This window comes from Rhinatrema bivittatum, chromosome 10 (assembly GCF_901001135.1).
Source record: "Rhinatrema bivittatum chromosome 10, aRhiBiv1.1, whole genome shotgun sequence".
NCBI classification, from domain to species: domain Eukaryota; kingdom Metazoa; phylum Chordata; class Amphibia; order Gymnophiona; family Rhinatrematidae; genus Rhinatrema; species Rhinatrema bivittatum.
The window spans coordinates 45,188,128-45,260,216 of NC_042624.1; positions in this window are offsets into that span (position 1 = coordinate 45,188,128).

Genomic DNA, 72,089 nt, shown 5'->3' on the forward strand with positions numbered 1-72,089 from the left:
TCAGAAGTATTCCAAATGAATTTGGGGTAGGAGGGATTGATATCTTTTTATCAATTGATAACTTATTGATAAATATATATCAATCAATATTAAGTATTGATAAGTATCAATTGATAAATATCAATTGCTATTTATCAATGATAAATATTGATATTTATCAATTGATATGTATAAATAAATATTAAGTAATGATACATATATTTGGAAGGTATCAATTGATACTTTCAATTGATAATTGTTATCAATCAATATTATGTATTGCTAAGTATCATTTAATGAATATCATTTGCCATATATCAATTGACAAATATCAATTGATATCTATCAATAAATATATATGGATGAATTTTCACATCTTTGCATATGTGAAATTAGCATAAAGGCATTTAAGTAGTCTCTACACCTTTAAGCAGCCTCTACTCGTAACATGCTGTTCTATAAACTACAAATATCCGCACATTTATTTGCTTTCACATGCACATATATGCGTGTAAAAAGGGAGATGGTCTAGAGTGTTCTGGGGTGGGGCCAATATTTATGCATGTAAGTTGCTAAGACACTTCAGCCACTGGGGAAATTTTAAAAAGGATTTTTTTGCATAAAGTTGAATATATCGTAGCAATTCTCAAAAGCATACATGAACAAAAAAGCACATATGTGCATACCTATGATGCATCCACGTGCAATCCGTATTTTATAAAATATTGCCTGGGTTAGAGAGAGTGTGAAAGACTATTACTATTATTATGAAGGGTGTGTTGGGTCAGTTCGCGCACCATTGTGAATTCACCCTATAATGCATTAGGACCCCTTGATGAATTAAGCAACAGGGTAACCGTGAGACATATAAAACCGATAAGAGTTTTTCTTTAGCTCTATTTGTGCTCACAGTCAGCATCCAGTCACTCTTCAATCAATTTAAAGGGTTCATATTAAAAGTGTTTTTCATATGCATCTCTTGATGAGTTTTTGTGCAGACTTCAGTTGGTGCTCGATGAGTCTTTGTAAAAGATGGTGTTTAATGAATCCAAGATCATGCAAGCTCTTAAAAAGCAGTGAAGCACAGTACTGGATCAAAGCATTGAGAACAGTTATTTTCAATGTACATTTCTAAAGAAACCAGTAGGTGGCAGCGAATGAGTAGTGGTGAGTAATAATCCAAACTTCTGCACATAAATAGTGAGAAGTAATTTTCATGACTAATTCCAGCAGGTATACACTATTTCCATTTTAAGGACCTGTGTCATCTGGCAGATACCAGAAAGCCTCTGACTGCATGAGCATTTTCAGGTGGCTCAGTATCAGGTCATATAAGGGTGATGCCTCCCCATTTCTTAAGTTGTCTTCTTCAGTCTTCTCATTGGATGAACACTGCTATTTTATGCTGTGATGCAGGAGTGATAGGGCATAGGTTGCTGACTACGAAATGGGAAAATTACTTAGCATGTCACATTACTAAAAACTCAAACTGTGTTTTCAGATTGTACATTTTACCCATAATTGCGTTTTTATAGATGGTATAATGAATTGAAGTGGGATATGGAATTTAATTCATTACAGTTGTCAAGTACTAAGTGGTGCTGGACTTGATGTGTTTCTGCGTCTCCTGCAAGTTCACCTAGAGGTGTTTACACTTCATTTTGTGAACTACCCAGGTGGTAAAAACAAATCAAAGAAAAGGTTACAGAGTAGGAGAGTGGACCTTCCTCTTCTACAGATAGATAAAAGAAAAATGATATAGAAAGGGAATAAAGTGCAGCAGGTTTTATACATATTGAGGGGATTTGATGACAGCACCTTTTACAGTTTTGAAGTGTCAGATGAACCTCAGGAGGTATATTAGAGTTTGTATAATGTGAACATTAAAAGGCAAATTTTGTACAGCCCGCATAAGTTTCAAGGAAATTACTACATTACACCAATTTTCAAAGGGAATCTATGCATATAGTTTTCCTTTGAAAATTATCTCATCAAAACTGCTCGCATACAATTACACCTACTAATTTGTGCACAGATTTTTGTCTAGGAAAATTTACATGGATACTTTTGAAAATGCAAAAGTATATGTGTAAGTGCAAACCCTTCCCCAGTCTGGTCCCGGAAACGACTCTGCTCACTGCAGGTAAACTTACACACATACAGAGTACACACATGTAAGTTTACCCACATACCGAGTGGACAGTTTTTGAACAGACTCTTTGTACGGGTAAAGTACTGTTTTACCTGCAGAAATGACTTTGAAAATTACTCTCCCGAAGAACAATATGCTTACTGTTGACCAGATTTCTTTTAACCTAACTTCCAAAGGAAAAGAAGGCTAGGGAGATCATTATGTCTCTATGTGCCCGTGTGTGTACTCCAATAATTTTATTGTTTAGTGTCCTATCCATGTCAGAGAAGGGACACGCAGACTCTAATAGGGGTATTTATTTTGTGTTGTGTTCGTGCCTCTTCTTGCCCCTCGCTCCACCCTCTTTACCTTGGAAGCGACAGTTGCAGCCGCGGCTTCTCTCTGCCCCTTGGCTTGATGCTACGGATCCGCCATGTTCCTGATGACGTAAGGGCGCGCGTGCGCTCCAAACTTGTACCAGCAAGGGCGAGAACATCGGGGGCACCCCCCCCGTAGTGACGTCATCCATTTGCACTTTAAAAAGTCTTTGTTTGCTAACCTCTAACAAGTTAGCAAGGAGCTCCAACTGGACTTGCTTCGGCAGTCCACGATACTTGCAACAACGATCCGAGTCAGCCCAGGGAATCTATCCCTACTGCTCGGCCTTTTCAAACTTACCAGGAGTACCCGCTCCACGGGGGCTCCGCTCTCTATTCTTGATTTCAGATTGCCGGAATACTCAGAAGACTCCTATTGCCTGGAAGCGATCGCCGATGTGAACACAGTGAGTTCTATTGTACATAGGAATCGGTACTCTCTCCACGAGGGCCTACATTCCTATAGCTCTGAAGACTCCCTTCCATCCAAGACGTTATCGCAGGTACGGAGATCGAGAGTTAGATTGGCAAGATTGCAGATAAGAACTGGTACTCGCTCCACGAGGGCCCATGTTCCTAGAATCCTTTACAGACTCTCTTCTACGCTAGAAGCCATTTCATATACAGCTATTGTGAGTTCTTATTACAGACTGTGTAGAGGAACCAGTGCTCATCTACGGCTCCTGTTTCTGAATATCCTGAAGACTCTTTGTGGCATAAAGACCATTGCAGACATCTACTATTGTGAGTGTACCATCTTGTATCCAGTATACCCTGTCTACTCACTCCTTCTAGTCTCTCTCTACAGCTCAGCGACCCAGAGATTACATTTCAGTATCAGAAGGACTTCGGCCCTACCGAACACCTTGACTCTCTACTGCCACCTCTGGTGGTCCAGCGTAATTTATTTATTTATTTATTTATTTATTTATTTATTTATTTAACATTTTTATATACCGGAGTTCATGTAGCAAAATTACATATCACTTCGGTTTACATTATAACAGTAATAAGCATGTAAGAATGCAAATACATTAAACAAGGGAATTAACATGGATCAATGGAACAAGGGATGGGAATAGCTGAAAGAATAGAATAAATGATTTTTATATGGAGTCAAGGCTAATCCTGGCTCAGGATTAGCCTTGACTCCATATAATACAGAACTATAATATAATCTATAAACTATAATATAATATAATATATATCCATATAATACAGAACGTAATACAGAACTATTTGTGTTTACTTCATATTCTAGCCTAGCCGGTGGTTCCTCTCAGGATCTCCTCCTGGGGGCGCTGTCATTTGCCATCGACCCCAGGGATTCACCATTTCCTCCTAGTGGTCATTTCCTTACACTACTATCACTCGGTGGGAGCCAACCACTACAGACCACTAACACCGCTCACGGAAGTATTATATAGACAACTACCTTCTCTTTCTTTGGACTTGCCAGCAGCCTATATATAACAGATTGCTACTCCGTAGCGGAGGCATGATTGATTGCTATCTCAGTAGCAAAGTACAAAATCCTATTGTTAGCTCCTCTCCTCAGAAGACTATCATAGAACAGATTGCCAACTCCTCTTCCCTGGGGATTTGGTCCATAACAGCTTGCTACCTTCCTTTCTTACAGGAACATCTAACAGTAGTTCGCTACAGATTACTAACTCTGCCCTCCTGGCGGGGTCAGCACTACAGATAGCTAACTCCTCCCTTCTGGAGGAGCAGATCATGACAGATTGCTACTCCTCCTCCTTTCAAGAGAAAAGCAGAACAGTTGCTAACTCCGTCCTCCTGGCGGGGTGACAGCAGATTGCTGACTCCTCCCCCCTGGAGGAGGAGAGCACTAACAGATTGCTACTCCTTCCCTCTGGAGGAGGAGAGTGCTAACATTTTGATCCATGCATTTGAGTGAACTGCAGATGCATACAAACGCATGCTCTGGAAAGTAGGGTCCTTTCGTTTTAGGTGAAACTTCTGGTTTGCTACTATTCATATTATCCAGTTCCTCACTTTACCCATCATGCATGTATAGAGTTCAATATATTAATGTTTTGTTGGTCATAGTACTTCACCCTGAACTCCCCCCAGTTTGCACAGATCTTCCACCCAACAATAGCAGACAACAGACGAGTCTAATATCAGTTGCACTAGTAGATAATTAGCGCATGTAAAATTACACAAATAAGTTGCCAACTGTATTCACATTATTCTCTTATAAAATAGCAACTTACACGTGTACCTCTTGGCACACCCTGGAACACTCCTAGACTACCTCTTTATTGTGCAGGTAAATGTGTGCATGAAACTGAAAATATGTGTGTACTTTATAGTTATGAAATAGGGTGTACATGAGTACAAGATACTTATGCATGTAAAATTAGCATATATGTGCATAACTCTTTGAAAATTAACTCATATCCTTTTTTGAAAAACAGAAATTAGAAATAGGCATAAATAGCTTTTCCCAGTTTGTAAAATAGTTTTATCTCTCATGTGTCAGTGGTAGAGCTCAATATATTCCAGCATATTGCTTATTAATCATTGTACCACTCAGCTCTCTACAATTATGGGCTTTTAAATATATTCAGCTTACAGCACTATGTTCTTAAATTAATCCATTTCACCTATAGTTTATGGAACATTTGGGTTACAAATCCAATTTTCTGAATCTGAGCCTTAAAAAGTGACTTACAACATCCACCAGGTTTCAGATGGACCAGAGCAGCAAATATTTTTAAAAGTGTTTTTTTTTTTTTGCTAGTTCTAAGAATTGTGGCTTTATTTCTTTCAAATGTGCAATCATTTGCTCTGTAAACAGGTAATGAGATTTTCAAATGTTTTTCATATTCAGCATTTTTGAGCATGTGTTCAGATGTGCCAATGATTTTTTTATTTCAATCCTAATGCAACTGGAAGCTTGTGTATAATAGGTATAGTGCAAAGGGATCAATTTGCACAAACTCTTTCTGGTCTCTGGCTTTTATTTGAAATTGTTTTATTCTGAAAATGAAAAAAAAAAAGAAAGCAAGTTCATTTTTCTTTCCTTTTGTTTACAAAATGTGTCTGCAGTCCTACCCTCCCCTGCTGAAAAAATTCAGAGCTCATGCTGCCAAAATTACAAGTTGGTCCCCCAGGCCTTTCCCTTTCCCACCACCCAGACCTCTCACAAACAAAATGAAATAAAAAAAAAAATGCACAGCCCTACTGAGGAAATCAGTTGAAAACACCTGAATAGCAATTGTTGTGAGAACAGATATTTGACAAAAATAAGATATTCATCATAGCCTGAAATGAGATATCTAGCACAGGTAGGAAGACAAGATCCTATAAACTTTCCATTAAGCTCTTAACTCTAGTAATAGACATTCCCACAAACACAGCCATAGGACTATGGAACTCCAGAGAAGCAGAGGATCACAATGCACTTAAGTACTAACATACTGATCGGCAATACTAGCAAGCCTGACTAACTTGCATTAAATACTCACAGCACTAAATAATACTATATGCAATCATATATATAGTGCATACATACATGACGACCATCTCTTGTACTACATGTACAACAATTCTATCTACAATTCTACACTTAGATCTTCCAGGCTATATAATTCATAAATCAAAACAATTTATACAGGAAACTGATCAGACACTTGAACTATAACAAGAATAAAGCTTTTATTAACATAATAAAATGAAAATTCAAACATCAATTGCTATCTGACAGGCTGAAAGGATGGTGATGACTATGTATGTGGCCTCTTCCTACCTTCCTATATCATGCTTGATATACCTGAGTTCATAAACTGAAGACGAGGAGGCTGATATTCAAAAAAAGCAGAAAACAAACATTTAGGGACCTAAGGGGGTCATTTTCCAAGCGGATCGCAAGCGAAAAGTCCCTTATTGTGTGCGATACCAAGATGGGGGCGGAGTCGGGGTGGCGTCAGTCCCGGAAAAGGAGGAGTCGGGGCAGTACCGGGGCTGACACCGCGAAGACTGCACAACAACGAAAGGTAAGCACCAACAACGAAAGGTAAGCACCTTTATCGCTGTCAGTTTCGTGCCGAAACGGGGGGACCACCCCCCCGTTTTGCCCCCTTGCCCCCCGTTACCGCGGGATTCACTATGCCTTGCGGCATTAGTAAATCCAGCCCTAAGTTAGGTCTCTAACATGGTCATTCATTAAATCACGTTAAGGTCGTATCGAGGGCATTAGGGCCCTAACTCTCACAATAACACCATAATGCATGTGTTATTTCTTGCATTGTGAGATGCGTAGGCAAATTTTTAAATATTAGTCAAAAGGGAGGAGTTTGGGCAGAGTTAATGAAAATGAATGGTGTTTAACATTGCGTGCAGTAGTGTAATGCATGTTTTAACACTGGAAATAACTACACCTTTTTTCCTGATGTTATACTGTGCAATATGCCTGAACTGGGATTTGTGCTAAATATTGCAAATCCTGTTTTGGAAAGGAAGGGGTTAGGGGAGGAGTGGAGTGGAGAGAGAGAGAGCCTCTGGAGTGGTAACCATATTAGTCATCTATTTATACCAATGTAGACGGGTCAACTAGTAACTCGAGGTGAGGTTTTGGTGGTGTGCTACATTTTGGGGGACAGTTTTACATGCACAGCAAGGTATGAACAGCACAGGACACATCAGTGAAGATTTGACGTGATTTGGAATGAGGAAAGGTTCACAAAGATGAGATCTGTACAATGTACTCTCACCCTAGCTTGATAGCAGCTAGGTAGAGAATGCATCAGCTAGGTCGAGAGTATATTCTACAAATCTCATCTTTGATTACCTTTCATCACTTCAAATCAATCTCCATTGATGTGTGCTGTTGTTCGTATATCTCACTGTGCACGAAAAACTGGCCCCCAAACCCTAGACCACCACCAAAACCTCACCTTGAGTTACTAGTTGACCCTCCTACAGTGGTATAAATAGTTGACTAATATGAGAGCCTTATAGTCAGTCAGTCTCTCTCTCTCTCTCTCTCTCTCTCTCTCTCTCTCTCTCTCTCACACATATATATTTAGGGACTTGACTCAACTAAATATTCAGATTGGGGTGTATACCATCCAGTTCAGTAAATCACCTGGACCAGATGGTATACACCCTAGAGTTCTGAAGGAACTAAAAAATGAAATTTCAGACCTATTAGTAAAAATTTGTAACCTACCATTAAAATCATCCATGGTACCTGAAGACTGGAGGATAGCAAATGTAACCCCAATATTTAAAAAGGGCTCCAGGGGTGATCCAGGAAACTGATCAGTTAGCCTGACTTCAGTGCCAGGAAAAATAGTGGAAAGTGTTCTAAACATCAAAATCACAGAACATATAGAAAGACATGGTTTAATGGAATAAAGTCAGCATGGCTTTACCCAAGGCAAGTCTTGCCTCACAAATCTGCTTCACTTTTTTGAAGGAGTTAATAAACATGTGGATAAAGGTGAACCTATAGATGTAATGTACTTGGATTTTCAGAAGGCATTTGACAAAGTTCCTCATGAGAGGCTTCTAGGAAAAGTAAAAAGTCATGGGATAGGTGGCGATGTCCTTTCGTGGATTGCAAACTGGCTAAAAGACAGGAAACAGAGAATAGGATTAAATGGACAATTTTCTCAGTGGAAGGGAATGGGCAGTGGAGTGCCTCTGGGATCTGTATTGGGACCCTTACTTTTCAATATATTTATAAATGATCTGGAAAGAAATACGATGAGTGAGATAATCAAATTTGCAGATGATATAAAATTGTTCAGAGTAGTTAAATCACAAGCAGATTGTGATAAATTGCAGGAAGACCTTGTGAGACTGGAAAATTGGGCATCCAAATGGCAGATGAAATTTAATGTGGATATGGATGTGGATAAGTGTAAGGTGATGCATATAGGGAAAAATAACCCATGCTACAGTTACACAATATTAGGTTCCATATTAGGTGCTACAACCCAAGAAAGAGATCTAGCGTCGTAGTGGATAACACATTGAAATCGTCGGTTCAGTGTGCTGCGGCAGTCAAAAAAGCAAACAGAATGTTGGGAATTATTAGAAAGGGAATGGTGAATAAAACGGAAAATGTCATAATGCCTCTGTATTGCTCCATGGTGAGACCACACCTTGAATACTGTGTACAATTCTGGTCGCCGCATCTCAAAAAAGATATAATTGCGATGGAGAAGGTACAGAGAAGGGCTACCACAATGATAAGGGGAATGGAACAGCTCCCCTATGAGGAAAGACTAAAGAGGTTAGGACTTTTCAGCTTGGAGAAGAAACGGCTGAGGGGGGATATTATAGAGGTGTTTAAAATCATGACCCCTAACTAATCAAGCTTGATATTTCACTTGGTTGCAGCTCCATCACTGCTCTCTACATTAATGGTGGGGGTGGAAGAGAAATAGAACCAAAGAGCTAAGAGAAACAGATAAGTATGAGAAAAAAATGTGAAGCTTGCTGGGCAGACTGGATGGGCCGTTTGGTCTTCTTCTGCCGTCATTTCTATGTTTCTATGTTTCTATGAGAGGTCTAGAATGGGTAGATGTGAATTGGTTATTTACTCTTTCGGATAATAGAAAGACTAGGGGCACTCCATGAAGTTAGCATGTGGCACATTTAAAACTAATCAGAGAAAGTTCTTTTTTACTCAATGCACAATTAAACTCTGGAATTTGTTGCCAGAGGATGTGGTTAGTGCAGTTAGTATAGCTGTGTTTAAAAAAGGATTGGTAGGTTCTTGGAGGAGAAGTCCATTACCTGCTATTAAGTTGACTTAGAAAATAGCCACTGCTATTACTAGCAACGGTAACATGGAATAGACTTAGTTTTTGGGTACTTGCCATGTTCTTATGGCCTGGATTGGCCACTGTTGGAAACAGGATGCTGGGCTTCATGGACCCTTGGTCTGACCCAGTATGGCATGTTCTTTGGTCTGACATAGTTTGGCAATTCTTACATTTTTAAGATCTTAGTTTATATGAGCAGAGGTTCAGCTTTCCTCTAACTGTTCCTGTTTACAGTTACTAGAATCATTAAATTTATTTCAGTTTATTATTTCTTTTGTAGGTCACAGTTATTTGTTACATTTATTTTAAACAAAAAAAGGGCATCAGTATTAATGGCGTGAATCCCCTGTGGCTGTACGAGAGGAGCAAAGCAGCACCAAATGTGGCATAAATAGCTCAAGGGAACAAAGTATCAAAAGAGGCAGAAAACCCTCCAAGGCAGTAATAGAGAGTAGGGATGTGAATCATTTTTTGACGATTTAAAACAATCGTCAGATATATTTTAAATCGTCAAAAATCTTTAAGAGTCGAGATACAATAGAAATTCCCCCGATTTATCGTGAAAAATCGTAAATCGGGGGAGGGGGGAGGGCGGGGAAAACCGGCACACCAAAAAAAACCCTAAACACACCCCGACCCTATAAAACAAATCTCTTACCTTCCCCCACCCTCCCGAACCCCCTCAAAACTTTTTACGAGTACCTGGTGGTCCAGTGGGGGCGAGGGGACCGATCTCGGTCCATCGGCACCATTTTGGATGCCACTCAAAAATGGCACCGATGGCCCGATAAAAAAACCCCCACCCGACCCTTTAAAAACGACCCCTTTGCTTCCCCCACCCTCCCGATCCCCCCAAAACATACCTGGTGGTCTAGTGGTGGTCCCGGGAGCGATCTCCCGTTCTCAGGCCATCGGCTGCCACTCATAAAGATGGCGCCGATGGCCCTTTGCCCTTACCATATGACAGGGTATCCGTGCCATTGGCCGGCCCCTGTCACATGGTAGGAGCACTGGCTGGCTGCCGCCTTCGTAAAGATGGCCGCCGCCATATTAAAAGATGGACGCTGCCGTCGTAAAGATGGCGCCAGCCATCCAGTGCTCCTACCATGTGACAGGAGCCGGCCAATGGCACGGGTACCCTGTCATATATGGTAAGGGCAAAGGGCCATCGGCGCCATCTATATGAGTGGCAGCCGATGGCCTGAGAATGGGAGATCGTTCCCGGGACCACCACTAGACCACCAGGTATGTTTTGGGGGGCTCGGGAGGGTGGGGGGAAGCTAAGGGGTCATTTTTAAAGGGTCGGGTGGGGTTTTTTTTATCGGGCCATCGGCGCCATTTTTGAGTGGCAGCCAAAATAGCGCCGATGGCCCGAGAGCGGGAGATTGGTCCCTGCACCCCCACTGGACCACCAGGTAATCGTAAAAAGTTTTGGAGGGGTTCGGGAGGGTGGGGGAAAGCAAGGGGTTAATTTTAAAGGGTCGGGCCTCACTACAAAAAAAATAACGATGTGAATCGGAACCAATTCCGATTCACATCACCCACATCACCCACGATCAGATTTTTTCCCCCCTCTAGCCGAACCCGATCGTTAAGATGATCGGGCACACGATTCACATCTCTAATAGAGAGTGAAAGCAACTAGAAAAGTGGCACAAAGCATCGTGAGAGGTACAAAACAGCCATCCAGAATGACAAGAACACTCCAAGGCTTCAAATGAAGGACAAAGAGCACCAACCAAATTGGTAGAAAGCCCTAGGCAGTGAGAAGCCAGAGGAAATTCCTGGAGACTTGATGTTATTTTTATATGGCATCATTAGGTTGAAAAGATGGCTGCAGGCTTGCAGTTGGTCTTACTGAAGGCTAAGATGCTACTAACTGTTATGATATTGAGGTGTTTGGTGGATTCTCAGGGGCAACAGTGATGGTATCTCCAACGGGGAGGCTCAGATGCACAAACACGGAGAATATATCTTTTATTATACAGCTAGTGTGGTCCACCAGAGGTGGCAGTAGAGAGTAGATTAGATAGCAACAGTCTGTGATCCTTGGCATAGGAGACCCATCCCACAATGGTGGTGTAAGGCCCTGATGCAGATGTCCAGTAAGGCGCTGTAGGAGAGACAGACTGGCAGATGTTATAACACACTCCCTGGTAGCTGTGCAGATAGAGTTCCTAATGAGTAGTAGAGAGAGGATAGGTATTAACAGTCTGTAATCCTCGGCAGAGGAGACCCGTTCCACAATGGTGGTGTAGGGCCCAATGCAGATGAGCAGTGAGGAGCTGTAGATGGGACAGACTGGGAGAAGTTGTACTCACTCTCTGTAACTGATAGGTAGTGTTCCAGCAGGTTGAAGAATTGGTAGCAGGCACCAGGATAGACACACAGGCCCTCGAGAAACGAGTACCTGTATTTAGGATAGGCACCTGGAAATAAGCAAAGGGCCCCCGAGGAGCGGGTACCCAAGTTAGTAGAACCCCGGAGGGTGAAGGTGGCTTCCAGCAGTGTAGAAGCGGCAGAACAGCTTCAGACCAGAACAAATCCAATCTGTTGCTAACTCAATGAGAGTCAGCAAATCGGCAACCTTTTGAATACGGAAGCAGTGATGTCACTCGAGGGGGATGCCCCTGAGGTTTACGCCAACACTGCTACAAGACGTAAGGCATATACGTGCATGCCCTAGGAGGCCTCAGGTCAACATGGCGGGACGCCGCGCCAGAGCCGCTCCAGGGAAGCTGGAGGGTGCGGCAAGGAGATGCTATGGATGCCATTCTCCCGAGGCTGGTGGAGAAGGCTGAAATAGAGGTGAGGCATGTTGGGCAAAGCCGTCTGAGACCGAAGGACGCAACACTGACTAGATGTACCAAATTCAGTTTAGCCCCTAGCTGTTTAATATCCTGTGATTCTGGAAATTCAGGATGCTTCTTCCTAATCAGTTATTGTAAATACTATCTCTATTATCTCAGAAGCAGTAATTATGGATGAACATGGTCCTGATTCTGGCTGTTGCACTTCTGCAGCCTTTGCCTTTTGCTGTGGTATCATCCATCAATTCTAAGAACCATAAAGAAATGGAGTTTGAAGAAAATATGCAAGACGGAATGATGGCTGGCTTGATGTGGTAAGGGCAGCAGTGATGCTGGCGATTATTACACACAAAAGTAGGAACAGAGCAACATGGCAAGAAGAGTAGTCATAACTCCTCCTCTCAAGTTGTATCTTTAGGGTTGAGGTGGGAGAACGAAGAATAGCATCAAAAAGCAAAGTCACAAGGAGGGGCAAAGTGGTACCTGGAGTGGCATGAAGGGCCTGAGGAGCAGTGCAAGAAGCATGCAAAGCAATGGATGGCCAGGGCAAAACCAAAGGTCAGCATGTATCATTCAAAAAAGGGATTTGGAAAGCACCAATAAGCCATTCAGAGTGGGGGATGCCTGTCTTAGAAGAAATGTGATTCATCCTACCAGTAGCATATGCTTCTGTCAAACCATAAAGATTGATCCATGTGTTATGTGCACACACCCAGACATATTAAATCAGTCATGGTTCCATCTGTTACTTGTATAACTGTGGTGATTATAGACCTAATACATGCCAACCAACCTCAAGATATAGTGCAGGGAATTGAAAACAGAATAGTCATCAAAACACCCTAGATGTACAGTGTGGGGAATCGCAAACAGTACAAAGGCATCAAACCCCACAAGACATACAATGCAGGGAATTGCAAACAGCACAAAAGTGGCTAAAGCCCCAAGGTGAGGAGTATATTCCATCACAAAGAGCACAAATGTGACTAAACCCGCAGGTCTTGGAGTGTAGTCCATTACAAACTGCACAAAGATGTCTAAACTCCCAAGAATTGGAGTGTGGTAAATGACAAACAGCACAAAGGATTAGATGGGTCTTGATGGCAAGATGCAATAACCAGAAAAAGATGGGGTGGGAGGAAAAACTTGTATTTTTTCTTTTTTGAAATTGATTTTCTGGGGTCAAAACACCCAAGCATAACAAGCAAAGAAGCAGAGTGGGAGACCTAGGCTGAGATCCAAACAGCAAATAACACAGAAGCACCAAAACTCCCATGGTAGAACATAAGAATAGCAACTAGTCAGCGTAGCAGTAAGACCCTGTTATGGATCTTGCTAGGGAGTTAGCAATCTGTTATAACTCTCCTCCAGGAGAGGGTGGAGTTAGCAATCTGTTATGGATCTGTTATGGATCTTGCTGCTGGATACTCTCATTGAAGGAGGAGTTAGCAATCTGTTACAGAATTTGCCAAGGAGTAGCAATCTGCTAGCGCTTACCCCGCCAGGAGGGCGAAGTGAGCGATCAGGTATCGATCAGCTCCTCCCAAGGGAGGAGATAGCAATCTGATAAGCTTGGCTCCTGTAGGAGGAGGAGTTTAGCAATCTGTTAGTGCTCTGCTTCCCCAGAGGGAAGGAGTAGCAACTGTTATGCTTTGTTCCTGTAGAAATATGAGCCAGCAACCTGTATGATCCCCATGGGGAGATAGCTATCTGATATGAATCAGTTTCCGCAGAAAAAAGGAGTAATGGTCTGATGTGGGTTGGTTCCCACAGATGATACCGCTCTATTAGTGTAAGGAGTAACACTTAGTAGAATTAGTGAATCCTTGGGCCGATGGCAGATGACAGCGCCCTCAAGTGGAGATCCTGAGAGGGACCACTGGCTAGGCTGGAGTATTGAGACAGATAGTTCTTTATTAGACTGGAAGTAGAACCACCAGAGGTGGCAGTAGTGAGTTGATGTGCCCGGTAGGGCTGAAGTCCCTCTGCTACTGGAACTACGATCTCTGAGTTGCTGAGCTGGAAGGAGAGACTATAGGTAGTGAGTAGACAGGGTATGCTGGACATAACCAGTAGTAGATGATACACTCATAATTGTAGATATCTGTAATGTCTTCTTATGCAACAGAGAGTCTTTAGTATTCAAGAACAGGAGCCACAGGTGAGTACTGGTTCCTATAGGCATTCTGAAATAGAACTCACAATAACTGTGTATGGGATGGCTTCTGGAATAGAAGAAAGGCTAGGAGAGATTTAGGAACTTAGGCCCTCGTGGAGCGAGTACCGGTTCCTATCTGTTAATCTGTAATAGTAATCCATAAGATATAGGTATGTGATATCTTCTGAGGAAGAAGAGAGTCTGAGAAAGGTATTAGGAACAAGGGCCCTCGTGAAGCGAGTACCGGTTCCTGTCTGTAATAGGACTCACTGTGTTCACGTCTGCGATCGCCTCCAGGCAATAGCAGTCTTCTGAGTCTTCGGGAACATCGGCCCTTGAGGAGCAAGTACCAGATCCCGTCCAACAATCTGAAAACAAGAAGAGAGAGAGCGGAGCCCCCAAGAAGCGGGTACTCTGGTAAGTTTGAAAAGGCCGAGCAGTGGAGAAAGATTTCCCCTTGCTGACTTGGATCGTTGTTGCAAGTAGCATGGACTGTCAAAGCAAGTCCCATTGGAGTTCCTTGCTAACTCATTTGTAGTTAGTAAACAAAGACCCTTTAAATGGAAAATGGATGACGTCACTAAGGGAGGACACTCCCGAGGTTCGCGCCCTTGCTGGTTCAAAGTCTGGAGCGCGCGTGCGCCCTTACGTCATCAGGAACATGGCAGATCTGTGGCGTCAGGCCAGCCCGGGGATTCCGGGACCAAGAGGCAGGGAGAAGCTGCGGCTGCATCTGACCGTCTGAGCCGAAGGGAGTCTCCACAAAGGTAGAGAGGGTGGAGCGAGGGCGAGAATAGTCACGAACGCAACAGACCCCTAAGGAGGTATATTTGGGGCATGGCAGGTAGGCAGAGCAGCAGTAAAACTTCTAAGGTGGAGTATCAGGGGCATGGCAAGTAGGTGTGTGGCAGCAGGATCCCTAAGATGATATATCTGGGGCATGAAAGGAAGACCGAGTGACAGCAAGATCTTCAAGGTACTTTCAGTTGTCTTACCACTTAAGAACATGAGAACATAAGAATTGCCATACTGAGTAAAACCGAGGGTCAATCAAGCCTAGAATCCTATTTCCAACAATGGTCAAATCCCAAACAGTAAATAGATCCTATGCTGCTATCGCACAGTGATAGATAAATAGTGGCTATTCTCTAAGTCTTCTTGGTTAATGGTTTGTGGACTTCTCCAAGAACTTGTCCAAACTTTTTCTAAATCCAGCTACATTAGCTGCCTTTACCACATCCTCCATTAATGAATTCCAGCGCTTAATTGTGCATTGTGTGGAAAATAATTTTATCCAATTTGATTAAAATGTGCAACTTACTAACTTCATGGAGTGTCCTCTAGTTTTTGTATTATTTGAAAGAGAAAATAACCAAGTTACATTTACTCATTTTATTCCACTCATGATTTTATAAACCGCTACCATATCCCCCCTCAGCCGTCTCTTCTCCAAGCTGAAAAGCCCTAACCTCTTTAGCCTTTCCTCATAGGGGAGTCATTCCATCCTCTTCATCATTTTTGCTGCCCTTCTCTGTATCTTTTCCAGTTTAGCTATATCTTTTTTGAGATCTGGTGACCAGAATTGTACACTGCACTCTAGATGGTTTATGTTTATGTCTAGATGGTATTGTTAGCCAACGTTAACCTTTCCTCTCCTTTTGTTTCTCTCCTCGCCCAGTTCATCCATCCTTGTTATATGTAACTGCTTTTTTCCGCATCACAGTTCTAGTTTGAAGTTTATCATGCACTCCTGTTTTACTGTGAACCAGCATGATGTGACTGTGGTCATGAATGCCGGTATATAAAAAACCTAAATAAATAAAATAAATAAATGGTCTCACCATGGAGCAATGCAAAGATATTATGACATTCTCTGTTTTATTCTCTATTCCTTTCCTAGTAATTCCTAGCATGTTTGCCACCACACACTGAGCTGAGGATTTCAAAGTAATGTCCATGATGATGCCCAGATGCTTTTCCTGGGCTGTAACTCCTAATACAGAGCTTAACATCATGTAAGTACATTGTGGGTTACTTTTCCTTATGTGTACCACTTTGCAATTGGCCGTATTAAATTTCATCTGCCATTTGGATGCCCAGTTATAAGGTCCGCCTGCAATTTCTCACTATCCACTTGTGATTTCACTACTTGGAATAATTTTGTGTCATCTGCAAATTTGATCACCACACTCATTCCCTTTTCCAGATCATTTATAAATATATTAAAAAGCACCAGGCCCAGTACAGATTCCTGAGGCATACCAGTGTTTACATTTGTCCACTGACTATTTATCCCTACTCTCTGTTTTCTATCTTCTAGCCAGTTTGAGATCCACAATAGGAAATTGCCTCCTATCCCATGACTTTTTATTTTTCTCAGAAGTCTCTCATGGGGGTCTTTGTCAAATGCTTTCTGAAAATACAAAAGCACTTATATCCACTGGATCACCATTATCCACATGTTTATTAACCCCTTCAAAAAATGTAGCAGTTTGATAAGGTAAAACTTCCCTTGTGTAAATCCATGCTGGTTGTGTCCCATTAAATCATACCTTTCTATATGTTCTGTAATTTTATTCTTTAGAAAAGTTTCTATGCTTTTCCCCAGCACTGAAGTAAGGTTCACTGGTTTATAGTTTCCTGGATCACCCCTGGAGCCCTTTTTAAAGATCAGCATCACATTGGTCACTTCCAATTTTCAGGTACAACAGATGATTTTAATGATAGGTTACAAATTACTATTAATAGATCTGCAATTTCATTGTGGAGTACTTTCAGAACTCTATGGTGCAAACCATCTGATCCAGATAATTTGTTGTTCCTTAATTTGTCAATCTGCCCTATTTAAATCATCCAGGTTGGCAGACAAAATGGCTGCCTGTTGAACGCCATGCGAACGCTCTGCTCTAGCTCTCGTTGGTTTCTTCCTGGAAATATTTTCTGTTTTTTTGAACAAGATGCCACATACAAAAAGAAAAGTAAAGTTAAAGCTTACTTCAATTACCTCAACAGTGGATACAATGCAGAGGAGCATTACGGAGTGTTTTGCTGTACTCCCAACTACTCCCGATGTGAAGACCGCTGAGGGCAGGGACCTGGAGTGAGGTCTCGACCTCCAGGTCGATGAGATCTCGTTAAGCCCGGGAGCGCCAGATACACCATCTCCCCCCCAGTACTGGTGAAATGACTCCAGGGCAAGAGTCGGGGGATACCCGAAAGACTGCCATTGATTCAGTGGACCTTCGGAATGCAAGGGGAGAGGACACCTGGAGCGTGGAGAAGGATTCTGGCTGGCAGGCAATGCTGAAGGCGCCTGCCTCCGGGGCCTTCGGATTACCTCCCCTAACACCTATGGTGGCTAGTATGCTGATTTCGAAGGACACGGATCTGAAAACTCTGCATGAATCCGGGGCAAACCTAAGAACACAGGTCAGTGAAACTGTAATTATTGAACCTCCAGTAATTACTTTAGAAACACTATGGAATTTAATTGTTAGATTGGCTTCTTCAATTTCCACGTTGACTCATGCAGCCACAGAAATAAATAATACCTTAAAACAAAACTCTGAATCTTTAAAGAAGCAAGAAGGATTAACTGAGAGTTTGGATAATCGAGAGAACAATTGCAAGGTGAAGAAAATGAGAGAGAAGAATTACCACCAATAGATGTTTCATTGAATTTATCTGAATTTCTCCAAAACTCTCAAGATTATGAAATTAAACAAAGGGACTCTTATTGTGAACTTTGCTTTCTTAGCAGACAAAGGGGTAGATTTTCAAAGGGTTATGTGCGTAAGATGCGCACGTAACCCCCGAAAACCTACCCTTGCGCGTGCCAAGCCTATTTTGCATAGGCTCGGCGGCGTGCGCAAGCCCCGGGACGTGCGTATGTCCTGGGGCTTCAAAAAATGGGCAGTCCGGGGGCGGGGATGTGGGTGGGGCCGCCCTCGAGCATGTTATAAAATCGGGTGTACATTTGTGTGCGCCGGGTAGTGCGCACAAATGTACCCCGTGCGCGCAAAATTTAAAATCTGCCCAAAATGTATTTTCTTTAGGTCTAGATCTGTGACTTTTTATGGTCAGAAAGTCTGGATGTATCCAGATCTGGCCAGAAACACCCAGTTGCGTAGGAAAAAATGTCTAGTATATAGACAAGAAGTACTTGATAAAGTGGGGCAATTTCTGCTTAAATACCCATGCAGATGTTTAGTTAAATACAACAATGAAAAATACATTTTCACAGACCCGGACCAACTTAAAGGGCTCTTGGGTTTATAATTAGAGCAGCTGACAAATATTAAGTTGGGATAGTTCAAGAGAGAGCTTGTTTTTGAATATTACCTTTTGATTGCTCATAGTTTCAATGTCTCCCCTCCTAATTTCCTTTTGTTACATTTGGTGGCTGTACAACTATTTTTTTTCTTTGAAATGTGTTAAATGCTTTATTGAAATGAGTATTTGCTGTATGCACCAAAAAATTTCTGGAACAAGAAAGTTCTTGTAGATATTGTTATGGGAGTCTCTGTTTAGTGGACCCTTGGGCTGACCTCCTGGAGACTGGGAAAGATGGTCAATGTCTCTAATGAATAGCAGGCCGGGAGGCAGATGTTCAGGCAGGGACGTAGATGCTCTTTACCCTGGAAGCTGGTACTCCCCTGGGAGGAGCCCATAGGAGCCCAACCACTGGGACTTAGGTGGCTTCATCCTAGGAAGCCGAAGCCCCCCTGGGAAGAGCCCGTAGGGGCCCAGCCGCTGGGACTTAGGTGGGTTGTAGATCAGGACAGGTAACTGGAACCAGACTAGGACAGTAGCAATACTGTAACGGGGCTCGGGTTCTGGAACCAGGCAGGAACTGTAGCAAGACTCTGGTACTGGAACCAGGCAGGAACTGGCAAGACACGGGTACTGGAACCAGGCAGGAACTGTGGCTGGATTCGGGTACTGGAACCAGGCAGGAACTGTAGCAGGCAGGCTGGAACCGAGCAGGTACAATAGCAAGCAAGCAGGAACCAACCAGGTACTGTAGCAGGCAGGCGGGAACCAAGCAGGTAGTGTAGCAAGCAAGCAGGAACCAACCAGGTACTGTAGCAGGCAGGCGGGAATCAAGCATGTACTGTAGCAATCAAGCGAGAACCAGGCAGGTGCTGTAGCAGGCAGGCAGGAACCAAGCAGGTAGTGTAGCAGGCAGGCAGGAACCAAGCAGGTAGTGTAGCAGGCAGGCAGGAACCAAGCAGGTACTGAAGCAGGAACGGAACGAAGCGTGTCACTCCGGGGCACAGCACAACAGGAAACCGGGAGGCTAACCCATTGCAAGGCAAAGACTGGATGACCGCGGCCGGCTTATCAAGGACGCGGCGTCTGACGTCAGGAGTTGGGCGGAGTCATCACTGGTAGGAAACGGCCTAGAAAAGCGCCCAGGAGCCGGGCGTCCATGGGAGAGCTCGCAGCGGCACAGCCTCAGGGGGGTTGTCACCAAACAGGCCTCAAACCAGGGTTCTGGAAACGGGAGCAGGTCTGGGAATCCGGAGGGAAGGGCCTGGCTGCGGTGCTCGCTGCCAGAACCACAACAGATATTGTTAAAATGCAATAAAAATAAAATAATAAATAAATAAATAAATAAAGCATCCAGGTTCAATGTGATTTGTTTCAGTTCTTCTGAATCATCACTATTAAATACCATTTCCATCACATGTATCTCCCCAACATCCTCTTTGGTGAACACCAAAGCAAAGAATTAATTTAGTCTTTTCACTATGGCTTTGCCTTCCCTGAATGCCCCTTTAACTCCTCAATTATCATATGGTCCAACCTCCTCCTGCACAGGTTTCCTGCTTCAGAATATATTTAAAAAAGTTTTATTATGAGTTTTTGCCTCTATGGCAAGCTTCTCTTCAAATTCTTTTTTTTGCCTATTTTATCAATGTTGTACATGAACTAGCCAATTCTTAGGTTTTCTTCCTATTTTCTTCAGTTGGATCCAATTTTCGAAAGAAGTTTCTTTGATTAAAATAACCTATTTCAGCTCATCTTTTAACTATGCTGGCAGTTGATTGGCTTTCCTTCCACCTTTTCTAATGCATAGAATACATCTGGTCTTGGCTTCCAAAATGATATTTTTAAACAGTGTCCACGCCTGATTTGTTTCAGTTCTTCTGAATCATCACTATTAAATACCATTTCCATCACATGTATCTCCCCAACATCCTCTTTGGTGAACACCAAAGCAAAGAATTAATTTAGTCTTTTCACTATGGCTTTGCCTTCCCTGAATGCCCCTTTAACTCCTCAATTATCATATGGTCCAACCTCCTCCTGCACAGGTTTCCTGCTTCAGAATATATTTAAAAAAGTTTTATTATGAGTTTTTGCCTCTATGGCAAGCTTCTCTTCAAATTCTTTTTTTTGCCTATTTTATCAATGTTGTACATGAACTAGCCAATTCTTAGGTTTTCTTCCTATTTTCTTCAGTTGGATCCAATTTTCGAAAGAAGTTTCTTTGATTAAAATAACCTATTTCAGCTCATCTTTTAACTATGCTGGCAGTTGATTGGCTTTCCTTCCACCTTTTCTAATGCATAGAATACATCTGGTCTTGGCTTCCAAAATGATATTTTTAAACAGTGTCCACGCCTGATGTAAACTCTTTACCTTTGGAGCTGCAGTTTTTTCTATTTTCCTCATTTAATCAAAGTCTCCCTTCTGAAAGTTTAATGCTAGAGTAGTAGATTTATTTAATGTCCTCCCTCCAGTCATTAACTCAAATTTTAAGAATGGCATTTCCAAATCCGTAACCTTATAAAATAGGTCAATCCTGATCCGATTTGAGATAATGGATTAACGAACTTGCTGTGATATGAAATATGGCTATTATGAGATCCCTTTAATTTTTTGAAGCGGCTCAATATATCCTATGCTTGAACCCCCTGCAGATGGCTGTCAGCATTATTTAGTATAAAATTGTAGACACTCCAGTTTCAGCACAATGGAATTCATCACTGTGAATATGCGTCAGTGAAAGCAGTTTTTTTTTGTGTGGGACAGAAATGTTTTATGGAAACCGCTCTCTTTGAGGAAGCTGAATTGGAAGTGTTTTAGCATCACACATATTTGAACTCCATGTGGAGGACTGCCAGCCTCACTTAATCAGTACTAAATGTAGATGCTTCAGTTTCAGTGTAATGGTAATTATCACTGCGAATTTGCTTCAGTGTAAGTTGTTTTTGTGAGGGACAGGAATGTTTGATGGAAATAATTCCCCCTGAGAAAGCCTAAGTGGCAAAACAGTCAAGCCCAGTGTTGGAGAAATATTGTTGTGAGGCAAACATCATTGTAGGAAAATATTAATGTGAGGAAATTGTATTCTAATTATAGTTGTGGATGAATGGTATGGGTGAATGAATGGTGATGATATAGAGTGTGCATATATTTGGAATAAAATGTAAAAATTGATAAAAACAGTATTTTATTTGTTTAGTGCACAATTCCTTTGTGTATATGCTGATGTTATATTTACCCAGTCAATATTGGGGTAATTGAAATCTCCCATCACTATTATGCTGTCAAATTTGTTAGCTTCCCTAATTTCCTTTAGCATTTCATCAGCCGTCTCTTCATTTTGGCTAGGTGGACTGTAGTATACCTCCACTGCTATACTCTTCCCCTCCACACATGGAATTTGCACCTATAAAGATTCTACTGTGCCTTTTTTCTCCTGCAGGATCTTTATCTTGTTGGATTCTATGCCATAGAATCCAACTGCCTCCCCACCACCGTTGATCCGAACTATAATTGCACTATAATTTATATCCTGGTATAGCACTGTCTCATTGATTATCCTCCTCCTGCTAGATCTCTCACATGCCAATTAAGTATATCTCTTAATTGTATCATGACAGCTGGCTCCTCTAGCACTGTCTAAAATCCTATCTAGGTGACGCATGAGATCTGCCACTTTTGCACCAGGCAGGCAAGTTACCAAGCAATCTTCACATCATCAGCCACCCAGCTATCTACATTCCTAATGATCGAATCACCAACTATGATGGCTAACCTAACTCTTCCCTCCTGGGTACAAGCTTTTGGAGACCCATCCTTGGTGAGCAAGGATAATTCATCACCTGAAGAGCAGATAGAAACATAGAAATGATGGCAGAAGAAGACCAAACGGCCCATCCAGTCTGTCCAGCAAGCTTTGCATATTTTTTTTCTCATACTTATCTGTTACTCTTGGCTCTTAGTAACCTTTTGGTTCTATTTCCCTTCCACCCCCACCATTAATGCAGAGAGCAGTGTTGGAACTGCATCTATGTGAAATATTTAGCTTAATTAGTTAGGGGTAGTAACTGCCACAATAAGCAAGCTACACCCATGCTTATTTGTTTTCCCAGACTATATAATTCAGTCCTTTTAGGTTGTTGTCTGTATATAGATCCTCTCTTCTTCATTCTTCCTGCCATTGAAGCAGAGAGTTATGCTGGACATGCATTGAAAGTGAAGTATCAGTCTTTCTCCCCTGCCGTTGAAGCAGAGAGCTATGCTGGATGTGTGTGAAGTATCAGTCTTTCACCCTTGCCATTGAAGCAGAGAGCTATGCTGGATATGCATTGAAAGTGAAGTATCAGGCTTATTTGGTTTGGGGTAGTAACTGCCGTAACAAGCAAGCTACTCCCTGCTTTTTTGTGAATGCAAATCCTTTTTTCCACATTCATTCACGTCCTCTAGACTTTATGGATCCACAGTGTTTATCCCACGCCCCTTTGAAGTCCTTCACAGTTCTGGTATTCACCACTTCCTCCGGAAGGGCATTCCAAGCAGCCACCACCCTCTCTGTGAAGAAATACAGAGAGGCAGAGGTACACATCTACAGGATCACTTCCTGCCACACCAATGTGATGCTTTCTGTCCAGATGACCTTGTTCTTCCAAGATAGCACAGGGACTGCCAGACTGGATTTGAGACTTGGCTACTATGTCCCTGAAGGTCTCCTCTTTATAGCCCTCTTTCTGCTTCTGCTCCTCCAAGTCTCCTGCTCCAGCCTCTAGAGATTGAACTAATTCTCTGAGAGTCAGGAGCTCTTCATACCAGGCGCATACCAACGGGTAGATAATCATACATGTAGCATTTGGTGCAAAAGACTGGAAAGCTCCCATCTCATTTCTGGACTGCTCTCTGTGAAAAGGTTAAATGGCTTTGGCATATAGAGGTAGATGAGTAGGTTGTAGCTGAAAGGGTACTGCTTGTGCTTGTACTATTCCCTGAGGTGGCCACTCTTTCCTGTGCTACATCCCCAGTGTACCTCTGCCTATAGTACTCCTATTCACAAACCCTAGCCACCAGCATTCCTTCATGAATGTGAGACACTGGGACTTGTAAGGTGAGAGTCCCTTTTCTACCTGTGGATCACAAAGTGTGGCAAGCATGTATGCATTCTTTTATGTCAGAGTCTCTCTTGCATTGTCTTCTGCAAGGAGTCTACAAATTGCAACACATCTGCATCCATTCCATTTCACTCACACAAACCCTGTACCTTTTCTTCCAGAATATTTACTATATGGATGACCTTACTCAGAGTGGTGTTTCTGGAACTCAGATCCTCCATGGCATCTTTGAAGGGCTTTGGGATTTCTATCAGCTACCTCATCACTATCCAATCATGATGCCCCAGGGACAATCCACACCTATCTCTCTTTCCAGAGACAGATCATGAAGGGGTGTCTGCTACTGCACTAACCTCTGCAGCATCATATAGATGGAGTTCCAGCAGATACCAACATATTGACTCAGATGATTATGAGGCATCCCAAATTCTTCCTAATTATCATGAAATGCCCTGCTCTTTTCCTGTATCTATCAGGTCCTTCAGGAATGGATTCCCTTGGACCTTGGGCCCCAGATCACTGCCAGATACAGCAAGTATGCAAAGCAATGGATATCCTGACAGCTCCCATCTTCCACTGCCCTTGTCATATTTGTCCCACTGTCAGAAAAAAACCTGCTTGAAGACTCCTGCCCCTTCAGTCTAGCTGCCAACACTACAGTATCTTTCTTGTGGCTGGTAGGATATTGCATTGAGGTATGGGAGCTACCCATCGCCTGGACATGCAGCACAGCCCACCTGCAACCTAATGTTCAGTCCCCACTAGGGCTGCTACCTGCATCTGCCTTGGCCAGGTCCCACCGTCGTGCTGTCAAGGGTAGGTAAGCATATGTAGCATTTGCGCTAGTCCAGATATTGCTGTTGAAATGCATGCTAGTCTCCTCTGTTTTAGCCAGCTGTGCCTGGTTGTATAGGATGGGGATAACCTGTCTATTAAATGCAATCCTAGAGGGCACTTTGTAATTGGGAGCTAACACATGCAGCTGATGCTTGAAGCCCACATTCTGCACTACCTGCAAGGGCTGGTCATCCCAAACCAATCATTTCCCTATTGCTTCCAATTACTAGTTTGGATGCTGCCTGCCTCTTGCTCCAGGACAGTATTACAAACACCACTCCATTTCCTTTATGGTGGGTTACTGCTTTGGATGCATGGCAAGGGTCTGCCTGTCTGCTGGAAAGGGTCAGGTTATCATCTTGGGGAAGAATCTTTCCATTTTCAACCCCTTTCCTCCTGGTTTTTACTTTGAGTTGCAGAAGAGGACCCCAGGCTTGAACTACCACCCTTCCTTGATGCCAATGCTAGTGGGTGCTGCTTCTGTAGGCACTAGGCAATACTTCATACCAGCATTTGTCAGATGCTCCACTTGCTTTCCTTGACTGACATCTTTCCTGCAATGAATACATTGAGCAAAACGCAGGTCCTCCCTCACTTTAAATTGTATCCAGTTCAAGGATGTCTTATGCAATCTTTTCTCTATATCCTTGGAGGCTGATGCTAGCACTGGAGTTGTGGTTGAGTGTAGACTCTGAGAAAAAATGTCAAGGACATCACTCATACTCTCTACCTGTGCTGCCTCTTCTTTCTTGGGATTTCTGTCATCATCATCAGTATCATCAACTATCTCCTTTATTACCACACTGGCTAATCCTTCCAAATGTTTTGAGCTACTAGCTCTTCAATTTCTGTTTCATGGAATCTCTGATAAGATTCGTCTTCAGAATGAGTTGTTGAAAATACACGCTCTTTTGCCTTAGAAGCAATAACCAATATAGAGGAGTATACCGCTTGCTTTTGCTGTTACACTTCTTCTGCTCTTGTCCATGCCTCTGCCCTGCTAATGCCAGCCTTAGTTGGCGCTACCATTTTTTCCCTTTATTCCAAAATAAGGGAGAAGAAAAGGTGGTGGCAGCACATGCCTTCTAAATTTCAGTTGTATCTGCCTTTAACTGCCTTCCTTTCCTGCCATTATTCAAAATTAAAAAGTATCTCTTCAATTTAGGAGCAGGACTGCCTTTTTTATTCCTATGGCTAGGCTGTGTTGATTCTCCACAAGTTCCTCTGTCCCTGCCAAAGCTGCCAAGCCTGCCATTCTTTTCGCTCCCTTTTCCTGGCATGATGGAATTTGTTGAAATGCACTGCCTACAGGGGGGTTAGATATTATAAAGGAATTTATTAATACTGTAACTGTAACCCCACTCACAGTGTAGCGAATTGTCTGTTACACACACAGAGAAACAGACACATATAGTGTATATGTGTGCTGTGTGCACCCAGTACTGACTGACTCATTTTCCAATAGATACTCAAAAAAAATGTTAAACACTAATAGACCCTAAAAGACCAGCAGCCTGGTAAGACTCTTCTTCTCTTCAGGATGTCAATGTCCACACTGTCTCCTGTCCTGACCCTCGTTCAGTGAAGAGAAAAATCTAAAACGGCAACAATGCCACTGCCTCTGTCTTTCCTGAACAATGAGTGAGACCACTAGAGCACAGAGAAGATCAGAAGCAGCCTTTCTAGCTTTTTTCTTTAAACTCTGAGAAGGCTTCTCCAAACACGTCTTTCTCTACCAAATGCTAGAGAGGAAATATAGAGCTGCTTGCACATGCAGAGTTTACAGTGGACGTACATCAGTATTATTTGATCTAGAAAGCAGCTATAGGCTAGCTAAAAATATGCTGCACTGTGATTTGTCGTCTGTGTAGTTTCCTTGCCAACTTGTCCTGCCTTGGCTCTGACAAAGTTGTGAGGTCATACTGGCAAGAGTTGATTGCTATAGTTACCAATTGTATTTTTTGCTCAGGCATAGACTTCAATGGGCCATAGATTTGAATCAGAAACATAAATGACTGTAATACAAATTTTCATCTCATTCATGGGACCCTTCTATTTATTTTGAGGGTATACAAATGAAACAAAAATATATTTATTTGTTGCGTTTTACCCATTTGTTTCAGATGAAGGCACATCACTAACAATTACTTACTGCATTTCTCAAACCTTCTTTAAAAAGCACTCAGAATAACCAAATAAGTTCACTAGCTACTGAATAATAATTATCTTCTGTTCTCATGGGGGCAGTATATCTCGAAATGGGTTTATTTTGCTCATATCTTGACAGAAATAAACCTCATTCATTGGCAAGGGTATATTAGGAGTGATATCAGTCTCAAATGTACTGCTAATGCCCTTCTTAATAGTTGCATTGTGCCAAAGAGAACTTCCTTGGAGTTCAAAGGTTGCAATCTTTATAGGCAACGTATCAAGATACACTTGGAAATTCTTCTTAATCAGGCTGGTGGCATCCAAAAGAATTGGGACCATTTTCTTCATCTCTGATTGCATCCATAGTACTTAAGGATCATCACTTTCTATGTACAATCCACAAAGTTCTCATGGGGCAGTTTCTCCAAATGGGTTTATTTTGCATATACCTTAACAGGAATGAACCTCATTTGTAAGCCATGGCATGCTGGGGATGATCTAAATCTCTCAAATTGCTAATGCCCTTCTTAATATTTGCACTGTATCTTCTGGAGAACATAGGGTGTGATTTTAACAGGCAACATATAAAGATGTGCTTGAAAATTATTCTTAATCAGACCCGTAGCATCTAATATGATTGGGATTATTTCTGTATCTTTTTGCTACTTTTTTGGTCTCCGATTACATCTCATGGTACTTAAGGATATTTTCTTTCTCCATATGAACCATAGAATAGTCACTGGGTACTGAAACTTCTATCAGCAATGCTATTCTTCTGTTCTTCTCCTTCACCACAATATCTGGTTTTCACACATCAATCTTCCTGTCTGTAGGAATAGGAATGTCCCAGGTAATCACAACTTCTTCATTCTCCACTATTCTATTAGGGTTGTGCTCCCAATATGTGGTTGGTATGTTGATGTTATATTGTTTACACAGCTTCCAATGAATAAACTGTGCTATCTTAGTGTGCCTCTCTGTATACAGGCCTTCTGACATCAGCATACAACATGTAGCAATGAGATGTGTAACAGTTTCCAGTTCTTTCCCACAGATCTACATTTGTCCATTTTACCACTCTTTTTTATGCTGGCCGTAAACCATCTAATCTGTAGTTTACTATCCTATGCTGCAGTTACCAATCTCTTATTCATAGGTTTGAATTCACTTTTCAACCATTGCTGTGTCAAATTTTGATCCATATAGGGTTGCTGAAGTAGCTCTCTGTACTTCTCACTGTACTTATGCTTCTGCCAATTATTCTTCCTTGTTTTCTGATCGGACTCTTTAAAGAGTTTTTTCTCTTGTTTTACTAATTCTGTAGAGTCTTTACCTGTTTGGATTGATGGATTTTCTGTCATTTCCTCTATTCGCCGGAAGGATAGCTCTAGCTTAAGGACTGAGTTTGAAGATGGTTGCACACTTTCATACTTCTGCACTATTTTGGCATTTGGGGACATTGATGCCATTAAGTATGCCTGAAGATCTATTATGGTAGCTCTAAAGGTGTGATCATTTTTAATAAGACCCATACAACCTTCAGCGCTAGAGATGAACAATCTCTGGATGTACTAACTAGTTCTTATTAATTACCTGATGGGTGTAGAGGAGCTTTCTTTTTTTTACATCCAGTTCTGCAAGATATTTATGAGGCCATTTTACTATTCCAAAACTCTATGATAATTAGAGATTGCAAGCTGATTAATAACTTGTATTTTATTTGGTGCTATTAAGGCACTCTTCAAAATCATCTTCACTCTTCTATAGTATTCTTTACTGACCTTTTCTCTCAAGTTTTCATGCTGAATTTTTTCATCTTCCTCTACTAGATATTTATTTACACCTTTCTGCTTCAGTTCCTTTATACTGCAATCTTCAGTCAGGGAGATATTTTAGTTTTTCTTAATTTTCCTTTAAGGAAAATTGCCTTAGCACATTTGTCCAAGGCAAATGTCATTCTGATGTCATCTGAGAAACTCTTTACAAGAACTTTAGAGTTTCAAATCATCAACAAATAATAAGTGAGATACATTTGGTAGGGGATTGGTCACGCTAGTATTAAGGTAAATTCCATAATACAAGGAGTTAATGAGAGTACTCAGCTGATTTAATTGCAGACGAAACAAAAGCGTTGACAGGGAATTTCCCTGAAATATTCTTCCTCATCCTCATAATTCTGCTGGAGTGTAGTCTACCACATTTTTCATCATAAATTTGATGTATTCTATCAGTAGAGGATTCACTTTGTATATTTCAAGCAATTTATTATCTAAGAGTCTGAGATGCTATCAAAGGTATTCTTATAATCAATCCATGCTACACTGAGGTTTCAGCTATACATACAGCTAGTCATAATGGCTTTCTTCAGCATTACTGGTCTTTGCTTCCATAGACTCCTCTTTTGTTACCTCTGTTCTATTGCCAATATTTTATTAGAATCCATGTGATGATATCGTCTATCTGCATCAATTGTAGAATATATTCTTATTCTTATAAACTGTAGGCAAGCAGGTTATTGGTCGATAGTTTTTTGGGGACATTATTTGGCTCTCCTTTTGGCAGGAGGAGTGTTCTTCCTGTTATTAGCCATTGTGGAGATAATTCTAGCTTTCTGATCACTTGCTTTTTGCAGTTAGCCAGATCTTGATGGAGAGAGGTCAAATATTTGAGACAAAAGTTGGACATGCCATCAGGGCCAGGGTACTTCCAATTTGGGGCTCATTTTAACCTGGCTTCCAGCTCGATTGTTGTAACTTCAGGCCTTTCCATAGTTTGATGCTTGCCTATTCTATACACCCCTGTATGCTGGGCAACCATTCTGCTTTTCTGTTATGCTCTACAGGATCTTCATACAAAGTCCTCCAAAACTGTTCTTCTTTTCTTGGTGGTGTTTTAACTGCACTAATGTTCTTCTCCAATTCCCTATAGAACCGCTTCGGGTTCTCTTTAAATGTTTTATTTTGGTGCTTCTCCTTTCTGTTGCCTTCATATCTTTGCAGCTTCTGAACTACCGCTGTTATTTTCAATTTATTATTAAATATTAATAATATAAATGTAAGATCTTCCTCTGTTAATGCAGCATATCTGAGCTTTATGTTTTGGATTTTCCGCAATACTTTCATCATCCTTGATCCTTTGAGGTATGCATCTACCAATTATATCTCTGCACACAGTGATTTAATTTTCTCTTCTATGTATTTTGTCTAAGGGGAGTTGTCAGCTTTCTCCTGTTCTTGTGGCTTTGTGTGCTTATTGGCAAGATTCTCTGTAATAATATTTGTTGCACAATATTGTATGCAATTTATGTCCATAATATCAATAGATCCTTCCTTAATACAGATAATGGCCCTATTAATTTCACTTATCATGCTTCTAACTTTGTGTTATATTTACTTTCAGTAATCTTTCCTTCCCCAAGACCCCAGCATACTTATACCTCTCCATGTAAACCAGGAGTTTGACTGCCAGTTTTTCAATCTCCTATTTCCTTTCTTCATCCTGTTTCCTGGCCTATCCCAGTCCGTTCACCTTGCCCCACAATGAATCCCCATTCCTCAGGAATACCCCTTCCAGTTGACTCCCCTTCCTCCTCCGGCTGCTTGGACACTCCTACTCCTATGGTTCTTATTTGTTTTGGAGCCTCGCTTTTCTTTTTGGCTTTTTTTCCCCACTAGACTTTGGTATCTTTAATGGTATTCTTTAAGGGGTAATTTTAAAAACAATTTACATGTGTAAATGTAATTACTATTGTAGCAATTTTCAAAAGCCATTTACTCGCATAAAGGCACTTATGCGGATTAATCCTATGAACAATTCAATGGCATATATTGTAGCAATGTGCAAAAGACCACTTACATGAGTAAAGTGCATTTACATGTGTAAAACCCAATTTTAAGCATGTAAATGCATTTTAAAATCAGGCCTTAATCACGCTGACAGTTTAACCTCATTCCATTGGGACAGCCCACCATTTGCTTTCCCCACCCCCTCTGGCTGCTCGAGCACTCCTGCTCATTTGTTTGGGTTCATCATTTTTTAAATCTTTTTCTTCCTCTTCCTGGCCTGTTTTGCACTGGTCTTTGATACCTTTATTATTGTGCTCTTTTCTCCCTTGGGGTTCCTATCTACATTTCCTCCTTTTTCAGATATTTGGTGAATATTCTAAAATATACAAAGGAAGCAATACCTGTTATTGCAAGAATATATTATATCTCTCAAAATGAGGAAAGAAAAAATCAAGATCAAAATAAGGATAACCAATCTGATCTAAATTTGTCAGAATTACTAGAAAATTCTTTTGAAACTAATATAAGTATTCGAGCCACCCTCATTATACAATTTTCCTTTTTGTCTGAAAGGGATTCCTTATTGAGGATGTATTTCAGACATCAAAATGAAAAGTTTTATGGACAGACTATTAGGATATTTCCTGATATATCTCGTACAACAAGAACTAGGAGGAGGGAATTTTTAGTAATGAGGGAAGAGGCACAGAAAAATGGAATAAACTTCTTATTGAAGTATCCCTGTCAATGTATTATTATAAATCAGGGAAAAAAGTATATTTTCACTCAGGCAACCCAGCTGAGACAATACCTAGATGCCCAGTCCTAAAGTCCTCCAATGTGTTGGTAAAAAGTACAATATAGGAGAAATGATAGAGATCCACTATTATTAGAGTCTTTACTTATCTGCTCCCAGATAGTTTAAACTCTCCTGCATTTCTTTACTTAATTTGGTTTTCTATGGATGGATAGGCACAGTTTGTTATATATCCTGATTTAGTTATTGTATTTCCTGAATATTTTCTTTTAAAGAACTGTGTAAATGTATCTAAATATGGTATGAAAATTCAATAAATAATAAATTAAAAAAAAATAATAATTTGGCCAAATAAAGGGTTTAGATTTTTATCCCTTGCTTTTTTTAACTTTGCCTTTGATATAATTGATCTTCCATTTTTTTTTTTTTTTTGCAAGTTCTCTTTGTATACCCTATCGATGCAAAAATGGGGTTTCTGGCATAGAGATAGCAATACATCATTTCCTTTCTGTCTTCAGGAATCCACTTAGTAGTAGACAATCCTCTTACATTTTTTCATTAGATTCTGTGGTTTATTGGCTGTTGCAGTTGGTCTATAAACAGCATCACCATGGCCTACACCTGCACTAGGGATTCAGCTCTATCACTACCACCACCATTAGCCCTAGTGCTTAGACTAAGGGTGGGCACCTTTTTATCCTGCATGCACTGCCTCCATTATTTATAGATCTCTTTCATGCATATTTATTTTGGATATCCAGAATACTTGACTGCCTAGGTTTGTCCCGAGGACTGCCAGTATGAATTCTTCTTTTTGTTTCTTATCATACTTCAATAGTAGCAGTCACCTAGCTGAGACTGAGTTTAGGTGTTATGCAACAGGGTCACCTCATGAAGGTACTCAGTAAGACTTGGTGAGAGACACTCCACTTTCTCCATCTGATTCTCTCACCCCTCAACCCCTAGAGTCTCCTCCTCATCAGTATATATTTGCAGATGTTCCCTTAAATTAGTTGGAACTTTTGACATGGAAAAAATGTTACATAAACAAACACTATGTTTATATTATACAACCCCCACTAAACCTCATTAGTTCCTGGGTGTGCAATGCCCAGTAAAGATTTTTTTCTCTTATATTCTATGGGGTAGATTTTATAATTTTGCGTGAGTGCGTACTTTTGTTCACGCACCAGGCGCGTGAACAAAAGTACGCTGGATTTCATAAGATACGCGCGTATCTTATAAAATCCGGGGTCGGTGCGCGCAAGGGGGTGCACATTTGTGCAACCTGTGCGCCGAGCCCGGTGCGCTCTGCCTGTTCCCTCCAAGGCCGCTCCGAAATCGGAGCGGCCTTGGAGGGAACAGGGGGTGGTTCGGGTCCCGCCCCGAACCACCCCCTGACCCCGGACACGCCCCCAGACACACACCCCGCCCCTTTTACGAAGCCCCGGGACTTACGCCAGTCCCGGGGCTGTGCGCGCGCCGGCGGCCTATGCAAAATAGGCACGCCGGCGCACGAGGCCCTGCGCGCGTAAATCCAGCTGGATTTACGCGCGCAGGGCATTTAAAATCTGGCCCTATAGTAATTCTTCTATATATGTAAAATTGCTTATACATATTTGTTAATAATGTGTAAACAATGTTATAACCACTTAAATGATATCTTCATTTTGTAAAGTTTTCAATCTTTTCAATAAAATTATTAATCGAAAAAAGAAAATGCTTAATAATAAGTGAGTACTGAGACCAATAGCCACGAAATTTGACTGATTTACTTTCATGCAAAAATTCAAGCAAGGGGACCATAAACATGGAGCAGAATAAAAATATCACACAGGCTGATAGAACTTTATAGACTAACAGATTTAGTGCCTGATTTACTAAGCTTTTTATTCTCCATAAACACAAAGTGGGAGAACAGACTCAGTAAATCAGGCCCTTACCGAGGCCTAAGCTTTAAAGGATAAGAGTGGATTGACAAAGGAGCCTCAACAAATCTGTTACTCTATAAGGCACTTCCAGTCTCTGTGAAATTTTTGCTGCTAGAGATTAACACAGCTACCCTGCTAGGGAATTTTTAAGGATCAAAGTGATATCTTATACATTACTGAATACATTTTTCAATAAGGTGCCTAAGAGACAAAGTATGGGTGCACATTTCAGCTCACACAAATCAGCCTGATCTTCGAATACAAACTACCCATATAGTTTGTGTCTGAAAATCAGAAAGCAGCTATTAAGAAAAGTGCATTTGAGAGATTGCAATCATACCGTACATTCCCTGGCCTACCAGTGGGATTCAGTCCAAGGATCTTCTCCCTCTTTAGTCTTAAAGTAATGTTCTTAGCAATTATCCACCTCTGTCATTTGCTTTTCTTGAAGAGACTATTTCAGACACATAAATAGTTACTTTGCAAATGTTAGAAGACTTTTCTCAACCTGCACAAAAAGAAAAAGAGTGCTGTAAATTGCAGAAAAAGAAAGCATAGATGCAGGACACAAAATATTTAGCAAGTGCTACAGGGATTCCAATCACTCAATACTTCAACCAAGTCATCTCCTCTCTGACTAGAAATAGTAGAAACAAATGGTGACCTTGCTTAGACATTGAGAAATGGGAGTACAATGAACTTGCTCTAAGACATTGCTTCTCCAAATTCTGTGCCATACCTAGCATTCTCATTTGGTATTATACTCCTGGGCCCTCCGCATTTCAGTACTTGCATTGTATATTGTCGCACCTTTGATTTTCTTTTAGCTGTGGCCAGTGTGATTCTTTGTTCTTTTCTCGTACAGTCAGTATGATTTAAAAAAATCATTTACATGCATAAAACTGGGTTTTACTTGAGTAAATGCACACTACTCAAGTAGATGGGCTTTTGAAAATTGCTACAATATATGCCAGTGAATTGTCCATAGGATTTACTCACATAAGTGCACTGTACACACGAAAATGGGCTTCTGAAAATTGCTATGATAGTATGTTACATTTACATGCTTAACTCCTTTGAAGATTACTTCCAAAAGGAAATACTTCCCTGGAAAGGAAATACTGTAGGCTAAAAATGCATTTGGGAAACTAAATTACAAAACAATCCAGAGGATTATTAAATAAATTCATTCTGGTCAAGGCTATAATAATAAATATCAAACGAACTATGAAGGATTTAGCATGCAGAACAAAGTGCTGGCACTTAATTATCTCAGATACAAGCTCTAAAGAAGAAATACTGCAATGTAATGAGACTAAAACGTATGGAACTTGAGTGGAGCTGATATTTCACTCACATCGCATTACTTTAGCTGATTCATCCCCACGTTCCCTGAGTCCCTAATGCAGTCGTCTGCACTGAGCAAGGTGATATGTGCTGGCTTGGGCTGAGCTGCAGCTTAGCCTGCTGCCAATCCCAGCCCTCGAATACTTGGGGCTCTGTCAAACCCGGAAGCTTTAAAACATGTTCTTTCTTCTGCAGGAGAGCATGCTTGCTCTCACAAAACAGAAATTAGCTTTTTGACTCCAGAGTAGGATCAGTCTTGTCAAGTCCTGAAGCACGGCCTCAGGGAGGGAAAGTGTTGAAAAGACCAAAAGGCTCTTGGCTTGATTTACTAACCTGTTCTTCCCATAGACACGAATGGGGGGGGAAAAAAAAAGAATTAGTACATTAGACTCTAATTTGCCAAAAGAGCGTCTCAGCACGCTGCTTTATTACTATTGTATTAAAGGACATCTGAGCACTTTTTACATCCGCTACTATTCACCGTGATCTGATGTTATTCACTAAGGAGTTTACTCGGACCTCCTGGGTTAACACATGCGTCTTTCAGGGATGGTAACTTTCAAAGTGGCGCGCGGGCGCACATTGACACACGTGCATCGCCTGTGCCCAGATACGAGACCATGTTATAACTTGCATGCACATATATACGCACGTTATAAAATAGTCAGGGCATGAGCACGCGTGTGTGCGATTTGAAGTGTGCGTGGCCCAACTAAGTAAATCGGGTTTCTACCTCATAAGTCGGGGTATTTTAAAATGGGCGAACGTGCATGCCATGGGCAGCGTCACCAGTTCGTCCAGTCTCAAACCCCCCTAGTTTAATAGCCTGCACTCCTCCTTGTTGCCCTAGACCCTTTAAACCCCTCTGAAATAGCTGTGGTGCTTTTTTGTTTTTAAACTTACAGCTCCTCCATAGCAGAAGCAAACCTACGCAGTAGTGGGCATGGGCGCACGCAGATCTCTTGGTCACACCCCAAAACGCTCATGCCCTGCCCGTACCGCGCCCCTTTTTAAAATCGAGTGAGATGTGCGTGCTGCGGGAGATATGCGTGCACATGCGCAAGCCCAACTTGTGTGCACACATCCCCTCATTGATGCGCACACCAGGCTTTTAAAATCTACTTCTAAAGAGAGCACTTGTGCACCAAAAAAGGCTGAATTGGCCAATTAGGCCAATTAGGCTACCCTGTTTAGCAACTTAACTTTGAGGCAAGAAAGCCCTAGCAAAAATCTAAATAATCCAAACAAGAACTGATTGTTTGGATGATTCTAACTTTTTTAGTGAATAAATCTTCTCTATGAGGGAGAGAGACACTGTCCCTGATGCCTGGAACCAGATACAAAGAATGTCCCCCCCCAAAAAAAAGAGTTGAAGTAGCCGTGTCTTTTATAAAAATAAAAGTATGTGTGTGTATATATTGTACATGGGAAATAATTGTATCCTGTGCATGCAATAACCCTCAGTTTATGTGTGGAGGCAGGTATTTTATGTGTCTGCTTTGTCTGGACTCGGAAAACATTAGTAAAGTAAACTGGTCAGATTCTGAATATTGCTGAGTATAAAGTTAACCATCTGTAATTAGCCAGATAAATTTAGTCTTAACCAAGTAAAGTCCAAAGAATATAGCTGGTTAGGTGGCAATGGTGAAGGCTGAAAATGAAAGAGATCACAGGCTGCTTTGACAGGTCCCCCTGGTCTTTCCTACCCAAGGCCCAAATCCCCAGCCTGCAACCCTTACCCACCCCCTCCAAAATCCATTTAATCTAATATTTAGAAAATGTAAGTGCTGGGGCTTGTCCTGGTCTCCCCCTCCCCCACGCTCCCCGGTCTAGTTGAAAGAAAACACATTTTCCAAGTCCCAGGCTCCCCCCACCTCCCTTCCACCCTGACCTTTACCCTTCCACCCTCCAGGTACCTGAATCTCTTTTATTCTTCAGCCCAGGTCATGGTGGTGGTGGCCTCCTGTGACCCGAGCCCCGAGCACCTGCACTGGAATGGTGCTTCCAGCGTGGCTCCCAAAGTGCTATTCTAGGAGCCTGTACTTCAAGTGTAATCAATAAAAAATAAACTACATTTGGGCACACAACATGTTAAACCTAAAGAAAAGAGCAACAGGGAAACCCACAGAATCAAGAAAGGGGGCAAACAATCACTCTGAAGGAGTTTTGGGGAATTAGCATTTTTGAGAGCGTGCAGTATAACTGACTGTTGCATTAATGATTTTAGAGAACTGACTCTAGAAAATGTTACACTGCATGCTTCTTTATTGATTGGGCTGCCTGCATCCCCGGGGCACAGAGAGTACTTTGGATTGTTGGCCTATCGCAATCGCCATCATATGCTTCATGAGAATCCTCATTAGCTTGGCAGTCTGAGCACCTTTGGTTTAAACCTTCTTTTTGTCCTTAGATTCTCCACTTGGAAATTCTCTTGATCTCCGGGTGTTTGAAACCTCTGAAGGCAAGAATTATTTTTGGTTGTTCTAACCTTTGTCTTAGCACCTTTGAGTATGTTTTATGCTTTTATTTTGGTTCTTCCCAGAAGACTAGGTTTTGCAATTAGTGCTGTATTGTAATGACTCTGTCCTTCAAAGCTCAAAACTACTCTTGCAAGGTCTATTTTTGCTTTGTCAATGGCTTACAGTAGGCTAATACTTTGCTTTCTTATGGGATGCTGGATTTGTCTGAATATAATTATGACAGTCCTGCATTATGCATAATAAAAATGGAATGAGACCTGTTTAAAAGCACTAATCTTCATTACAAGGTGCACAGTTGGGCAGTGTAGGGTGGAAATAGCAGCATTTGGCCAGGTATAGTATGTTACAATATAAACAGGAAAGTCATAAATAAGCTTAACTGCACCGTGAATTTTAACAGGGGTTGTTTAACAAGCAAAAAGAGGAAGGTTATGGATTTCTGAAAATGAAAGATTAAAGGAATCGCATTAGAAATGCATTTTTTGTCATTTAGACTCTCAGCCTGTCTTCCGCCCTAGCAAAGGATACGAGTGGTTTGCAGATGCGTGTTCCCATGTAATTAATATTGCAGTACGGTGCGAAGGATTCAATTAAGTTCAGCAGAATGGATGCCAATCAGGCTTGGCTTGTAGGCTATTGATGTGTTGTTACAAGTGACATTTTCAAGAGCTCATTTATTGACTGCTGCTCCTATAAGTGAATGTCAGTTAGGAGATTATATGAGGGTGTTTACAGATACACGTTGTCTGTTCTTTTTTTTTTGGCTTGCTTGCTCTGTTAGATGAGACACTGGCCAAGACCTGTACTGTCCACTGTCAGACTGAGAGCTGACTTGTAGTAATTACCTATCACTTTTACATTGATGTGAAGCACTTGATGTCAGGAGCTCTGGTGGTGGGTGGTATAACTGCCAACACTGACTTTCGGCTTCAGTTTGCTTATTTATTTCTTTATTTGCAGGTGACTTATCTATGATGGCAGTTTTCAGAGCAATTTTATGTCTCACGCTTTTGAAGACTTAGCTGCCATTTGCCACTGCATTTTATCTATAGTTAATTGTAGAATTACGACTGCCGGTTGCTATCACTGGATTATAAATGGGCTCAGAGATAGCTATCTTGGGAGAAACTGATGTTTGATGGCATCATCAGAATTCACTGATATGAGAATTTCCTTGTGCTTCACAACATGATATATAAACAGAACTATAATAGAGCCATGTGCTTCTGGTTTTATCCTGCACTATTAGCAATAAAGATATATAATTATGGTCCTTAAAGAGACACAATAAACTCCCTGCAGGCCAATTTTGTTTGCTTTAATCTAAAATCAGAGCTGAAAGTGTTTTCAATTCAGAATTCAATTTTCTGTTTGATTTTCTGAAGGAAGCTTTGCTTTAGTTAGCAAACAACAGAACGTGATTCTCTTACTGTATATTTCTACAAAACAACTGCAACACACAGATCTTTATTAAGCATAAGCAGTTATAAAGAGGGCACTTTGCAAATGGATCTCGCTACCTTGCTCTATAGTTAGGCTGCTAGACCAAAAGGATTTGAAAATGTGCTGCTGCTTAATAGGCAACTATATTTAGTTGCTGAAAAAAATGGGCCTTTCTGGACATGTGGGCGGTGGAAGGGATGGATTTGTCAAAAGGCACACAAGGCCTGTGTCTAGGGTGGTGGCTGAAGATTCCAGCTGTCCTGAAGTTCACTCTGCTTCCTGATCCAGGTTCTCACCTCCCAGGCAGTATGCAGGGAACAGGAGGGTCGGGGATGAATCTGGAGCTGATGGAACAAAGGGGATCATTTTTGGGGATGCTAGGAGGGACTGAGTGGGGCATTACTGGGGGATGAGGGGGGATCAACTGGGGAGTATATATGTATGAGAGAGGGTTGAATAGGGGAGGGAAGCAATGTTTTTGTGTGTGAGAGAGAAGAGATTGGTTTTGGGTGTGTATGTATATCTATGCCAGATTTATTTTGGGGGGGGGGGGGGGTGGCGATGCAAGGGACAGCAGGACCTTAGCATGGTAGGATACCTGTCTCCTCCTCTCCCTCCCCACCGCAATTCACAGCCACTCTCCTATGATCTTAGATTCTATCCTCCAGATCCAGGAACTTCTGATCCTTCCTACCTCTCCCTTCTTTCCAGATCCTAGAACCCATCCTCAACCCCTCCTATTCCCTCCTCTCCTTCCGTAATCCCAGAACTTCCTTCTCTCTCTTTTCTCTTCTCCCATCCTGGATTCCTGATCTTGCCCAACCCCATCTCCCATATTTGGTCCTCCTCTCTTCCTTTCTTCATCCCTGGTCTTTTATCCCTCTCCTTCTCCTCTCCCCATCCCTGAGATCTCTTCCTTATACTGATAATTGAAATCCTTTTTGCCACCAAATGAAAGTGAAATAATTTAGAGGGACACAAACATGATATACAATCTAATATGAAAGATGGAAATATTTCTCAGAGTACTTCAGATTTTCACTTTTTTGCCACAGAATCTACCCCTAAGCTGCAGCAGAAAACATACTCCCTTACTGGGGGTGGGAGACGCAACAGCACCATCAGTGCCTAGGGGCAGCAAAATCCTAAATCAGTCACTGGTGATTGGTGAGTGGAGGTGCAGGAAGTGCTCTGCCATGTACTCCCCACTCCACCAGAGTCACTTGCAATGATTTATTTAGAGCCATTTACTTCTTGGATTCTTTTTCTGCATTTTGGCAAGATCCACTTTACTTGATTGTATAAAAAACATAGAAAACAGTGGCAGAAAGAGACCATAAGTCCTATCTTGTTTGCCCATGCTGCTGCAATCATAGAGCAGGGGGCACTCCATGAAGTTAGCAAGTAGCTCATTTAAAACAAATCGCAGAAAATTATTTTTCACACAAGCATTGTTAAGCTCTAGAATTCATTGGCAGAGGATATGGTTACAGCAGTTAGTATAACTGGGTTTAAAAAAGGTTTGGATAAGTTCCTAGAGGAAAAATCTATAAACTGCTATTACAGTAATTAATAAACAATAATAGTTTGTGATTTACCTAATGTTTGGGCACTTGCCAGGCACTTTGACTTGGCTTGGTCACTGTAGGAAACAGGATACTAGGCTTGATGGACCCTTGGTGTGACCCAGTTTGGCATATCTTATGTTCTAGTGTAGGAGTCCACAGAGCTTGTTTGGTTGGCCCGTTGGGTTTTCCCTTCAGGCGGTCGGATTCAGCTCATGGAGAAAATTGTTTTTCTTTTTAACCTGTGACTGGTGGGGAGAAGAGATACCTGCATTGCACCATTGATCCTCGTCGCTGGTGTGGAGGCCAGGCTCTGCCAGCAGCAGTAGATACCTGGGTCCTGTACTATTCATCGTCATCGTTGGTGGAGAGGCCAGGCCCCATCAGTGGCAGAAGACACCCCAGAATTCACGCTATTGATCCAACGGCAGAAGATGCCCAGACCTTGGGCTATTGATTCTCACCGCTGGTAGGGAGTCAGACCTTGCAGGCACTGAAGAAGGGCTAGGACCTGTGCAACAAAGCCATTGGCAATAAGGCCATACCTTGCCAGTGTGAAGGGCTGTGGGTGAGGGAACAAGGAGAAGGAATGAGAGGGAAAGGAGATAAGTGTATTGATTGAAGAGAGGGGCGGGAGTAGGCTGAGAGTAGGGTGAGGGTGGGGTAAGGTGAGTTATGGAAGGGTTTGGGGGAAGGGAAGGAATGAGAAGGAAAGGAGGGGAGGATGAGTGAATGGAGGAGGTGAAAGACATGATTAGTGTGAGGGAGAAGAGGGAGTAGGTTGAAAGATGAGAATAGGGTATGAGGGGGAGTAGAGTAAATGAAGGGAGGGGAGTTGGTTGAAAAAGAGGGAAAAGATGGGAATGAATGAAAGTGAGAGCAGAGGGAAAGGAGGTGAGGGGGTGCACAACACACACACCCGTCCGGGGGGCAGATGCGGGGGAAGCCATGGAGAAGGGTTCTCAGGGGTATCTTTTCTAGAAATATTATTACTGGCATGTTATCTGCACACCTGGGAGCCCTGCTTTCTCTCATTTCTCGTATTTTCAAATTACCCCTCACTCGGTAAACTCTAAGCTGGCCCCTCCCTCACTCAGGAGACTCCAAAGGGACCCCTCCCTCAGCCTTTGTGATGATTTGAAATTTCCTATTTATCCCATCCCTTGAAAAATGTGGAACTTCTGCCATAGACTCTACTTGATTTCTGCCTTTATCCTCACTTTCTCACATCCAAGAAACCTCTGCTCATTCCCATACTCTTTTGGATTCTTTTACTGTTTTGGCCTTCACTTTCACTATGAGATTATTCCATAAATCTGCCACCTTTCTATGAAGAAATACTTCTTTATGTTATCTCGGAGTCTCCCTCCATCAAGCCTCATATTCCACTGAAAAATGTTTGCTGTGTATCTTTTAGGTATTTTTCATTTCTCTGCTATATGCCTTTCTTTTCCTCTTCATCTTATTTCATATGGCCTAAAAGTGGGGACCTTCCACCATTTTGGTAGTTCTTCTCTGGATGACCTCTACGCTAATTATAGCCTTTTGGAGATGTGGCTTCTAGCATTGGATACAAAACTCAAGATAATTACTAGTGACTTGTACAGAAGCATTATCACCTCCTTTTCTACTTTATTATAAACTTCCTCTATGCAAACCCACATTCTTCCATCTTTCATCATTTCCCTATTAGTCTCTATAATTGCTTAACTTCAGTGTGGCCAGATGGCATACAGCCTGATCTCATATAACTAGAGGTGTATGAACTGTTCAAAATTAAACTTGAATCAGATGGATTTCTGCCAGGTCTATGTTTGACAGACATTTTGGATTTTTACTGGATCTGCTGGTGAAATCTGTCCAATTTTTTTTTTTTTGCAGCAGCAGCTCTAACACAAACTGAAGTGGATCTGCTGATTAGAGGAAATCTATCTCTGATTTCAACAGATAAGAACATAAGAAGTGCCATAAAGGGTCAGACAAAGGTCTATTGAGCCCAGCATCCTATCTCTGATAGTGGCCAGTCTAGGTCACAAGTACCCAGCCGATCCCCAATAGTTGACTTATTTTTTTTTTTATCTCACTCCCAGGGGTAACCGCTGCTTTCCCAAGTCTACCTGGCTAATTATGGACTTTTCATTCATGGACTTGTCCAACTCTCTTCTGAACCCCACTATGTCAGTTGCCTTGACTACATTCTCTGGCAACAGATTCCATAGCTTTATTGTGTACTGGGCAAAAAAATACTTCATATAATTTGTTTTAAATCTGCTGATTGCCAGTTTCCTGGAGTGTCCCCTAGTCCTAGTGTTATTTGAAAGGGTAACTAGCCATCCTTATTTACTCATTCCACCTCACTCATTATTTATAAATATCAATCATATCTCATCTCAGTTGTCACTTTTCCAGTTAATGAGCCCTCATCTGTTTAGCCTTTCTCCATAAGGGAGATGTTCCAACCCGTGTATCATTTTTGTCACACCTCTCTGTACCTTTCCTATATCTGCTATATCTTTTTTGAGATGGAGGTGACCAGAACCAGAACTGTACCCAACACTCAAGCAGGCCAATGTAATAAGGTATGCACAGGTTAACATGTGGTTGGACATGGATTCTGGACAAGTTTGACTAACTCCCGATACAATAAGGGGATTAGCGCATCCAAAATGTGCGCCCAAACAAACGAGTAGCTAATAGCACTCATCACATGTAAATTCCATGTAGATGAGGCTATTAGCTATTACCCCCAGCACAGAAAATCTCCAGTTGCCCAACACACCATTTTTTAACACAGGCAACTTAACACCAGCCGAGAGCTGGTATTAAATCATTCTGCGAGTCAAGAGCTCAAGACAATAACATACAACCATGGCTTGTGGTCTGTACCCTCCAAGGCTACTTCCCACTGCAAGACCTGATTGATCTGCGGAGCCTGTTACTGCAGATTCCAGCTCACATGATTGCACGTGACAATGACAGAGCTGGTCTGGGGTCCTTTTGGCTGGGAGAAGAAATAGCCAGGCTCTGTTTTGCACGGGGGTATGCACTGGTTTATGTAACCTGTTGATCTTGATAGAATACCATCAATTCGGCACACTGTCAACAGCAGTCCAATTATTCACTTTTCAGGTGGCATTAAATGAGCCCCTCTCTAGCTGCATTCCTATAACTGAGGCTCATCACAACCCCCGGGAGAACAGCTCTTTGCTGTTTACAACTCAATTATATTGGCTGCCCATAGCAGTCATGTCACCTGGGCACCTGATGCTTTTGAGCGCACGGGACACACAATTTATCCCTAGCGCGTCATTTTTACTGCATCTCCTCATTTAAATATAACATCTGACACTTAGAAGAGATGACTGTGTGCGTGTTAGGAAACCGGGCGCTCGATAGGAAGGGAATGAAGGGTTTGGGGGAAGGGAAATTCATTGCCAATGCAAAAAGATGCCTGTTTTACCACGCGTCTTATTGCATCAGCCCCCTTGCAGTCACACCATGGAGCTACACAAAGGCATTATAATAATCTCAATTTTGTTCTCTGTTCCTTTCCAAATTATTCCTAACATTCTATTTTTCTTATTCACTGCTGCTAAACACTGATCCAAAGATTTCAAAGTATTATCCACAAGGACTCCAAGGTCCTTTTCCTGGGTTGTGACTCCTAACACGGAACTCAGCATAGTGTACTTGTAATTAGGGTTAATTTTCCCTTTGTGCATTACTATTCTGACTTGGAAGGTGGACCCTTGGTCCGGCGAGGGGTGAAGTCCTCTCGTCGGCAGGCGAGGCCAATCACGAAGGTCGCTGGAGGTAATTGATGAAAATCTGGATGCAGGCACCTCCTGTGGGTCGTTTAATCCAGATAGCTGGCGCCTCCAGCAGGTCGAGAGAACAGAAGCTGGCGCCTCCTGCGGGTCGTGGAAACAGAAGCTGGCGGCTCCAGCAGGTCGAGAGAACAGAAGAGGAAACGGAAGTCAGTCCGGGGAACAAGAGCCAGCACACTCCGCAGCTAGTCCAGGGGTCGAGAGCCAGAAAGTACCACAGCCAGTCCAGGAATTGAGAGCCAGAATACTCCGCAGCCAGTCCAGGGGTCGAGAGCCAGAAAGTACCACAGCCAGTCCAGGGATCGAGAGCCAGAATAATCCGTAACCAATCCAGGAGTCAAGAGCCAAGCAGGAATGACAGCCAGTCCAGGGATCGCAATATGGAGGAGCAAATCAGGAACCAAAAGCAGGAACACCACCAGAGCCACGAAGCCAAGGCAAGGTCTGAAGGCTCAGACCTTGCCTTAAATAGTTGACCGAAGATGGAGTCAGGCAGGAAGGAACCCCCTAACTTCCTGTAGGGGTTCCTTTAAGGCCAGGCTCTTGCCGCCCGCGCGGCCCTAGTGAGTTTCAGGGGGCGTGGCTTAACCACACCGCGGAAACGCCGCAGCCATCTTGGAGGGTAGCAGCACTGCCGCTGAGGCGGGCTGCCAATGCCGGCCCCAACGTCTGTGCCTGGCCCTGCCGCGAGGGTGAGTGACCGGCCCCCGGTCGCGGTCTGCCGTGGCCGGCGGTCATAACAGTACCCCCTCCTTTAGGTCTCCCCCTAGAAGGCTTGGGCTTCCCAGGAGGACTGATATGGAAATTTTTGAGGAGATCCTTGTCCAAGATGTTCGTAGCAGGCTCCCATGAATTCTCCTCTGGGCCGAATCCCTCCCAAGCCAGAAGATACTCCCACTTACGACCTCGCCTGCGAATATCAAGAACCTCTCGAACTTGATAAGTGTCTTCTTCTGCCCTCAATGAAGAAGAAACAGGAACCTTCCGAGAGGGCCAGTTGAGGAGTAATGGCTTCAAGAGAGAAACGTGAAATGAGTTGTGAATGCGTAGGGTAGCCGGGAGGTGTAATCGATAAGTCACTGGACCTAATTGTTTGATTACCGGGAAGGGCCCGATGTACCGAGGAGCTAGGCGCATCGAGGGAACTCGTAGACGAATATATCTGGTACTGAGCCAGACCTTATCTCCAGGGCGAAAACATGGTGCAGGTCTCCGATGTCGGTCGGCGAATTTCTTAACGGTCAGTGCCGCTCTCTGTAACATTCGTTGCATACGTGTCCAAAGTTTTTCAAAGTGGGTGGCGGTGAGCTGGGCCGCCGGAGAGGAGACAGGCAGAGGTAGCGGTACTGGCGGGGCAGGTTGGTGACCGAAGACAATTTGAAATGTAGAGGACCCAGTTGAAGTACAGGAATGGAAATTGTGGGAAAATTCTGCCCAAGGCAGCAAAGCTGCCCAGTCATCCTGTTGGGTGTTGACGTAAGAGCGCAGGAATTGTTTCAGAGCTCGGTTAGTTCTCTCTGCCTGCCCATTGGCCTGGGGGTGGAAAGCCGTGGTGAAGTCCAGTGCAATCTGAAACTTGGTACAGAGACTTCGCCAATATCAAGCCGTGAATTGAGACCCACGATCGGACGTGAGTGCTGGGGTATTCCGTGGAGATGAAAAATATATGCCATAAATAGCTGTGCCAATTGGGGAGTGGAGGGAAGGGCGGGCAATGGTGTAAAGTGAGCCATTTTAGAGAATCTATCGACTACCACCCATATTACCGTATGCGTCCAGCATTCATCCAGCCGCTCCAGCAAGCCACAAACATTCATACAACATAGACCGCACAAATGGCCCCATTTTTCACAATTCCAATTCTCCAACATAATACTCCACCTAAAAGAACTTCTTTCCGACTTGCCCAACAACACAACCTTAAATCCCTCTCTTCAATTCCAGTCACTCCTTCTACACAACTTCTAGGCCTCACCCTTTTCTCTTTAAGCCTCTTCAATGCTCAATCCCTTACGAAAAAGTCTGTAATATTGAATGACTACCTCATCGATGTGAAACCGGAGATATGTGCAATCACCGAAACATGGTTAAAACCATCAGACACAGCAATAATTAATCAACTACCTACAGAGGCGTACGACTTCTTCTCGCTACCTCGTCATAAAAAAAAGGGAGGAGGCATTCTCTTAGCAACTAAAAAGGACCTCAGATTCTCGCTACAGCAATCCAATTCCAACTCAAAACTTGAATTCGGCTTCTTCACCTCTGACAAGCTTCAAATCCTCCTCGTATATGCTCCCCCAGGACTCTTGGAATCAGATGCCTCTCCACTGGTTGAACTAACCTCTTCCCTCATCAACTTTGACTCGCCAGCCATCGTTCTAGGGGATTTCAACATGCACGTTGATAACCCTACCCCATCACCTAACTGTGAAACCCTCCTCACAGCTCTCACAGCGCTAGGCTTCACTCAAATAGTTAATAAACCTACCCACAAAGCCGGCCACACGTTAGACTTGATCTTCGTTAACACTGCAATCAAGACAGTATCTATACCTAATTGCACAAAGGTCCCGTGGTCAGATCACTATCTCATAACTACTTCATTCTCTATAAAAGATACCAACCCGGCTTACATTCCTTTGCCCTCCTTCAATTATAGGAAAACCTGCTCCCCAGAAGACCTTAATAATCACCTATCTCCACTACTCCACCAACTGGACCTGACAGATCCGAACGCAGCACTTCGATCATGGAACACAATCACCGAAACTATAGCCAACAAACTATGCCCTCTTATTACAAAAAAACCACACCAGAATTCCTCCAAAAGACAGCCATGGTTCTCAGCAGAATTAAGAAAGCTCAAACTCCATCTAAGACAAAACGAGTCTAAATGGCGCAAAAACCCAGGAACCAACACCCTTTCAATCTACAAAGCATCTCTGCATCAATACAAATCAAGCACCCTAAGATCCAAGAGGGACTACTACGCCTCAAAGATACACGACCTTGTTTTCGATGCCAAAGCCCTCTTCAGCTATGTAGCCAACCTCACACAAGTTAAACAACCTGAGATCTCACATGACCAAGCTCAATCAAAAGCAGAAGAACTAGCTCTTTTCTTCAACAATAAAATCAATACTCTCCTATCGCAGCTCCCCACGAACCCCACTGTTCCACTAACCACTCCTCAACCCTCAATCAACTACACTCGTTTAGAAGAACTCGACACAACTTCATCCGCTGAGATCCAAGGAATCCTAAGGAAAATGAAACCTTCCTCTCATCCTTCGGATCACATCCCAGCCAAACTACTACTAGCAATTCCAGAATCTATCTCCAAAACCCTGGCAGACATCATAAATTGCTCCCTCACACAAGGACTCTACCCGGACAACCTCAAACTTGCCTCACTCAAACCCCTTCTCAAAAAACCAAATCTCGACCCAAACGATCCTAAAAATTTCAGACCGATAGCTAACCTCCCATTCATAGCCAAGATAATGGAAAAATTGGTAAATTCACGACTCTCAAACCACATTGAAGACAACAACCTTCTATTTCCATCACAATACGGATTCCGTAAAACCTTAAGCACGGAAGCCCTCCTCATCTCTATGACTGACTACATCATCCTAGGCTTAGACAAAGGACAAGCCTTCCTTCTGATACTACTTGACCTCTCGTCTGCATTTGATACGGTCAATCACTCCCTTCTCATCAACCAATTATCAGCCATAGGTATCTCAGGCACTGCCCTATCATGGTTCAGAACCTTCCTCAGCAATAGAGGTTATAAGGTCAAAATTCATAATAAAGAATCCTCTCTACACCCCGCAGCAGTAGGAGTCCCTCAGGGTTCATCCCTGTCTCCTACCTTGTTTAACATTTATCTGTTACCCTTATGTAAACTTCTCACTGACCTCAATCTCAAACATTTTCTATACGCCGACGATATTCAGGTACTGATCCCCATCGAAGAATCGCTCGCAAAAACTCTGTTCTACTGGGAATCCTGCCTCCAAAATATCAAACAACTGCTTACAAGTCTCAACCTGATAATAAATTCATCAAAAACGGAACTTCTACTCATCACTCCTGAAAACAGTTCCATCACATACACTCATCCTATCGTACCAAGCACTACACAAGTGAGAGATCTTGGAGTTCAAATTGACAATCACCTAAACCTGAAAGCCAACATCAACAAAACCACCAGAGACTGCTTTTATAAGCTCCAAGTGCTGAAAAGAATACGACCTCTCTTCCACACACATGACTTCAGAACGATCCTACAATCAATCATTTTCGCAAAGCTGGACTATTGTAACACCATCATGCTTGGTCTCCCTTCATCACATACCAAACCATTACAAATGGTACAAAATGCCTCTGCCCGTATACTCACCAACACCAGGAGAAGAGAACACATAACACCCATCTTGATGGACCTCCATTGGCTGCCCATCCACTTCAGAATAATCTACAAGGCCATTCTCACCATTTTCAAAAACATCCATCAATTAGCCCCAATCGATCTCCATATTCCTCTCTGATTACACCATTCCACAAGACCGACAAGAGATGCTTACAAAGGATCACTTCAAGTACCTCCAGCCAAGACTACCAGACACATCATGCTTAGAGATCGGGCTTTCTCCACAGCCGGTCCAACATTATGGAACTCCATTCCCCCCGATCTTAGAATGGAACCCAACATTTCAACATTCAAGAAAAGACTCAAAACGTGGCTGTTCACACAGGCCTTCCCCAACTCCAACTCCATCTAACTCCCTTCATGCAACAAGCTCCGCTAGCATTAGCGTTAATAACCACCTTTCACAATGTTATTTATACTTGTATATAACTATCTGATCTTCATTTCCTCTCTCATTCCAAGTTATTGTTTTCCTTGTTATATGTAACTGCTTTTCTGCACTTTTGTTTAAATGGTAAAGTTTATTATAATTTCACCCCTGTTTCTTGTGAACCAGCATGATGGGACCACCGTCCTGAATGTTGGTATATAAAAAAACTTAAATAAATAAATAAATAAATAAGCTGGAAGGTCGACAATAAAGTCAGTGGAGATGTGTGTCCATGGTCTTGTGGGTGTAGGAAGTGGTTGCAACTGACCCCAGGGTTTCCCTGTAGGGTTCTTGTGCTGCGCACAAACCGGGCAGGAGTCAACATACGCTTGAATGTCCTTGCGCATCCCCGGCCACCAATAGTGTTGTTGAAGCAGATCTTGTGTATGTCTACATCCCGGTTGCCCGGCCAACTGAGAGTCATGTCCCCACTTTAAAACTTTATTACGGAGCCTCTTGGGTACCACGGTCTTACCAACGGGAACCGTGAAGGTTGCTGAAAGAATGACACGGGCTGGGTCAATGATGTACTGTAAAGGTTCTTCTATATCTTCAGAAATAAATGATAGCGATAATGCATCGGCCTTAATATTCTTGCTTGCTGGTCAGTATCTTAATTCAAAGTCGAAACGTGTAAAAAAATAACGCCCAGCGGGCTTGACGCGGGTTTAGGCGGTGGGCTTGTTATAAATAGGTCAGGTTTTTATGGTCCGTAAAAACTGTGATCCGATGTTGAGCTCCCTCTAACCACTGACGCCACTCTTCAAATGCAAGTTTGATGGCTAACAGTTCTATATCACCAATGGAATAATTGCATTCCGCAGGTGAAAATTTCTTCGAAAAATAGGAACAAGGGTGGAATTTCCCGCCAGCATCGTTCTGACTCAGAACTGCTCCAACCCCCTCAGTAGAAACGTCTACCTCCACCGTGAACGGACGTCTGGGATCCGGGTGGCAGAGACAGGGTTGTCGCAGGAAAGCGTCCTTGAGAGTTTGGAATGCTTCAATCGCTTCTACCAGCCAGATTTTGATGTTGACCCCCTTACGTGTAAGTGCAGATAACGGTGCGGTCAGTTTAGAAAAATTCTTGATGAAATGACGATAATAGTTGGCGAAACCAAGAAAACGTTGGAGTGCTCGTAGCCCATTGGGTTGGGGCCATTCTTTTATTTATTTATTTTATTTTATGTAACAGTTTTTCTATACCGACATTAAAATGCACATCATATCGGTTTACATTATAACAGCAGGTAGAAAATACATAGAACGGGGAGGTGGGAGTGGATAACCAGCAAAAACAAGAGTTAGAGAGGGCTCTAACAGGGAGCCCGAGGCAATAGTTAAAAAAGGGGGCGTGATAAGAGGAGCTATTTACATCTTTTATACATTTCACTTTGGTCGGATCCATTTCGAACCTTTGTTTTGAAACGATATATCCTAAAAAAGGTAAGGACTCTGCTTCAAAGATGCACTTTTCCAGTTTAGCATATAATCGATGTTCCCTTAAACGTTGTAGAACTTGCGTCACATGTTGGCAGTGCGACTGTAGGTCCCTGGAAAAAATCAAAATATCATCGAGATAAACAATCACACAGATATATAATAAGTCTCGAAAAATCTCATTGATAAAGTGTTGAAAGACAGCAGGGACATTAGTTAAACCAAAGGGCATAACTAGATATTCATAGTGACCATCTCTGGTGTTGAATGCTGTTTTCCACTCGTCTCCCTCCCGAATCCGAACTAGATTATATGCCCCCTGCAGGTCCAATTTGGAGAATATTTGAGCTCCTTGCAGACGATCAAACAGTTCAGCAATAAGAGGCAGGGGATAACGATCCTTGATGGTGATAGCGTTGAGACCACGAAAGTCAATGCAAGGTCGTAAAGTCCCATCTTTCTTTTCAACAAAGAAAAATCCAGCCCCCGCAGGAGAGGTGGATTGACGGATAAACCCCTTCTGTAGATTGTCCTGGATGTATTCAGACATCGCCCGTGTCTCCATGGCCGATAAAGGATAGACCCTACCACGCAGTGGAGTGGATCCTGGAACCAATCGAATAGCACAGTCGAATTCTCGATGCAGGGGTAAAATGTCCGCGGCCTCCTTGGAAAAGACGTCTGTGAATTGTGCGTATTGCGGGGGTAGCTTCCATAGTACAGAAGTGCAGATGAAACTAGAATCAGACGTAGGTCTCCGTAAGCAAGTCCCATGGCATCCGGATCCCCATTGAGTAAGTCTTAAAGTTGTCCAGTCGAATTGTGGATTGTGACGTTGTAGCCAGGGAATCCCGAGAACAACTGGGTGGATGGCTTTGCTGAGGACGAAGAAGGTGATTTGTTCGGTATGGTCGGGTGCAATGTGACAGTTTATAGGTTCTGTGTGATGCGTTATCTTCCCAGGTAATGGTTCCCCGTGGATAGAAGAGATGATCAACGGTATGGAGCAGAGTTGAGTGGGAATCTGGAGTTGATCCACTAGTTCTTGTAATATGAATTCTCCCCCCGCACCAGAGTCTATTAAAGCCAAAGTGTTAAATTCATGTCCACAGATGTCCAGAGTGACTTGTACAGTGAGTGGGGGAGATGGGGAGACGAGACCTAGAGTGACTCCCCCTAAGCACCCTAGGCTTTGGAGTTTCCCGGCCGAATAGGGCATGTGGCAATACGATGACCAGATCCCCCACAATAAAGACAAAGGCCTGCCTTACGACGTCTCAGACATTCCTCGGGTGTTAGAGGTCCTTGGCCTAATTGCATGGGTTCGGCCACAGGTCTCTCAGGAACGGAGGGTTCTCGCGATGTAGTAGAGGTGAAAGGCGGGACATAAGGAGTAGCCGGGCATCTCCGTGATCCTAGCGTCTCCCGGGCCCTTTCTTGTAGCCGTCGGTCAATCCTGGTAGCTATTTCAATGACTGCATTTAAGGAGGATGGAAGTTCACGAGCGGCTAGCTCATCCTTGATTCTGGCAGATAGTCCCTCCAGATAAATTGATCGTAGAACAGGTTCTTCCCAATGAAGTTCCATAGCCAGAGTCCGAAACTCGATGTTGTAATCTGTAATGGATCGTCCTCCTTGTCGGAGATGTAACAGATCCGTACTGGCAGCAGCTTGCTTCCCTGGTTCCTCAAACGCAGTTTGAAACAATTCAAGAAATCGTGGTAGATCCTGTAATACCGGATCCGAGCATTGCCAGAGTGGAGAGGCCCAGGTCAGAGCTTTACCTTCAAGTAATGAGAGAATATAGGTGGTTTTTGTTATATCATCCGGAAACAGTTCGTTGAAGGCGAAAATGCATGCTACACTGATCCAGGAATCCTAAGCATAGACGAGGATCCCTGCTATATCGGGGTGGAGTGGGTAGAGGAAGAACAGGCGGATGGTAGCTTTGAGTAACAGGTGGAGCTGGTACTGCCGGAGGAATGGGAGCCGGAGGACTAGAATGAGTTGTGACTACAGTATCAAGCCGAGCGCTGAGTCGTTCTATGGAGGCAGCCATGGATTCTAACATACTCTGTTGCTCCATGATCTTCTGAGCCAAACCAGGAACTGCTCTTAGGGCAGAGGCCTCGGCCGGGTCCATGGCCTTGGCTTACTGTTCTGACTTGGAAGGTGGGCCCTTGGTCCGGCGAGGGGTGAATTCCTCTCGTCAGCAGGTGAGGCCAATCACGAAGGTCGCTGGAGGTAATTGATGAAAATCTGGATGCAGGCGCCTCCTGCGGGTTGTTTAATCCAGATAGCTGGCGCCTCCAGCAGGTCGAGAGAACAGAAGCTGGTGCCTCCAGCGGGTCATGGAAACAGAAGCTGGCACCTCCAGCAGGTCAAGAGAACAGAAGAGGAAATGGAAGTCGGTCCGGGAAACAAGAGCTAGCACACTCCGCAGCTAGTCCAGGGGTTGAGAGCCAGAAAGTACCACAGCCAGTCCAGGAATCAAGAGCCAGAATACTCCACAGCCAGTCCAGGGGTCGAGAGCCAGAAAGTACCACAGCCAGTCCAGGGATCGAGAGCCAGAATAATCCGTAACCAGTCCAGGAGAAGAGCCAAGCAGGAACGACAGCCAGTCCAGGGATCGCAATACGGAGGAGCAAATCAGGAACCAAAAGCAGGAACACCACCAGAGCCACAAAGCCAAGGCAAGGTCTGAAGGCTCAGACCTTGCTTTAAATAGTTGACCGAAGATGGAGTCAGGCAGGAAGGAACCCCCTAACTTCCTGTAGGGGTTCCTTTAAGGCCAGGCTCTTGCCGCCCAGCGCGGCCCTAGTGAGTTTCAGGGGGCGTGGCTTAACCGCGCCGCGGAAACGCCGCAGCCATCTTGGAGGGCAGCAGCAATGCAGCTGAGGCGGGCTGCCGATGCCGGCCCCAACGACTGTGCCTGGCCCTGCCGCGAGGGTGAGTGACCGGCCCCCGGTCACGGTCTGCCACGGCCGGCGGTCATAACAATTACTTTGCATCTGTCTATATTAAATTGCATCTGCCCAGTCTCCTAGTCTCACAAGGTCCTTCTGCAGTTGTTCACAATCTGCTGCTGTTTTAACAACTGGAAACAAATTTGTGTCATCTTCAAATTTGGTCACTTTACTCATTGTTCTTTTCTCCAGATCATTTTTTAATATGCTAAATAGCACAGGTCTCAGTACAGATCCCTGGGACACACCACTAATGACCTGTCTCTATATGGAAAACTGACCATTCGGTCCTTCCCTTCCACACGCATGACCCCAGAGGCAGGCAGAGCTCCTGAGTCTCAATATGTGAATTAGACGATGGTGCAAGGAAGAGGGTTTTAGATTTATTAGAAACTGGGGAACAGTCTGAGGATGGGGCAACCTATTCCAACAGAATGGGCTCCGCCTTAATCAGAATGGAACCAGGCTGCTAGCACTAATTTTTAAATAGGAGATAGAGCTTCTTTTAAACTAGAACATGGAGGAAAGCTCAGCAGTGCATGGCTCTGAAGAGATATATTCAAAGGATACTGGTAAACCAACAGGGTCATTTATCAAATCATGTTAGGACCTTATCGCCAGCCCATGCTAATGCCATAACTCATGCAATAAATAACGCATCGCAAGATGCGTATGTAAATTTAAAAAATTTAGTCAAATGGGAAGTGGAATTTGCATATTTATTGCAAATCCCGTTGAGAGCAGAGGCGGAGGGAGGGAGGGAGAGAGAGAGCCTCTAGTGTAGTGCACATATTAGTCAACTATTTATACCAATATAGGAGGGTCAACTAGTAACTCGAGGTGAGGTTTTGGTGGTGGTCTAGGGTTTGGGGCAGTGTTACATAGGTACAAGCAGCACAGTGCACATCATTGAAGCTTTGATGTGATTTGGAGTGAGAAAAGGTACACAAAGATAAGATTTGTATAATGTATTCTCGCCCTAGCTGGATAGCAACTAGGTAGAGAGTGCATCAAGCTAGGGTGAGAGCCCACTGTACAAATCTCATCTTTGTGTCCCTTTCCACACTTCAAATGACATCAAATCTTCACTGATGGTGCTGTGCTGTTCGTACCTCTGACTAATCATATAAAACTGCCCCCCAAACCCTAGACTACCACCAAAACCTCACCTTGAGATACTAGTTGACCCTCCTACAGTGATATAAATAGTTGACCAATATGAGAGTCTTAGAAAGAGTCTCTCTTTCTCTGTCTCTCTCTCCTCCCTCCTTTTTTTTTTTTTTTATTGCGGGCACTATTCATGCAAAATTTATAGCAAATGATGAATGTAAGCCCAATAGGTCCAAGTAAGTTAGAATGTCCCTATAGTGAGGAGGTGTAAAAGCTGAAAAAGCAGATAAAAATGTCTCCAAACTGCCTGTTCCATCTAATAATAAGCAGGTTGTGGGTACCTATAAAAATAGAAATAAACCCTCTTTAAAAAATGTCTGTATGTAAATGCCAGACCTCTTTATAAAAAAAAAAAAAAAGACTGAGTTAGAATGCATGGCGCTGAAGGAAGATAATAGACATAACAGACATCATCGAGACCTGGCGGAATGAGGATAACTAAAGTTACATTGCGATAGCAGGGTACAAATTTTATTGACATGACAGGGTAGATAAAATTGGTGGAGGGGCAGCACTATATGTTAAAGATAGCATGGAGTTAAACAAGATAAACATTTTTCAGGAAATAAACTGCACTCTGGAATCCTTATGAGCATAAATTCCCAGGGGAAAAGGGAAGAGAATAGTAGTAAGAATATATATAACCACCTGCCTGGCCAGGATGAGGAAACTACTGTAAAATGCTAATATAAATTAGACTGGCTCATAACATGAGCAATATAATAATAATGGGAAAGTTCAATTATCCGAGTATTGATTGGGTAAATGTCACATCAGGACAAGCAAGGGATATAATGTTCCTAGATGCCATCAATGATTGCTTCTTAGAAACATAGAAACATATAAATGACGGCAGAAAAGGACCAAACGGTCCATCCAGGCTGCCCAGCAAGCTTATGGTAGCATCTTCCGCGCCACACAGGTCACCCCTATAATTAGGGCCTTTGTCGGTTGTTGTCTGCATCCAATTCCCCGTCACTTCCTGCTGTTGAAGCAGAGAGCAATGTAGGAGTTGCCTCTATAGTATCAGGCTTATTGGTTAAGGGTAGCAACAGCCGCATCAGCTATTTACTCCCATCATTATTTGTTTTCCCAGACCACAAAATTCAATGTCCTTGTTGGTTGCTGTCTGAATCTAATTCCCTTTTCCTCTTTTCCCCCTGCCATTGAAGCAGAGAGCAATAATGGAGTTGCATCAACAGTATGAAGGCCTTTTGGTTAAGGGTAATAACTGACATAGCAGCAAGTTATCCCTCATTTCATCCTCTAGCTTTATGGAACCACAGTGTTTATCCCATGTCCCTTTGAAATCTTTCACCGTTTTTGTCTTCACCACCTCCTCCAGAAAGGCATTCCTGGCATCCACCATCCATTCTGTGATGAAATATTTCCTGATGTTGATTCTGAGTCATCCACCCTGGAGTTTCATTTCGTAACACCTAGTTCTACTGATTTCTTTCCAACAGAGAAGGTTTGTTGATTGTGCATCATTAAAACATTTCAGGTATCTGAAGGTCTGTATCATATCTCCCCTGTACTTCCTCTCCTCCAGGGTATACATATTTAGGTCCTTCAACCTCTCATGCAACAGTTGGTCATGGAACCAATGAGAGGAAGAACTATATTAGATGTAGTTCTCAGTGGAAAACAGGACTTATTGTAAGAGATAAAGTGGCGTATCTACTTGGTATAATCACAGTAGGGTGAATACTAAGAAAAACTACTGCAATAGCATTCAACTATAAAAAGGGAGACTATGATAAAATGAGGAAATTTATTAGAAAAAAATCAAAAGGAGCAATTCATAAGGTTGAAAAGTTGCAGGAGGTTGCTTAAAATGACCATTCTTGAGGTCCATGTTAAAGAAGGTTTAAGGAAAACCAAATGCCTGATGACATGGTTTAATAGTAAGTGAAAGAGGCAATTAAAACCAAAAGGCCATCTTTCAAAAAATGGAAAGCAGATGCAAATGAATAGGGAAGAGCATAAGCACTAGTAAGTTAGATGTAAAAACATTATTAAGCAGGCTAAGAAAGAATTTGAAAATACATTTTGCAAGGTATAAAAACATATAAGTTTTTTTCAACCACATTTGAAGCCTGTGAGGGAGTCAGTTGGGCCACTAGATGACAGATGTTAGAGAGGAGGATGTCAGGCTCATACCCACACTAAATGAAATTACTGTGAAATTGGAAGATGTAATAAATCAGATTGATAGACTAAAGAATAACAAATCACCAGTGACGACAATAGGAATCAGATAAAAGCAAGCCCTTTATTAAAACGCCCGACTCTGGCCGTGTTTTGCTCCCTTGCACAGAGCTGCCTCAGGGGAAAATTTCATTCAACCAGGACTTGAAATAGTCAGTAGAAGATATCGCATTGATAATCCTACAGCGTTGATGATTTCACACCAAAACAAATGGGTTTTCTCTAATTCACATAGCGATGCTATGTGATGCCGGCAATGAAGTAAAAAGCGTTCAATATATATCAAATCCAAAATAACGAGCAGTCTTTCAACCTGTGCAAAATGGCACCGGCCGTATGGCAACACGATTCGACTGCAGGAGGTCGTTCCGGACCCCTGCTGGACTTTTGGCAAGTCTTGTGGGGGTCAGGAGGCCCCCCCCAGCTGGCCAAATGTCCCTGGGGGTCCAGCGGGGGTCCGGGAGCGATCTTCTGCGCTCTTGACGTCGGGGGACAGGAACCGAAATAGCGCCGGCGCCATTAACGCAGACGTTGCCCGAGACTGGAAGATCACACCGGGATCTCCCCACTGGACCCCAGGTAATTTAAAGCATTTTGGGGGGGTTCGGGAGGGTGGGGGATTTATTTTAAAGGGTCGGGGTGGGTTTTATGGTTGTTTTAGTGTGCCGGTTTTTCCGCCCTCCCCCTTCCCCCGATTTACGATTTTTGACGATAAATCGGGGGAATTGTTATTGTATCGCGGCTCTAACGATTTTTGATGATTTAAAATATATCAGACGATATTTTAAATTGTCAAAAAACGATTCACATCCCTACTAACCACATCCTCTGGCAACAAATCCCAGAGTTTAATTGTACGTTGAGTGAAAAAGAACTTTCTCTGATTATTTTTAAATGATAACTCTGAAACAGTTTCATAGATTAGCAGAAAGTCACATCAGATTTCTTTCAATAAGTTTCCTGGTCTTCTTTGATGACCCTGCAGAAATTTCTGCAAGCTCATTGAGTCAAGTGTGATCCTTTATTCTAATAATTAGCATGTTTCATTTTATAACCAATAGGTGGGCCTAAGCCTACTGTCTAGAGCCCACCCTTAACCGATGCACCGCCCAGAGGCCAAATCAGGTCACAAGAACCTGGCAACTACCCAAACACTAAGAAGATCCCATGTTATTGAGGTATTTAATAGCAGTGGCTATTCCCAAAGTAAACTTGATTAATAGCAGTTAATGGACTTCTCCTCCAAGAACCTATCCAAACCTTTTTGGAAACCAGCTACACTAACCGCACTAACCACATCCTCTGGTAACAGATTCCAGAGCATAATTTATGTTGAGTGAAAAAGAATTTTGTCTGATTGGTTTTAAATGTGCTACTTGTTAACATAAAAAATGCCTTCTGTTATCTGAAAGAGTAAATAACTGATTCACATCTACTCGTTCTAGACCTCTCGTGATTTTAAACACCTCTATCATATCCCCCTCAGCCATCTCTTCTCCGAGCTGAAAAGTCCTAACCTCTTTAGTCTTTCCTCATAGGGGAGCTGTTCCATTCCCAGATGGGGCCACAATCGGGATACAGTGACCCCATCAGTGGGTATGGGGCTAATTCCTCAACTACTACAATGGCGTACACACTATACAAGGGCCACCGCTTTCCGGCAAAGAGCCGGATATGCATACCGATGCCTCAGGAGGCCAGGTAGTGGGCCAAGAGTTTCAAATGAAATACGTGCGGACAGCAAGGTATAGATCTAATTTCTCAGCAACTTCAAGGGAGCATACATTGTACAAGGGTTATCGCTTGCCAGCAAAGATCCGGATAGGCATACAGGAGGCCGGGGTTTTGGGGCATTCGGCCAAGACACATGGCGTATAGAACCAGGGTCAAGGGAATAGATGACTACAGGACTCAGAGAGCATACGTCCTGGAGCTTTACCCTACAGTAGTGGTGCCTGTGTTATGGAGCAACAGACCCAGGGGTAAAAGGCATTTGTGTCTCAAGCAGGTACTAGCAACAGAGAAAAGGGAACACTCAAGCCGGCATGACGGACCCCTAGCAGACATGAGAAAAAGAATTGGGTGATAGCGATCCGAGGTGATCAATACCTGTTCTTTTGAATAAGTAACCACATATAACCAAAAATTCTTAATTTTATATTGCAGAGCTGCAGGGGGCTAAGCGGATCGCTTGGATCACTGGTCACTCCCTAAGAGATCCTATGGGCGACCCAATCGACCTCACGCACGAGTAGGCTGGCACAGGGATGGCAAGCCCAGCATGCATTGGCTACAGTATTACCCAGTATGGTGCCCGAGGGATTAGAGGGCGGTTCCGGATGCAAGAATAATACATCTGGGGGGCAAGGACCCGGGGGCAAGGACTCGTGCTCATAGGCATATTTAAGGCACTACAGGATGCCATAGGGGCAGAGTATGACAAAAGAAAGGACACAGGCCGCAACTTATTCATTGTTTGGGGACACGAGGCAAGGGTCCTCCCTACCTTGTGTCTTGGCGGTTACCTGGGCCGGTTGGGCTTATTGCAAGTGGTACTGGTGACATCACAGGACGGCGTGGTAGCCGATCAGCACCTTGGGCGGCACAAAAAGGAGGGGGCGCAGAATGCACTTATGGTCGGGGCCCCCTTGTTGGCGGGCATGGCGGGGGGGCCCATTGAGAAGGCTGCCTTGCTTGGTCCCTATGGCGGGCAGTGGTGGATCCATAATCCCGGCTCATGTACCCAAGGAAGTTTATTCATGATGTGTTAAATAAAAGCTGCAACCTTATTATACCAACAACAGTTTCTGCATTTTACATGTGTTGCAAAATGAATGCATAATTTTGTCTAAGGTACTGAAGGGGCCAGAAGGTAGGGACGACGGCCACGTGGGTAAGTGGCAGCTGCTAAAGTGTGATGAAACTTTTTAAATACTTAAAGAGGATTGCTTAGATTGGGCAACCTTTTTCAATGGGCTTATCAGGGAAATGACAACTCAAACTTGCATTCAAACTTTAAGGACATTATTGAACTTTTATGTCCTTCCTCCTTGTATTGATTAACCCATGTGTCAACATCTTTTTCTTCAGACATTCCTCCCCTCCAATAGTATGTAAGGCTGCCTTGTGCGGGCCCTTGGCAATGTTGTGAGGTGGGAGGAGTGGAAGATTTGGAGAGGAGAGAGAGTTTTGGTGGGTTTTTTTTTTCAATTCTTGATTGCAACGTCTTGTGTCTTACTGTTTTATCTTTAATTGTTTCCCACCTTGTTTGTGTTTGTGAAAGTGCTTTTTAGTTTATTTTTGTCTATCTTCGCAATATCTAATTCCTATTTAGAGTTTGTAAGAGAGGAGTAAGTGTGCATGGTAGGTGGAAGGAGATGAGTATGAGAGAAGAATGAGTGACAAGTGAGTGATTAAGAGGAGAACTGTGGTCATTACACGCTAAATTAACATCACTTACAGAATGTTACTGTACCGAATCAATTTCTTGAAATCACATAACTAGTATGGCTATACAACATGACATTGATCCTAGCAATGGTGTGGCATGAGACAAGTTACATTACAATAAAATGAAAGAAAGAAAAGTGCGTGAATTGAACAATAACAGAGCTGTAATGTGTCTTGCTCATTTCTTAATCTTCATTGCCATCCGCACTACTGTATACAGTTTCAACTCATTCAATTGATTGTATGACGTTCTTATCCATGGCTGTGTCAATAAACAATAAATTATAAAAAAAAAAAAAAGAGGAGAACTGTGGAGAAGGATCAATAAGAGTAGATTGGAGGTGGAGATGGTGCAGGAGGAACCAATGGGTTAAGAAGAATAGTCAGGAATCAAGAAGCAGAAGGAGGGAGATTAATGGGACTGGGCAGGAGCAGGACTAAGGAGAGGAGCAGGAAGCGGTTAGAGTGGTTGGGGTGAGAGAACAGAGTGGAGAAGGACAGGAGGAGAACTGAAAGTGGGAGGAGAAACAGGGAGCGACCCACAACAGCCAAGTATGGCAGAGACCACCGAGGAGATAGGACTGTTGCAGAGTGAAGAGAATCTAAAGGATCTCTACTAAGATTGTTTCATTAGTTTACGGGGGTGGGGGGGGGGGGGGGCAAGAATAATAGCTTGGTTGGGTTTTGGCTTCCCTATTGGCAGACTAAGATGGTGCACTCCCAGCTTCCATTTTAGGGCATGGATTCTTTAGTTAACCCTCCTAAGGACAGCATGTCTATTTTGCTTTTCCCTTGTGTTTATTTATATCTAGATGAGGACCCTTGAGTCTCTAGGGTTTGAGACCTGGAAAGTATGCTTCTATCTAATTTAAAAGGTCCCTTTTTGTAAATATTGTATTTGAAGGAGGAAGTTATTTCTACCCTTCCTTTCTCTGTTTATAGGTTCCCTTTTGGGTTCCAGACTTTTTTGTGTTATTTTTTCTGAATACTCTAAGGCCCTGGGACTCAACTTTTTGCTTACCATGTTGAGGAAATGGAGTCTGTCACAGAGAGAAAGAACCAGTGGACCACAATATCCTGGTGGAGGAATGAATTTCCATTCTTTCCTGAAGAGGAAGTAAGAAGAGGATTGAAGGAGGAGTCGTGGCACTCATCTAGTTTATCTACCATCACATCACCAAGATGTAGAAGAGAGGACCATGAATGTACCATTCAGGTACAACAGGGAAGTGAGGAGAATACTGAAGAACTGGATGAAAGAAATGGAGAATTGGGTCTTTACATTAATACATCTAAACTGAGTATCATCCTATTCACCACTTATTTGGAAGAAATCTAAAACTACCCCAGTAAATGGATAAAGAATAGAAATAACTGGATTAATTGGCTTGCATAACTGCAAAACTTAATTAGAAGACCAAAGTCACAAATTTGTTGAAGATCTGCATTGTAAAAATGGATTTGTGAATATCAAAAGCTGTAAGATATTTATTAATCAATTTTCCATCAGTAAAAGTTAAGTTGGGAAACCATCAACGTCTTTTCAACGTGATCATTCCTACCATTTTCAATAGACTTTAAAGCTGCATTAAATCTAAATCAACATGCAGGACCTAGGAAATAATCTTCTTCCCATGACAGGGAATTCTGGATTTTCAAATTGGTTTAACATCAGGAGAGGTAAAGGATAAATAGCTTAAGCCCTATTTGAGGTGTGGTCTTTGGGGCACTGTGATGATGGAACACTAGACCAGGGGTTGCATAAGGTTCTTTGTGGAGGAGAAGTCTTTCTCCTCCACAAAGGAGTGCAAGTGCAAGTGATACAGGATACAAGTGATACAAGGAGTGCAAGTGATACAGTGTACTTTTCGGGACTTGGTCAACAGAGATGTCCTCAGCAGAAAAGGCAAAGACCTGGATCAGGAATAAGAGCGACTTGGAAGATGCCAGAGGAGCATCAACCAAGGCAAACATCACTTCAGGGACACTAGCTCATGAAGGAGAAGTTGCAAAGATAAGGAAGTCACAGTAACAGACAGGACGAGACCCACTATGCTGCATCCATCTTGTATGCTAAAGCAGACAGAATGGTGCATGCTTCTAAGAAACCATAGGTGGCATGGATATGGGCAAGAAACCTGCTGCAGGGCAAACATTTGAGTAAATGGTTTACCCCCACTGTAATGTACAGATCTCCTTTGGAACAAGTATCTCTTCCACTCATTGGTAGTTGCACCAAGTTGCCTACCAAGGAATAAGGGAAGCATGCAGGCATGTGTTCCCTGGGGGAGAGGTGATGAGGAAGGGAAGCTGTGTCACTTGAGGGAAGAGGATAGTGGGAATGGGAATGTGCAGGACTGTGTTCCCTGGGGGGAATCCTTGGAGGTTGAGGAACATTTGTGCAGAATGCTTTCATTAATTGTGTACACTTTCTAGTATACTTTGATGTCTATTCACTTCCTTTACAGGTCACCAACAGGAGCAGAAGGAGAAGATGGAAGACCAGAAGGAGGAGGAGCACAAGGCGCATCTTACTACATTTGCAGTCCCAGCAGAAGAAGTCCTGCCAGATCACCATCCAGCCTGGAGGATCTCTTTAGGTGACAACTAAACCTAAAGACCTAAACATTTTACTCTCCAGTCAAGGTATATATCACCCAGAAGAGGAGAAACAGTGGGAGGAAAGAACTGAGCTAGGCCTGTCCTTTGACAGGTTTGAAATGTATCCACTTAATTCATTACATGTACGTCTCACACCAGGCACTAGTCAGCAATCAGAGAGTGGATTAAGCACATGAATACCACAGTTAATCCCTATAGAAGTAAAAATGTCCCTGTGTAGGTATTATCCAACCTGGTAGCAGAAGTGCTAGCTTGCCAGGTGCTTCATGACAAGTCTCACATAGAGGCATAGCAAGGGCACTGTCTGAAAACTAGTAGGTGAAAACCAACCAGACCAGACCCCTTCTCTGTATTTTTGCTTAAAAATTGATTAATTTTGTTCTTTTCTCCATCCACATTGTGTATTTTGTATATGCTGAGAGTGACATTTCATTTCCATTGACTTCATTCTGCCTGGTGACATATGTTTTGGGTTTCTCGTTTGAGATCTTATTTTCCTGCCACAGACCTTAAAACATGCATTCCAACATATTCTGCAGAACATTGGTCAGACTGCACAGAGATGTGGGCTAGACTCCCAGAGCCGGATTAGCATCTCATGGTGACAAGGGCTGAAAATATTTCTTTATAAACTCTTCTATCCCTCAAATTCCTCAGCTACAATGTTCAGTATATAACAAAGGTATGAAAAGCGGAACCTTGCGCCCTGTGGAGGTAATATCAAAGGAACTAATATGAATGTAAAAGTAGCATATATCGTAGCAATTTTCAAAAGTCCATTTATGCCTGTAAATCGCTTTGAAAATTCAGTCAAATGTTAAAGGAGTTAAGCATGTAAAAGTAGCAATTTTCAAAAGTCCATTTATGCATGTAAAACCTTTTGAAAATTACTTCCTGTGGTTCCAGTGATCCACATTCAGCTTCAGCTTTGTACCAGTTGTCTGTGCCTGGCAGTGACTGGTGGGATGACAGTAGAACCTGGTTTCAAATTACTATTAATCAACTTGGTTTGGAACATTCTGTTACAGAGGATGGGTGAACTGAGGGACAGAGAAGTAAAACAGCGAGAACATTAGGTAAGTGTTTACCTATGTGAAGGAGTGGCCTTACTACCCCTGCTTAACCTGTGCAGGAACAGGCTGGATGCCTGGTCTACCTTAAATCCTCACAGAGGGAGAGAGCTCTGTTGGTGGGACCCAGCTGGGGAAGTTGAGGCAGAGCCCAACTGGGATCAGGACACCAGGCCCAGGTCTTCAGGAGAAGCCAGCTCCTGTACAGCACTGCTGTCCTAACGGTGGAGTAATATCAGATGGTGATTGTGTCTGCGTTTACTGCTGAAGGTAAGCAGATATGCTGTAATTTGATGTGCACTGCAAATAATATTTTGAAATCGGCTCAGTGTGCTGCAGCAGTCAATAAAGCAAACAAAATGTTAGAAATTATTATGAAGGGAATGGTTAATAAAACAGAAAATGTCATAATGCTTCTGCATCGCTCCATGGTGAAGACCGCACCTTGAGTACTGTTTACAATTCTGGTCGCCGCATCTCAAAAAAGATATAGTTGCGATGGAGAAGGTACAGAGAAGGGCAACCAAAATGATAAAGGGGATGGAACAGCTCCCCTATGAGGAAAGGCTGAAGAGGTTACGGCTGTTCAGCTTGGAGAAGAGGCGGCTGAGGGGGGATATGATAGATGTCTTTAAGATCATGAGAGGTCTTGAAAGAGAAGATGTGAATCGGTTATTTACACTTTTGGATAATAGAAGGACTAGGGGGCATTCCATGAAGTTAGCAAGTAGCACATTTAAGGCTAATCGGAGAAAATTCTTTTTCACTCAACGCACAGTTAAGCTCTGGAATTTGTTGCCAGAGGATGTGGTTAGTGCAGTTAGTGTAGCTGGGTTCAAAAAAGGTTTGGATTAGTTCTTAGAGGAGAAGTCCATTACCTGCTATTAATCAAGCTGACTTAGGGAATAGCCACTGCTATTAATTGCATCAGTAGCATGGGATCTTCTTAGTGTTTGGGTACTTGCCAGGTTCTCGTGGCCTGGTTTGGCCTCTGTTGGAAACAGGATGCTGGGCTTGATGGACCCTTGGTCTGACCCAGCATGGCAATTTCTTATGTTCTTATGTTCTCATGAAAGAAGCCTTGACTGCTCATTTAGGGGTAGATTTTTAAAAACTGCGCGATCGCGTACTTTTGTTTGCGCAGCAGGTGCAAACAAAAGTACGCTGGATTTTATAAGATACGCGCATAGCCGCGCGTATCCTCTAAAATCCTGGATCGGCGCGCGCAAGGCTGCCGATTTTGGGCAGCCGGCGCGCGCCGAGCCGCGCAGCCTGCCTCCGTTCCCTCCGAGACCGCTCCGAAATCGGAGCGGCCTCGGAGGGAACTCTTTTTCGCCCTCCACTCACCTTCCCCTCCCTTCCTCTACCTAACCCACCCCCCACCCGGCCCTATCTAAACCCTCCCCCACCTTTATCCATGGATTTACGCCTCCCGGAGGGAGATGTAAATCCACGCGCGCCAGTGGGCTGCTGGCGTGCCGAGACCCGACCCGGGGGCGGTTCCGGAGGGTGCGGCCACGCCCCCGGAATGCCCCGGGCCGAAACCATGCCCCCGGGCCCGCCCCCGAAACGCCGTGTCCCTCCCCCAAAACGCCACGTCGTTCGGCCCCGCCCCCGACACGCCCCCGACACGCCCCCTTCCGAAAACCCCGGGACCTACGCGCGTCCCGGGGCTCTGTGTGCGCCGGCGGCCTATGGAAAATAAGTGCGCCGGTGCGCAAGGCCCTGCTCGCGTAAATCCGGGTGGATTTACGCGAGCAAGGCTTTTAAAATCCGCCCGTTACTGTGTCACAGCCTAATACAGAATGTTTTGGTTTTTTTTTTTAAACATCTGCTATACTTATTAAAAAGAAGCAACAAGAAACCAGGTATTGCCCACCAGCACCCAATGACTCAGAAATCAAAAACACCATTTCAGTTTTGATTTCCCTAGCGAAATGATGAATAATTCCATTTTTTTCCACCCTCCCTTTTGAGATATAGCTTTTCCTACTGATATAGCCATAGGAAAAGTAAAGATAAGTGAGTCACTGTTTTCTCTATATGTTTAATTTCTTCATTGTGAAAGAACACAGTTCCTGCTATCTCATTATTTTTGATTTTTATATTATTATCTGAAACTAAAAAAATTCCATGTTTGTTGAGGTATTTTGTAAAACAAAATGGGAATGACTCTGACATATTTGCAGAAAAAAAAAGAAAGAAAAAGAAAGAAATACTCCTCAGGTTTTTTGTTTGAAAGATGCTCTGGGGTATAAGTTGGCATCACTGACCTTGCAACATACATTTAAGAAAACATTAATGGAAAAATTAAAAATCTCCAAGGCCAAGATGAATGATCTAATTTTAATGTTAAGCCAAAGATCATGGTTCTGCTGGTCTACTAGGCCTTGAAATGTCATGGCGCTTGGAAGGAGGGATAGTGGAGCTTTCAAAGGTTATAAATTTACTACATTCTGTCCCAATGACAATACATTAACTCTTGCTTCCCCTGATTCTGAGTCCCTTGCACAAAGCTACACTTACAGGTAACTTGTGCATGTGAATTTATGTGAATAATTTTTTAAATCAAAAGTAGGCACATAAATCCAAGCTCTGCCTCCTTATGCGTGTAAACGTATGTGCAACATTGAGTTTCACACAATCTTTTATTCATACAAACCTCAAACAATTTTATGACAAGCTATTTACACCATAAACCTATTTTATGCTTGTAAATAAGTTTTGAAAATATGTATGAGGACTAAGATCCTGCTGTCCTTGGAGAGCACCTGTTACAGGTGAGCAACTCTGCTTTCTTATTGAAAATATAGTCACTGTGAATTCTTTGATAGATAGCAAATTAGATTTGTTGATACCTACATCTACAGCATGTTTCCAGGCTTATGACAGCAAATCAAGTAAATTTTACATTTGCAATTAAGAATGCATTTTAAAATAACCCACTTACACTTCTACTTTGCACAATGAAATTATCTATATTTTATTTTAATCAAATAAAAGGACACAAAAGGGGTAACTTTCAAAGGGCTTGCTGCATGTAAAACAGTAATTTATGTGCAGAAGTGGACTTTTACAAAACTGCTTGACCAATATACAGGTAAACTTATACGCTCATGTCCTGTTTGCATGTAAGTTTACCCAGACTGATTCGAGGTGGGAAAAGAGATGAGATTGGGGTTTAGATTTTGGTGCATAATTTGTAAAATTCTACAGCATGCATGTACATTTTCAGGAAATCAAGGCTCTGAGCATTGGTTAAAAGTCTTTAGCATGTACAATAATAATCATGCTGGACAATGCATGCTGCTCCAACACAACTTTACTGATATTAATGTAGAAATGAAGTGACTGACAATAATCAAGTCTTTGTTCCTTGAACTCCATTACATAATTCAGTTCCAATAAATCTGCTACTCTTTACTGATATTTTAATTTACTTTTCTGTTCCCACATTCCTTTTCCAATTACAGGGGTAGTTTTGGAGCTCCCTGCCAGAGTTGGTGGAATAGGATCATTCACTAAATTTATATGGCATAAAATACCTTCTCACTTGTCATACCTTAATTCAGATAACTATTCCTTATCTAAACTCCTCCAGTATAACCCGGAGTTGTTAACACCGGAAAGGTGCCTCAGTTTTCCGTTCCTCCATTTTTTTCTCCTTCTCCTCAGGATGACCTTTGGAGAGTCCTTGGATTTCTTTGAGTGAGAGACTCTTTAAAAATCCCTTTCTTCCTGACAGTGACTAAATTCCCTAGCCAAGTGGAATTTAGTCGCTGCATCAAACAGAACAATCTAGACATCCAAAAACAATAAAAAAAGGTGAAGAAAGGGTGAACAAAATGTCCTCCAAAGTAAATGCCAAAAAAGAGGCAAAACAGTTTTGAAAAAAAGGAGTTATTCTTTTTTCTTTACAACCCACGCCTTACTCCTAAAGGTCCAAGGGTACTCTCTTCTAAATCAAAAAGAGTCAAAACAGAAGCAGGAAAACTGCAACCTGCTTTCTCAAAGGTCAACTCAAAACTCCACACCCTTTCTAGAAGTTTCCCTCTTTTATAGTAGTAAGAAGCAACTGACATAGCAGCCCCCATGGGGGAGCTGTACACCAGCTAAAGATACTTCTCTTCTACCTACACAGTTGGTATATTCCTACAAGTAGAAACCTCTTGGGATTCTCTACTTTTGCAGAGGAGAAACATTTTTGGCATTAGGCATTGAAGTGTATTAAAATATATTTCTGACTGCCTTTGTGAATTCTTTTCCTTTGGCATCTATTATTACTTCATCGATGGCTGTTTAGTCTAGCACCTGTGATTTGTGTAGTGGAGCCTTGAATTTTAATTTAGTCAGACATCAGACAACAGCAGTTGCAAAGTTGTTTAGTTGTATTTTTGCCAATTTCTTAGCATTTAGGTGAGGTTTTTGAGTGTAACTTGTATACAAATACTTAGTAAGAAATGTTCTGAAGAACATCACATGACATTTCTTGGGCAAGCATACCGAAACTCTGCAGAACTGAAACAATTTTGTTTTCATCTTGGTATCCTGTTTCAGTCTAGCCTAACGGGAGCAATTTCACCGTGAATCCTTTTGTGTCATTCCCAAACATGAAACGTTCTCTTCCTTTGAGTCCTGAGGATGTCCGAGGAGTCCATCTGCTAAATATTGATGTGGTTTTCATAACTTCCACCTCACCTCCTCCATTTTTGCCTCTTGCATTTATCCGTTCCAGGCTGTGATTAGGATCCACTTGGTTGAATTTCTGTCCTGCTTCTTTCCTGACAGTTACCTTTCCTGAAACCATCTTTGTCTTTTTCAGTGTAATTCCCTATTGGGGGACATAAAATGATAAAGGGTCTGATGCCTGTTTGTGAGCTGTGCCCCAGACTCTATGTGGATTTTTAAAAAAATGGTTGCGTAGATGATATGGACCTGGTTCAGAGGCGAGAGCTGTCTTTACTATACTGGACAGGGAAAGCTCTTTCTCCCTCTGTGACCCTGTCTGACTGCTTCCCAACTTCTTTCACAAAGGGTAATGGCCTCTGTTGAACCTTGGGATAAAGGAGGGTCTCATTCCAAAAGATATCTTTAAACAAAACTTTAATTTCATATTTCTGGGGTTAGCAGTAGTCAGAGTAAAGCTCATAACCGTCAACAATTTCTTGGGTCCACAGGTTTCATATGGTATTAATAGCAGCAACAATGACATCAACAAATCTTTCTTCCAGTAAGAACCCCTTTAGCATAGTATCTCTTCCTTCCCTTTAGCACAGTATCTCTTCTAGGGATGTGAATTGTTTTTTGAAGATTTAAAATATTGTCCGATATTTTTTAAATCGTTAAAGAGTCCGATACAATAGAAATTCCCCTGATTTATCGTGAAAAATCGTTAATCGGGTTTGTGTCCACTAATGGGAGTTATTTGGGTGGGGGGGGGGGGCGGGAAAACCGGCACACCAAAACAACCCCTAAACCCACCCTGACCCTTTAAAACTAATCCCTTACCACCCCCCCAAAACATTTTAAAATCACCTGGTGGTCCAGTGGAAGCCCCGGGACCGATCGCCCGCTCTCGGGCCATTGGCTGCCACTAATAAAAATGGCGCCGATGGCCCGATAAAAAAAGCCATCGGCGCCATTTTTATTAGTGCAGCCAATGGCCCAAGAGCGGGAGATCACTCCCCGCACCCCCACTGGACCACCAGGTAATTTTAAAACATTTTTTGGGGGGTCGGGAGGCTGGGGGAGGCTAAGGGGTCAGTTTTAAAGGGTCAGGGAGGGTTTTTTGTTTATCGGATCGGGCGCAGCCGATAAACAAAAAACCAATCGGGCCGGATGATAAAAATTATAAGATTTGAATCGGAACCGGAACCGAACTGATTCCGGTTCCGATTAACATCTCTAATCTCTTCCTTCCCTTTAGCATAGGGACTAGCTCTTAGTCATAAGAACATGATATAAGAGATGCCATACTGGGTCAGATCCCCAACAGAGGCCGATTCAAGTCACAAGTAACTGGCAATTACCCAAACATTAAATAGATTTCAAGATACTAATCCCATCCTTTTCAGAAAAATATAGCTTTCATTGCTCACAGATCATTTTATATCTTCTTCCCAGGTCACAGGAAGGAATTCCCCACACTCAAAATCCATGATTCTTACCAGATGTCTTAATAGCATTGCCTAAAAGCATATTCTGCATCTCCTGGAGCCATGGCCCTGCTGGACACCCATTACTAGTGGCAGAGAAAAACTCTCCTACCCTGACCATTCCAGCCTGAATCTGCTCTAAGGGGGAAAAATAGGACCTATTCCTGCTCTAAGCATCCCCTTATATTGTACCTACACACTCTCCCCTTACAGGTTCTCCCCCACAATACCACTTAAAGTGAGTGGGCTAACTTTATCGGGCTAACTTTAAGACAGCTTTTTGGCCCGACCAAACTTAACCAGATACGTTATCTGGTTAACTCTGAATATCGGAGTTAACTGGATAACTTGGCTGGCTAACATAGTTCCTCTCCTAAACACTCCCAAAACGCCCCTAAGTTATCTGGTTAAATTTTTGCTGGATAATAAGATAGTCAGCTAGGATATAGCCAGCTAAGGGTTCAAATATTCATTTAGCTGGATAACTTGCTGTGGAAGTGGACCCTTGGGCCAAGGTAGAGTTGGCACAACCCACAGGGAGGAGCTGTGCAGGTCCCCACCATTGGCAGGGAGAGCTGGCTGACCCAGAGGCCCAACAGGAGCTTCACCAATACCAGCCCTTGTTCCCCTTAGGTTGAGCTCTTGTTTGCCAAGGAGGGCTGGACTTAGGTGCGGACCTCTGTGGAAATGTAGATCTGTTGTGTGGGGTGTTACAGGCCAGCATGGAGAGAAGCGGAGTCAGTACAAGCAGTGGTTGGGGCAGGGGGCAGGTAGCAGGCAGCAGAGACGGGTGCAGGCTGTGGTCAGAGGCAGGTGGAGTTCATTCAATGTCATGGTTCGGGCAGAGGTCTGGGCAGGCAGAGTTCAAGTAAGTCAATGAGCAGGCAGTGGTCAAAGGCAGGCGAAGGGCAAGCAGAATCAAGCTACTGTCTGAAGTCAAAGCCAGGAGTCCAATCCAAGGGGGTGAGGAGAGGAGGATCAGCAGGACAGACGAGACGCTGAAGACAGACCATGAAGACAGGAATTCAGAAGAAGACCAGACTTGCAAGGGAACTAGGAAGGACACAGGAACTCAAGTAGACACACAGCAGAAACAGAAATCAGGAAGCAAGGAAGAGGAACCAGGAATGTAGAGGCAAACTGCTACTCCAATGGAGTCGAACTATTTCCAAGGCAAGGAGCAAGTGCAGGAGTGGCCTTATATATCTCTCACGTAGTGATGTCATTGGGTAGTTCCGGCCCTGGTTTCCCACCACTGGCCCTATAAAAAGGGCGAGGTCAGCACTCCCATGCCTAGGAGGGCCTGGGGTAGACGCAGTGTCAGATTCTGGTTGAGCGCTGCAGCCTGTCGTGCCAATGGAGGAGAGCAGTGTTGGAGCTCCCAGAAGTGAAAGAGGAGGATGGCTTGTGGCAGGCTGTCATGTGCATGTTAGGGAGTCTTCATTAAAATACTTATTTCTCACTTTATACTGTACTTATAAGACAAATTCACTGTGAAAATCCTGCAACCATCATACTGCATGCCGGTTCCTGTGTGTGTATCGGGAAACCTACAGGAGCTTAGAAGCGCTTCACCGTGCTAGAGATTTAATCATCGGTTGCTTTTGGATTTGATGTCTCTTATGCAGCTGGTGAATAACTCAGCTTTATGCAAGTTAGTAAAATACTTAACTTGTATGTGATGATAGAGGAATATCCTCTGTATTTATGTGTTGTCAAATGCCGCGTTGAAAAATGTTTTGGAAGAAGGTCCCTTTCAGGTACGTGCATGCGATATGCCGGTATGGCTATTTAAACAGACGTCCTGTCAAAGGGTTCCTTTCAGGTCTTCATGCCGCTCGCTGACAAAAGACGCCCGACTCTGCAGGGTTTCAGAATCTCTTCCCTCCTCAGGGGTGCAGCAAGCTAATAAGTACAGCAAGATTATAAACATACTGTAATTGCCAGGTTCTTGTGGCCTGGTTTTGGCCTCTGTTGGAAACAGGATGCTGGGCTTGATGGACCCTTGGTCTGACCCAGCATGGCAATTTCTTATGTTCTTATGAATCTTACAGCTTCGGTGTATATATGAACAGTGCATAACTTGTCAAAGTCCTATGTTTCAGGCGTACTTGAATGGAAAAAATGTTTTTACAATAACATTGCAAGTGTCAAAAGCTTACCAAACTGTTGTCTTGAAATCAGCGCAGATTTTGAAAAATCTTCCTATCACCGCAGGGATAATTGTAGCATCTGACGTGGTTTGGTGCATGTGCTGTCTTTTAACTTGTAGGAAAAAGCCCGTGAAATTGCGGGTTGATTTAACAGCGCTGATATAATAAGGTAGCTTTATCCAAAAATTTTACATTCAAGTGAGCCTGAAACATAGGACTT